The 55041-nt window shown below is 47.1% G+C and overlaps 1 protein-coding gene across 2 annotated transcripts; it reads right to left on the minus strand.

Annotated features, from left to right (window-relative positions):
• Positions 1-40239: 40239 nt before the first annotated feature.
• On the minus strand, positions 40240-52772 carry LOC140198218 (nuclear factor 7, brain-like). Of its 2 annotated transcripts, XM_072259261.1 has the most exons (6): positions 52298-52772; positions 52124-52219; positions 51470-51703; positions 50736-50758; positions 50521-50639; positions 40240-40848 (listed from the first exon to the last, which is right to left on the minus strand). In XM_072259261.1, the coding sequence occupies exons 1-6, from the start codon at positions 52706-52708 to the stop codon at positions 40316-40318; spliced, it is 1416 nt and encodes a 471-aa protein (XP_072115362.1). In that variant the 5' UTR covers positions 52709-52772; the 3' UTR covers positions 40240-40315. The 2 variants fall into 2 exon arrangements, with proteins under 2 accessions (XP_072115362.1, XP_072115361.1); XM_072259260.1 differs by lacking the exon at positions 52124-52219 and having other exon boundaries at positions 52298-52765.
• Between the last annotated feature and the right edge of the window lie 2269 nt (positions 52773-55041).

Below are 55041 nucleotides of genomic sequence, written 5' to 3' on the forward strand. Positions count from 1 at the left end.
TTGCCATAGAGGGAGTACAAAGAAGGTTCAACAGATTGATTCCTGGGATGGCAGGACTTTCATATGAAGAAAGACTGGATGAACTAGGCTTATACTCGTTGGAATTTAGAAGATTGAGGGGGGATCTGATTGAAACGTATAAAATCCTAAAGGGATTGGACAGGCTAGATGCAGGAAGATTGTTCCCGATGTTGGGGAAGTCCAGAACGAGGGGTCACGGTTTGAGGATAAAGGCGAAGCCTTTTAGGACTGAGATTAGGAAAAACTTCTTCACACAGAGAGTGGTGAATCTGTGGAATTCTCTGCCACAGGAAACAGTAGAGGCCAGTTCATTGGCTATATTAAAGAGGGAGTTAGATATGGCCCTTGTGGCTAGAGGGATCAGAGGGTATGGAGGGAAGGCTGGTGCAGGGTTCTGAGTTGGATGATCAGCCATGATCATAATAAATGGCGGTGCAGGCTCGAAGGGCCGAATGGCCTACTCCTGCACATATTTTCTATGTTTTCTATGTACAGATCATATGAGATCCCCGGTGATGTTTATTTCGAGGAGCCTAAAGCTGTTCACCCTCTCAACCCCAGATCCATTGATATCAATAGGGGTTAATCTGTCTGCTTTCTTCCTGTAGTCCACAACTAGCTCCTCTGCTTTTGCGACATTGAGGAAGCGTTTTTTTCTTGACACCACTGTGTCAGGGTGATGACCTTTTTCACTGCCAAAAACTATTTGTTTTTAAATCCTGTCTTGACTGATATTAGTGATGCAGTGGGTATAGTGGCTGTGTAACAACTCCAATGTCCCCCGGTGCAGTCCCTAGTCCTAATCTCAAACCGTTGTTATCTTGCGGTTGTACCACGCATGGGGGAGGGTTCTGGGGTAAACTGGTTTAGAGCTGGTCTCCCCTGGTTGAGTTAAATACTGACTGGCAACTCCTACGATGCCACTGATGCTAAACTGTATCGGTCTTTAGATTCATCAGCTGCGTAAAGAGGGGGGGGGGGGCTGCTGTATGGGCGACAGATTTCTCTCCCTATCGTACTGCTCTGGTTTGCGTAGACAGTTTGGACGCAATATCCACGGACAACCCTGATCAACGGAGGGCGTGCCACAATTTTGATTTTGCAGATTATCCAGGAGTCCAGATGCCATATTCGTTCCAACTACACTCTGGGGTTCATTCCTTGTGTCCATCTTTGGATCAAGGCTGTGACAGGGCCATGGGCTGAGTGATCTTCACCTTGAGACTCGTGAGCTGTTTTTATATGGCAATGCAGGAAGAGATTCTTCCAGAAGATTGTTCGGAGCCATTCTTCCAAAATGACTACTTGTTATACTCGATAAAACGCTTGCCCAGCTCCAACTCCCGTCTCCCGCAGTCTACCCCATGCAGAGGAGCTGGTCCCCAGGACGATTGGGAAAATTGTGAACAGCAATACCTGCGGTCTATCCCCACAACTTCATCGTACAACGCAGGCGACCCTTGCAAATATCTGCATTTGGACATCCAGTTCTAAGTCGTCATGGTTCACTGAAACATGCGGAAAATTGGGCCTTACGCCAGCTGTGATGTCCTCCAACGACCTGCCCCTCCTATATTGCAAAGCCCATTGATAACTGTGCTTGACAGACGCTGACACACTTCTACTACACCTACAGTATCACAAGGTTATTGAGACTTGTTTAGACTGGAAGGCAGAAGATTTCCTTATTATTGGTGTAGAAGCTCCACCTCACTACATTTCCTGGGGGTCTTCTTTCACTTTACTGATTGCACCCTCACTCCTTGCTTCCAATTACTTCAAAACTGGTCCAATTACCAGATTGTCATCTCCTCCATTCAGGTGGACTGACCTTCATTTTCCAGACTCATCCGTCATCTATCTGGCAGCGCACACTATTCCCGGATGATATTCTCCGTCCCCTTTTCCACTCCCAATCACCAGATCGTCGCCAAAACGAATCACCGAACTCCTCCCCCATTTTGTCCATCACCATTTCACCTTCCCAGACACGCCCCTATAATCTACGACAAGCTCCTAATGACCTGTCTGATCCGACCTCTTCCAAATTTGTGCATGACGCCCTCCGATGATCTCCCCGTCCACCCTGCCGATTCCCTCTACCCCTCCTCACCTGTACAACTCTGAAACCAACTCCCTCCCTCCACAGCGCGGAATATTACAGAACGCTGGACCCTCAAGTAAGGCCAGGGTTGCAATATTTTAGCCTCCCTCTCAAAAAAAGAGACATGTAACCTGCGGCCCTCAGTGCTGATGTTCCTGTTTCCGGTGATCTCAGTGTCATTGATTCATTCAGCACGGAAAATGTTGCTGAAGGATCATCAACTCAGTGAGAGACGCTCTTTGTTCTGCCCGAAACCTGTTGGTCTTCCAGCACAGCCAGGTATCTGTAAGGGAATGTTGCCGACTAGCATTATCCAGGCTACAGGAGGACGTGCTTCCGGACGCAGTAAATTTCAGTGCAGCCGATGCACTCTTTGGAGAAGGTTCACAGTTGAGAGACACCTTGGAGCGGCTGAGTCGTGTTGGGAAGCTCCCAAAACTTGAAATGGTGCAACCTGAGTGGAAATGGTTTATATAGTGTATAGTGTTGACATGAGTGAATATATTGACCATATGCTACTAAGAATATTAAACAATTTTTCCACCATTTTTTGTCTTTTCTACATATTTTATTATGAATAATGTTTATTTTTAGAACACAAAATGCAGCTCAGAAACAAACTGTTCCCCAATCGATTCATCGCCATTCATTACCCACGCACTTATACAAACCCTACTCTGCAGCTCCCACATTCGCCTCATCAGTCACATCAGTTCTGGAGTGGAAGAGAGAACTGGGAGACCGCTGGAGAAGGTGCATTCCCCTGTGCGGTCAGCAGGTGGGAGAATTGCTCCGGTTATTCGCCCTCACACTGCTTTTACAGTGAAAGGAAGATTGTGAAAGCAACGTCATTTGTAATTTTGTTCTGTACTTTTTCAATCTTAATTACATCTTTCCTGTAGACAACTGCACACAGTGCTCCTAGTTAGGCCTCACCAACGTCTTATACGTCTTCAAGTAGGTCTTCTCTCTTCCACGAGGCGAGAAAAGAGACTGCTGAGCCTCTGGCTAGGATCTTTATGTCCTCGTTGTCCACGGGAATGGTACCGGAGGATTGGAGGGAGGCGAATGTTGTCCCCTTGTTCAAAAAAGGTAGTAGGGATAGTCCGGGTAGTGATAGACCAGTGAGCCTTACTTCTGTGGTGGGAAAGCTGTTGGAACAGATTCTTAGAGATAGGATCTATAGGCATTTAGAGAATCATGGTCTGATCAACGACAGTCAGCATGGCTTTGTGAAGGGCAGATCGTGTCTAACAAGCCTGATAGAGTTCTTTGAGGAGGTGACCAGGCATATAGATGAGGGTAGTGCAGTGGATGTGATCTATATGGGTTTTAGTAAGGCATTTGACAAGGTTCCACACGGTAGGCTTATTCAGAAAGTTAGAAGGCATGGGATCCAGGGATGTTTGGCCAGGTGGATTCAGAATTGGCTTGCCTGCAGAAGGCAGAGGGTGGTGGTGGAGGGAGTACATTCAGATTGGAGGATTGTGACTAGTGGTGTCCCACAAGGATCTGTTCTGGGACCTCTACTTTTCGTGATTTTTATTAACAACCTGGATGTGGGGGTAGAAGGGTGGGTTGGCAAGTTTGCAGGGGACACAAAGGATGGTGGTGTTGTAGATAGTGTAGAGGATTGTCAAAGATTGCAGAGGGACATTGATAGGATGCAGAAGTGGCAGATGAGTTCAACCCGGAGAAGTGTGAGGTGGTACACTTTGGAAGGGCAAACTCCAAGGCGGAGTACAAAGTAAATGGCAGGATACTTGGTAGTGTGGAGGAGCAGAGGGATCTGGGGGAACATGTCCACAGATCCCTGAAAGTTGCCTCACAGGTGGATAGGGTAGTTAAGAAAGTTTATGGGGTGTTAGTTTTCATAAGTCGAGGGATAGAGTTTAAGAGTCGCGATGTAATGATGCAGCTCTATAAAACTCTGGTTAGGCCACACTTGGAGTACTGTGTCCAGTTCTGGTCACCTCACTATAGGAAGGATGTGGAAGCATTGGAAAGGGTACAGAGGAGATTTACCAGGATGCTGCCTGGTTTAGAAAGTATGCATTATGATCAGAGATTAAGGGAGCTAGGGCTTTACTCTTTGGAGAGAAGGAGGATGAGAGGGGACATGATAGAGATGTACAAGATAATAAGAGGAATAGATAGAGTGGATAGCCAGCGCCTCTTCCCCAGGGCACCACTGCTCAACACAAGAGGACATGGCTTTAAGGTAAGGTAAGGTAAGGTAAGTTCAAGGGGGATGTTGGAGGAAGGTTTTTTACTCAGAGAGTGGTTGGTGCGTGGAATGCACTGCCTGAGTCAGTGGTGCAGGCAGATACACGTGAAGTTTAAGAGACTACTAGACAGGTATATGGAGGAATTTAAGTTGGGGGCTTATATGGGAGGCAGGGTTTGAGGGTCGGCACAACATTGTGGGCCAAAGGGCCTGTACCGTGCTGTACTATTCTTAAAAAAAATACATCAATCCATCTCCTGCACTCAGCACTTTGATTATTGAAGACCAGTGCACCAAAAGCTTTCTTAACAACCCTACCTATCTGTGCCACCACTTTCAATGATTAATGGACCTATATTTCCTGATCCCTTTGTTGTACCGCACGATCCGGTGCCCTACTTTTGGAATTTTTCTTTAATCGGTTCTGTTGTGTTACTTTGTTTTGTGGCCGCCTGCAAGAAGCAGAATCTCAAGTGTGTATACTGTATACACACTTTGATAATATATGTACTTTGAACTTGAACTTTCAAATTTCAGTGTCCTGACCAGCTGCATCACCGTGTGGTTCATCGACTCATCGATGGGTCAGAGGTCTTCACGGTGCGTCATTTGCTGGGTGCTCACCGCCACGGCCGTGGCCTCCACTACGTTGTGGATTGGTAGGGCTACGGTCCTGAGTAGAGGTGCTGGGTCCCCGCCCGTAACATCCTGGCCCCTTCTCTCATCGGTGATGTTCACCACCAGCACCCAGCTCTACCTGGCGTGACGCCAGGAGGCGTCCGTAAGTGGTGGGAGGTGGGTGGGGGTACTGTCACTACCTCTAGTTGAACTTTGTTTTTTAGGGTGTTTTACCCCTAGCTATCAGTCTGTGGTTTTGTGTTCTCATGTGCTCTTGTTTGTTTTCATGCCCATTTGCTCCTGTCCCCACTCCTGCTCTACTCCGGCCCGTGTATTACTCAGTACTCCGCCTCTCACCTGTTTCTCCTTATTACCTGTTTTGCTGCTACTTCTGTCTCATTGTGCCCCACCTATCATCTGCCTCTCTGTTTATTGCTCAGTGTACTTTAGTCCCGTGTGTTCACCTGTTTATTGCCAGATTGTATCTGTGAGTTTCCTTGAGCCTTTCCAGCATTTGTATCTGAACTCTGTCCGTCCGAATATCAACTCCAACTGATTCTGGATTCTGGTTTTTGGATTTCTCTGGAATTTTTGATCTCCGCCTGAACTTTGACGCCGACTTTGTTGCCCTTCTGGATTTGCTACTCAGTAAATATCACAGTGTGTACAATACATGGTCTGCGATTGAGTCCCTGCTTCAGCGTCCTGACAGCTCTTAGTTTAGAAAGGATATACTGACTTTGGAGAGGGTTCACGAGAATGATTCCATGAATGAAAGGATTACCATATGAAAAACGCCTGGCAGCTCTTGGGCTGTATTCCCTGGAGTTCAGGTTAATGAGGGGGGATCTCATAGAAACATTCCAAATGTTGAAGGGCCTGAACAGATTAGATATGGCAAAGTTACTTCCCATGGTAGGGGATTCTAGGACAAGAGGGCATGACTTCAACATTGAAGGACGTCCATTTAACACTGAGATGCGGAAAAATTACTTTAGTCACAGGGTAGTAAATCTGTGGAATTTGTTGCTATGAGCGGCTGTGGCGACCAAGTCATTGAGCAAATTTAAGGCAGAGATAGATAGGTTCTTGATTAGCCAGGGCATCAAAGGGTATGGGGTGACAGCAAGGGAGTGGGGACGACTGAAAGAATTGGATCAGCCCATGACTGAATGGCAGAGAAGACTCGATGGGCCGAATGGCTTGCTTCTGCTCCTATATTTTGTGATCTTGTGGTCTTGTATGGAGAGGTGATTCTCTTGTGAGGATGTACAGTGAAAGAACTGACGTTAATGAGATGTTTTTTCTGAGATTTTAGTTTTTGAAATCTCTCTACAAAGGGCGCTGGAAGGAAATTCCTTTAATACTTCTAAAGCAGAGCAAGATTACTGATTAAGTGGGGTGGGGGCGGAGCTTAAAAGATTATTTCGCGAAGAGCAAAAATGCAGAGTTGAGATTTCAATTGGATCAGCCCTGCTTTGATGAAAAGCCGGATATAGAAGAGGTGAATGGCTTCCCTCGAATTCGTATGACCAAAGAACATGCTGCAGTGAAATCTTTGAGAAACAGCTGGGAGAAATCCCCTGACAACCTTCAGTCGCCGCAAAACGGGTGGCTGTTTCAGAGGGCAAATGCGTAAACAGTGGGCGGAAGGTCCACGCGAGAATGGTTGAATTAGACCGTGCTTTCTGCTCCCCCCATCCCCGACCCCCAACATGCACCGTTAAATGAGAAAATGTCGCCACTCACTCGCATTTCTGCTCCCCAGGAAGTGTCACGGAAAGAACAGTGTAACGCGCAGCTGGAGAAGGAGAACCCGACGCTGATCGGACAGCTGCTGGATGGCAGATTCCAGTACTAGGCTCAGCCAGCAATTTCCACCTAATGAACCATCGCTCGGCTGAGTCCGGGTGGGGGTGGGAGCTTTGCCAACTGCTCTCGGCCAAGGGAAACCCAGAAACCGAGGGCGCAGGACCCCGGATATCGAGCTCTGTTGATGGGGAAGTGGGTTTTGGCGCAAGCCCAAACGGGGGTAAGTGATTCTACAAATCTCAAAAGAATGGACCACACTAAGATATCCAGTATAAGGAAGAGTAAAGTAAGCAGAAAATTTGAGTGGTGGGAAATCTGCCGAGTTCAGGAGACATGCGCAGCACTGTCGGCTGTGGAGAGTGTACTGCAGGACGAGAGGAAAAGGAGGAGAACCGAGGCATGGCAGCGCTGGTTGCATTCACATATATTAGACCATAAGACATAGGAGCAGAATTAGGCCATTCAGCCCATCGAGTCCAGTCCGCCATTCCATCATGGCTGATCCCAGATCCCTTCAACCTGCCTTCTCCTTTGATGCCCTGACCGACCAGGAAACGATCAACTTCTCCCTTAAACATACCCAGGGACTTGGCCTCCACTGCAGTCTGTGGCAGAGAATTCTATAGGTTTACTACTCTCTGGCTTAAAAAAAATCTTCCTAACCTCTGTTCTAAAGTGTCGCTCTTCAATTTTGAGGCTGTCCCCTCCAATTCTCAATACCCTACCACAGGAAACATCATCTCCATATCCACCCAATCTATCCCATTCAACTTTCCGTAAGTTTCCATGAGACCCCCCCCCCCCATATTCTTCTAGTGAATACAAGCCCAAATCTGCCAAGTGTTCCTAATATCTTAACCCCTTCATTCCCAGAATCATCCTTGTGACCCTCCTCTGAACTCTCTCCAATAACAACATACCCTTTCTCAGATATAGGACCCAAAGCTGTTAGCAATATTCGAAGTGCAGCCTGACTAGTGTCTTATAAAGGCTCAACATCATCTCCTTGTTTTTATATTCTATTCCCCGTGAAATAAATGCTAACATTGCATTTGCCTTCTTTACCACTGACCCAACATAAATTAATCTTCTGGGAGTCTGGCAGGAGGATTCCTTAGTCCCCGTGTACCTCTGACTTTTGAATCTTCTCCCCATTTAGATAATAGATCGCACTATTGTTCCTTTTACCAAAATGCATTATCATATATTTCCCAACGCTGTATTCTATCGGGCGGAGTTTAGGAGGTTAATGGCGTCAAACGGCGACTCCTTTGCTTGCATCGTCAGAAACAGCTCTATTTCCATCTTTAGTATCTCTATTTTTCCCTTTCAGGGTTCTTTTGAAGACCCTGACCTGGGGTTTCACGCTGACTACGGTTCTTTGAGGGGTGGGACCCGCTGTCGGGGTTGCACAACCGGCCGTTGTGGTTCGGCACGCTAAAGGCTCGGCCTAGGAGGCTCGCTTGGATTCGGAAGTCTGGAATCTTGGGGCTCTGGAGACTGGCGGATCGAGAGTCGGTGTCACGACAGGAGAGCCGTGTGTCGTCGGGGGAGTCGGAATATCTGAGGTCATGTGCTCAGTCTTTGGGTACAGAGCTTGAAAAAAGCGACGTGGCGAACTTTTAACATCGTAAATCAGTGAGTTGTTTGTTGTGTCTCCCCGCTCGCTGGTGAGAAATTGAGACAGAGAACCTGTGGTATGTCGAATACCGGGTGAAACGCGAAGTCTTTGGGGTAACTGCAAGTCTGTGTCTTTGCTATTGCTTTTTCGCCAGTGGGGAATAGAATTGTTGCTCGCCTCCGCTTACGCGCGGGAGGGGGGAGCTGGGGGTGGTACTTAGGGGTTCTAACATTTACATGTCGTTCATTCTTTGGGGCACTCCTCTGTTTTCGTGGATGGTTGCGATGATAAAGCATTTCAGGATGTATATTGTATACATTTCTCTGACATTAAATTGTACCTTTAGACCTTTGAACTTTTGAACCTTCTGTCACTTTTGTGTCCATTCTTCCTATTAGACTCAGTCCTGCTGCATTTCAAAACAGTCTAAGAGCAACTGTCGCCTTTGCCGCTCCCACCAGCACTGGCAGCTCAATAAAGCGCCAGTAACGTTATACTGTTTTTTTTAACCTGTGATGTAAATGCACTAATAATTTGCTTATTTCTTTGTGGTAATATTACTTTATGTGTTGTCTGTGAGTTATATGTATTATGTTGTGCACCCTGATTGCAGGAATGTTTTTTTTTTATTTCAAAATATACTTTATTCAAAAATAAATATATACAATAAACCATTCAATAACTTTTCATCCTTTACATACGTTTCCATTATACTCAGTAAAATACCCGTGTTTATAGCCACCCACGTGGCACTCCAGTAGTTCAGCTTAGCATCTCATTGTTGAGGGGTATACTCCCCGCCCACCGACCCCTCCCACTCCCACGGGTGGAGAAACCTATACTGTGGTCCTTCCCCACCGGGCCCTTGCGGTGGCTGCACCAAGTTTCAGTGCGTCCCTCAGCACGTACTCCTGCAGCCGAGAATGTGCCAGTCGGCAGCGTTCTCCCACAGACATCTCCATGTGCTGGTAGATCATCAAGTTTCGGGCTGACCAAAGAGCGTCAAAAAATTGTTTCATTTGGATGTATATGTGTACAATTGAAATGACAAAAACCTTGAACTGACACTGCCCCTCCCTCATCGTAAAACCACCTCTCAGTTCGTGTGGCAATAATAAACCTCTTCTCATTACTACCAACAGTAAAAGGCACAGAAGTCTGCAGACGTGCTCTCCGCTTTTTAGAAACAGCTTCTTCCCCTCTGCCTTTCTGTTCCGATGTCTTATGGTCCTATCAGATTTCCAAAACGACAATTAACACATGAACCTGACCTCACCATTTTGAGCAACATGCACAAAATGCTAGAGAACTCAGTAAGTCAGGCAGCATCTATGGAGGGGAAAAGATCCTGATGAAGGGTCTCAGCCTAAAATGTTGACTCTTTATTCCTCTCCATGGATGCTGACTGACCTGCTGAGTTCCTCCAGCATTTTGTGCCTGCTGCTCAATATTTCCAGCATCTACATAATCGCTTGTGTTTATGTGCTCTATTTTGTTTGCTTTTTGCACTATTTACTTATTTTTGTTTCTTTTTGTAACTTATAGTAATCTTTGTCTTGTTTTGCATTGCTGCCCCAAAACAACACATTTCACGACAGAGGTCAGTGGTAATAAACCTGATTCTGATTACCGGTTATTTCTGAGTTCTACAGCGAACAAATATACACACAGACGCACAAATACCTCCTCACACTGGGGATAAGAGGTCACGGTGATACTCGGCGGGTCCTGAACAAGTCACCTGGGCAAACTTTGGTACAGGTGCTCGATGATGAAAGGCATGAAAGTGCTCAGAAGGTGGAGGTCCAGCCGGAGCATGCAGCCGAAGATGGGGCCTCGACCGAATTTGGGAGCCGACCCATGCAGCTGAAGATGGGGCCTCGTCCGAATTTGGGAGATGGAGCATGCAGCTAGAGAGGGGGCACGCAGCTTCGATCTGGTGTAGAGTGTGCAAATGGAGCAGTGGGCCTGGACCAATGTTAACAACTGGAGCTGGAGCCCACAGCACTCTAGATACCAGACTGGAGCATGCCGCTGGAGCCTGGACCTACCATGGAGTGTGTATCTTTTACTAGGGCCTGGTCTGAAGTGTGCAGCTAGAGCCCTGATCCCAGACTGCAACGTACCACTGGAACCATGCGCGGAGTGTAGATCAGTCCCAGATCTGGACTGGAGCAAGGGTCCGGAGTATGGATCAGACAAGGACCCGGACTGGAGCACACAACTGGAGCTGTGGCCCGGAGCATCATCGCCACATCCATTCTATGGAGGCTTATCAACATTCAGTAGGTTTCATTGAGATCAGCATTCATTCATCCGAATTCCAGTGAGTACAGGCCCAGAGCCACCAAGTCCCTTTGCATCCCGGATCTTTGAAATCTCTCTCCATTTAGAAAACAGGCCACCCTTTTATTTCTTCTACCAAGTTGCAGGACCATATACTACTGGACAATGAATTCCATCTGCCACATCTTTGCCAATTTTCCTAATCTATCTGTCCTTCTGTAGACTCTCTTCTTCCTCAAAACTACCTGCCCCTCCATCTATCGTCCATAAAAACTTTGCAACAAAGTCATCAATTCCATCATCATCATGTCATTGACCGTTAAGGTAAAAAGAGGCGGTCCCAACACAGGCAATTCTGGAACATCACTAGTCACTGCCAGTCAACCAGAAATGGCTGCATTTATTCCGATTCTTTGCCTCCTGCCACTGCCTTGTCCTTGCTAATATCTTTCCTGTAACACCTTCGGCTCTGAACTTGTCAAACAGCCTCACGGGTGGCACCTTCTCATTTTTTTTAACTATCACTGCCCATTACACCCCTTGTATTTAGAGCAGCAAGGAAGGTCCTCCTTTATAACAGGGATCCTCATTGCAGTTTCTGTAACAATTGTTCAGTGATCTGAATTAATTATAAATTTAAAACACGAAATAATTGATTGCACAACGATTCACCCCTTCAAGTCAGTATTTAGTAGTTTCACCTTTAGCAGCAATTACAGCCTTGAGTCTGTTTGGATAGGTCTCTATCAGCTTTGAACATCTGGACACTGCAGTTTTCCCGCATTCTTCTTTACAAAACTGCTCAAGCTCTGTCAGATTGCATGGGGATCATGACTGAATCGCCCTTTTCAAGTCCATCCACAACTTTTCAATTGGATTGAGGTCTGCACTCTGATTTGACCAAACCAGGATATTAACATTGTTGTTTTTTAAGCCATTCCTGTGTAGCTTTTGCTTTATGCTTGGGGTCGTTGTGTTGCTGGAAAACAAATCTTCGCCCACATCACAGTACTCTTGCAGACTGCATCAGGCTTTCCTCCAAGATTTCTCTGTATTTTGCTGCATTAATTTTACCCTCTAACTTCAGAAGCCTTCCAGGGCCTGCTGCAGTGAAGCATCCCCACAGCGTGATACAGCCATCACAGTGGCGATGGTGTGTTTTTGATGATGTGCGGTGTTCGGCTGACACCAAACATATCGTATAGTCTGATGACCAAAAAGCTGAATTTTGATCTCGTCACACCATAGAATCTTCTTCCAGCTGACTTCAGAGTCTCCCACATGTTTTCAGGCCAACAATAGCTGAGATTTCATGTGAGCTTTTTTTCAACAATGGCGTTTTCTTTGCCACCCTCCCATAAATCTGCAACTGATGAAGAACCTGGGCAACAGGTCTGTGTGCAGTCCTTCCCCTCTCAGCCACTGAAGCTTGTAACTCCTCCAGAGCTGTCACATATCTTTTGGTGGCCTCCCTCAGAGAGGTTAGCACAACACTTTACGCTACCTGCTACCCAGGTTCAATTTCTGATGCTGCCTACAAAGAATTTGTATGTTCTCCCCACGTCTGTCTCGGTTTCCACCAAGTGACCAGAAGACCAGCAGTTATAGGAGCAGAATTTTCCCTAATAAAAAAGGATGAACAAATAAGAACAAAGCCTGACGAGCCAAAGCCACACTAAACACTGGCATACCCAAAAGAATGGCTGCTCGCCACACCGCCCCCCCCCCACACACACAAACAAACAAAGAGACACAGTTAGGCTGAGGCACTGAAAACATTACCCTCTACCTGCTCCAATTAAAATTGCAATAAGAGGTGTTTTCAACAGTCTTAGCATTGAATGGGATAGTCAGCCTGCTGCGGGATTTGACAGGGCAGGATTTGTAAACTGTGTTCCTGAAATGTTTTGACAAAATATATGCAGATCGTTCGACAGGAGAAGGGAGTACACTTGACCGCCTCACAAAAAGTGTGATTGAGAAAGTGGTTAACATGTCAGTGGGGAAGTACTTTATCCCAGTGAGCATCTTTCTTTCAGTTTTAAAATAATTATGGATAAAGTGGACCAGTACTGAATCTACACTTACCTGGAAAGCCACGAATTCTCAGACTTTCTCTCTGTTTCTGATATACACACACACACACACACACACACACACACACACACACACACACACGCGCACACACAATGCGAGCTCAGGCATTTACCCTTATCCAATCCTTGTCTTCACTTGCACCCAGACTCACCTGAACCTCCTTCAACCTTGGTCCGGGGTGACACGGCAGCCATAATCATAGTCATACTTTATTGATCCCGAGGGAAATTGATTTTCGTTACAGTTGCCCCAACCAGGAATAGAATGCTAGCATAGTGGCTAGCACAACACCTTAAACCACCAGCGACTCAGGTTCAATTCCTGCTGCTGCCTGCAAGGAGTTTGCATGCTGTCCCCATGACTGCGTCGGTTTCTATCGAGTAACCACAAGACCCGAAGATATAGGAGCAGAATTAGGCCATTTGGCCCATCAAGTCTGCTCTGCTATTTAATCATGCCTGATCCATTTTCCTTCTCAGTTCCAATATTCTGCCTTCTCCAGGATAAGAGTTCAGGTTTCCTCCTACTGACCAAAGATGTACCAGTTGCCAAGTTAGTAAGACATTGGAAATTGTCCCATTATTTGATTAGGATTAAATTAGGGGATTGCAGGGTGGTGTGGTGCAAAGGGGCAGAATGTTTGATTCTGTGTTATCTTAATACGTAAATAAAATAAAAATCCCTCCGGTCCTCTCCTTCTGAATTTCCCCTGTCCTTTACCTTCTGTGCGCCCTTTCTCGGATCTCATGCCTCCAATACTTGCCCTTTGCTGCACTTGTTCCTGTGTACCTTCCTGTGACGCCTTTATTGGCCTCTCTTTCCCACCCAAGTGTCACACAATCCTTGCTCAGGTGACACGTCTCCCCTGAGTGACGGATGGACTGAACAAGGCTCTGGAACACTGAGTGAAGGAGGGGCAGAAAGAAATCCACACTGGGGAACGGTATGCAAATACCTTTGACGCCTCACTCCCCGGTGGGGGGCATTTTGGCTCACAGGGCTCGAGAGTGAGTGAGCGGAAAGCACTGAGGTTGAGGATCACATGGAGAAGAGGCGAGAGAGGAAAGGGGTACACTTCTGTGTGACCCTCAACCTCGGTCATCTGTTATTAATACTCTGAATTCAGGAGCACGCCAATCTACCTGTTAAATGTTTGGAACTTCAGTTCATGGCAGTACCGCTTTCAACCAGACGATGGAGGCAGCGAGCGACCCAAAGATCAGCTTCACGGCGAAGATCCCCATCTGCTGTTGGTAACCGGTACTGCAGGAAGATCTGCAGGAAAATGCTCACCTCACTTCGAAAAGAATCAGGTTTAAGATCACCATCCGCCAGAAAAGGCAGGATTTCCCGCTGTCTTTCGATTCCACTTCCCAGTCCATGGCTTCCTCTACCGCTCTGATGCGAACACACTCAGGTCAGTGGAGAAACACCTAATATTCCATCTGTGTTGCTTCATCGTGATGACATGAACATTTAGTTTTTCCAATTTCCAGTGATTTATCACGCTTCCCCCACTCTTTTTGCATTCCCCATTCTGGTTCTATTGCCACCCCTTCTCCTCTTCGCACCGGTCTATCACCTCCCTCTGGAACCCTCATCCTTCCCTTTATTCTGGGGTCCACTCTTCTCAACATCAGATTATCTTCAGCTCTTCACCTTTACCACCTGTCACCTCTCAGCTTCTTCCTTCATGTTTCCTCCCCCGCCTCACCGATCCTTACCCTCCCCCATCTAATTTTGGCTTCTGTTGTTTTCTTTCGAGTCCCGATGAAGGTTCTCGACGCAAAATATCGACTATTTATTCCTCTCCTTTAATGTTGCCTGGCCCGCTGATTCCCCCAGCAGTTTGTTTGTGATTCTTGGGAATTGCAGCATCTGCAGAATGTTTTGTGTCAGATAGACCACAAGACCATAAGATATAGGAGCTGCATTAGGGTATTCAAACCATCTAGTCTGCCCCGCTATTCCTTCATGGCTGATTCCGGATCCCACTCAACCCTATTCACCTGCCTTCTCACCATATCCTTTGATGCCCTGACCGATCAAGAAACGATCATCTTCTGCCTAAAATATACCTACGGACAGGGCCTCCACGCAGTCTGTGGCGGAGCAATCTTCAGATTCACTACCCTCTTGCTTAAAAAATATCCTCCTTACCTCCGTTCTAAAAGGTCACCCCTCAGTTTTGAGGCTGTGCCCTCTAGTTCTGGTTTCCCCCACCACAGGAAACATCCTCTCCACATCCACCCTATCTACGCCTTTCAACATTCGGTAGGTTTCAATGAGATCCCCCTGCATTCTTCCAAATTCCGGTGAGTACAGACACAAAGCCTCTGAACGCTCCTCATATATTAACCCCTTCGTTCCTGGAATCATCCTTGTGATCCACGGCTGGAATCTCTCCAATGACAACACATCCTTACTGAGATACGGGACCCAAAGCTGATCGCAATACTTCAAGTGTGGCCTGACAAGTGTCTTATAAAGCCTCAGCGTTATCTCTTTGTTTTTATATTCTATTCCCCTTGAAATGAATGCCAGTTTTGTATTTGCCTTCTTTACCAAAGACTCAACCTGTAAATTAACCTTCTGGGAGTCTTGCATGAGGACTCCTAAGTCCCTCTGCACCTCTGATGTTTGAATCATCTCCCCATTTTGGTCCTGTCATGGTCCGGATCAGGTTTCCTTTGAATTTACTTTGTTTCTGTTACGATCCGGACCGTTGACTCTCTGTTTCCCTTATTCCCTGTTTTCCTGTGTCCCTCGGGCTTGGTGATTAAAGGCAATTTATTATCGACTGAACCGGCAGTTTATAAGTCTCCGGCTTTCGGTTCGATGTTCGGTGCGAGAGCATTATGGAGTGCTACCGAAGTCACCGAAGCTAATGCGAGCCAATGTCATCTGGCCGGAGCAAGCCAAGTCTCCTCCCGAAGCAAGTGCCAGCAAGCCCCCTTCCCTTGCCAGAGCGGGCCATTCAAAGTTAAGCCGGGGTGAGTCAAGTGCTCGCCGCTGTTTGGAGCGCACTTGTGCCCAGATACAGTGCTGTCTATCATTGTGTGGTCTCCGTATCAACGTTCTGCGTCTAAAAGGGGTAACGACCCTGTGCCCTAGAAGGGTCCTGACCTTGTATCAAGAAGAGTCCCAACTCCGTCCTGTGTTTAAGGAGGATTACCGGCTCAGTGTTTTATGTCCTGTGTCTGAGTCTGTCCCGTGAATAAGAGTCCCTGGCTCCGGGGTTTCAAGTACCGAGTCCTGGCTCCGAGGTTCAAGTACCGAATCCTGGCTCCGGGGTTTCAAGTACTGAGTCCCAGGTTCCGTGTTCCGAATCCTGACCCAGACCCCGAGTCCCAGACTAGTCCAGGACCTGAGTCCTTGTCCATTATGCTTATTCCCGTTTCCGCTTTGCTTTCCTTGTAGCGAGCAATGAACTCAATTTGGTTAAGCCTACAAAACGCGTTTATGTCCTGCATTTGGTTCCGCCCCAGCACCCACCATGTGACAGATCCACACTACTATTCTTTTCACAAAGATGCATTATCACACATTTCCCAACACTTTATTTCACCTGCCAGTTTTTTGTCCATTATTCAAAATTGTCTAAGTCCTGCTGCAATCGCATTGCATCCTCAGCACTAACTACCCACCCAGCTATCTTCGTATCATAGAACATTGAACATACGAAAGTACAGCACAGTACAGGCCCTTCGGTCCACAATGTTGTGCCGACCCTTAAACCCTGCCTCCTATATAACCCCCCAACTTAAATTCCTCCATATACCTGTCTAGTAGTCTCTTAAATTTCACTAGTGTATCTACTGACTCAGGCAGTGCATTCTACGCACCAACCACTCTTTGAGTAAAAAACCTTCCTCTAATATCCTGCTTGAACTTCCCACCCCTTACCTTAAAGCCATGTACTCTTGGACTGAGCAGTGGTGCGCTGGGGAAGAGGCGCTGGCTATCCACTCTATCTATTCCTCTTAATATCTTGTGTACTTCTATCATGTCTCCTCTCATCCTCCTTCTCTCCAAAGAGTAAAGCCCCAGCTCCCTTAATCTCTGATCATAATGCATACTTTCTAAACCAGGCAGCATCCTGGTAAATCTCCTCTGTACCCTTTCCAATGCTTCCACATCCTTTCCATAGTGAGGCGACCAGAACTGGGCACAGTACTCCAAGTGTGGCCTAACCAGAGTTTTATAGAGCTGCATCATTACATCGTGACTCTTAAACTCTATCCCTCGACTTATGAAAGCTAACACCCCATAAGCTTTCTTAACTACCCTATCTACCTGTGAAGCAACTTTCTGGGATCTGTGGACATGTACCCCGAGATCCCTCTGCTCCTCCACACTACCAAGTATCCTGTCATTTACTTTGTACTCTGCCTTGGAGTTTGTCCTTCCAAAGTGTACCACCTCACACTTCTCCAGGTTGAACTCCAACTGCCACTTCTCAGCCCACTTCTGCACCCTATCAATGTCTCTCTGCAATCTTCGACAATCCTCTACACTATCTACAACACCACCAAGCTTTGTGTCCTCTGAAAATTTGCCAACCCACCCTTCTACCCCCACATCCAGGTCGTTAATAGAAATCACGAAATGTAGAGGTCCCAGAACCGATCCTTGTGGGACACCACTAGCCACAATCCTCCAATCTGAATGTACTCCCTCCACCACCACCCTCTGCCTTCTGCAGGCAAGCCAATTCTGAATCCACCTGGCCAAACTTCCCTGGATCCCATGCCTTCTGACCTTCTGAATAAGCCTTATGTGTGGAACCTTGTCGAATGCCTTACTAAAATCGATATAGTTCACATCCACTGCACTACCTTTGTGCTGCCTTAAGTCATTTATTTTATTTGTCATTTTCACCCTTTGCTGGCAGTTTTGTATAGCAGTCATTTAGGTCGTGATCTGTGTCTCTAGTTAATAACATCATCAGTAGACGTCGAGTCAGTTCTCCATGTAGAGTTGAGGAAGAGCTTGTGCCTTTTCACTCGACATTGTCCTTTCAGGGTCTTTGAGAGCATCGTCGGTATGTAAAAGTAATCGTTGGGTCTATTATTTGTTCCCGTTGATGGGTGAGTCCAGAACCAGAGGCCACATTTTAAGAATAAGGGGTAGGCCATTTAGAACGGAGTTGAGGAAAAACTTTTTCACCCAGAGAGTGGTGGATATGTGGAATGCTCTGCCCCAGAAGGCTGTGGAGGCCAAGTCTCTGGATGCTTTCAAGAAAGAGATGCATAGAGCTCTTAAAGATAGTGGAATTAAAGGTTATAGGGATAAGGCAGGGACTGGATACTGATTGTGGATGATCAGCCATGATCACAGTGAATGGCGGTGCTGGCTCGAAGGGCCGAATGGCCTACTCCTGTACCTATTGTCTATTATTTATTGATGTGTATGCATATTTCCACAATTCAGAGATAATTGAATGGTTTGTGTGCAGTTAAAATACAGATGGAATATTCATGTGGCCCACGTGTTCTGGCTAACCTGCAGTGAGAAAGTGTGCATAAGAGCCATTATATTTAGCAACTTCTTGCTTACCAGTAGCTTATCTTTATGATATATTTGGAACTTATTTCTATACATTATCTTGTGTATTATTTAGTATCATTTGTGGTATACTTAATGCTTGCCTTGTACTTAACCATAATGGGAATTTGGACACCTTTTGATTCTATGTTTCCCTTTCTGTCAGTTTTACCCTACTGCCAGTTGCTACATTAAAGAAAGTCAACTTGGAACGTCTTTGACAGTGTGGTAATTGGGGATGGAGTTTATATGCCTGTCAATTCATGCAAGGCGTGTGAAGAGGACAGGACAACCCTCATCTACATGCCTGGTCACCTCCTCAAAGAACTCTATCAGGCTTGCCAGACACGATCTGCCCTTCACAAAGCCATGCTGACTGTCCCTGATCAGACAATGATTCTCTAAATGCCCATAGATCCTATCCTACCATTCCCGTAGACAACGAGGACATGAAGATCCTAGCCAGAGGCTCAGCAATCTTTTCCCTCGCCTCGTGGAGCAGCCTGGGGAATACTCGTTCAGGCCTCGAGGACTTATCCATCCTAGTGTATCTGCAAGCTTTGCCACAAGGCCATCAATTCCATTCTCTAAATCAATGACAAACAATGTGACAAGTATCAGTCCCAGTCCTGATCCCTGAGGACACCACTAGTCACTGGCAGCCAAGCAGAAAATGCCCCCTTTATTCCCACGCTGCCTCCTGCTTGTCAGCCATTCCTCTATCCGAGCCAGTATCTCCTCTGTAAGGAAAGATCATTTTGTTGTTGTTGCTTGTTTCTTTGTTTGGATCCTGACTAACCTGCTGGTCTTTTTCCTGCATTTCCTGGGAATAAAATGTGTCCAAAATAGAATAACTGATTCCATGTGGAAACCGGTTGGGATCCCGGCTCAATCTATCTCATAAATGAGAGGAACAGCTCTTCACGCTCCACCAGGGCTGTTCAAAATTCAAAGTAAAATTTATTATCAGAGTACATCCTTGTCACCACATAGAACCTGAGATTCCTTTCCTGCGGGTATATTTAGCAAATCTATAGAACAGTAACTGTAAACTGTGTGCAGTACTGGTCTCCATACTCGATAAAGGATATACTGGCTTTGGAGGCAGTGCAGAGGAGGTTCACCAGGTTGATTCCAAGGATGAAGGAGTTAACCTATAAGGAGAGCCAGGGACTATACTCTCTGGAGTTCAGAAGAACGACAGGGGATCTTATTATACAAAATTTTGAAAGGGATAGATAAGATGGAAGTAACAAAGTTGCTTTCATTGGTAGATAGGACTAGAACTAGGGGACATTGCCTTAAGATTCAGGGGAGAAGATTTAGGACGGAGATTAGGAGAAACTGTTTCTCCTAGAGAGTAGTGAATCTGTGGAATTCTCTGCCCAGGGAAACAGTTGAGGCTTCTTCACTAAATATATTTAAGAAACAGTTAGGTAGGATTTTAAATAGGATGGGAATTAAGGGTTACGGGGGAAAAGCAGGTAGTTGGAGCTGAGTTTACGGACAGATCAGCCATGATCATATTGAATGGCGGGGCAGGCTCAACTGGCCAGATGGCCTACTCCTGCTCCTATTTATTATGTTCTTATGTTCGAAACGTAAACATCAGGAACTGTAAGCAGTAAACAAACTCGGGAAATATAAATAAATAGCAGTAAATAACGAGCGTGAAATAACAATATAACAGAGTCCTTAAATGAGTGTAGTTATCTTCTTTTGTTCAAGAGTCTAATGGTTGAGGGGTAGTAACTGTTCTTGAACAAGTCCTGAGGCGTGTGTACCTCCTACCTGATGGCAACAGTGAGAAAGGAGCATTGCCTGGGTGGGGAGGATCTCTGATGGTGGATGCTGCTTTTCTACGGCAGTGTTTCATGTAGATGTGCTCAATGGTTGGGAGAGTTTTACCCATGATGTACTGAGCTGAATCTACTACCTTCTGTAGCATTTTCCGCTCAAAGGCATTGGTGTTCCCATACCAGACTGTAATGTGGCCAGTCAGCACTTTCCACCTCACATCTATAGAAGTTTACCAAGGTTTTTGATGACATGCCAAACCTCCACAGACTCTTGAGGAAGTAAAGGCGTTGCCGTGCTTACTTTGCAATAATATTTACATGATGGGTCCAGGACAAGTCCTCTGAGATCTTGATTCCCAGGAATTTAAAGTTACTGACCCTCTTCACTTCTGATCCTTTGATGAGTACTGGCTCATGACCTCCGATGACATGAACATGGAGTTCTCAGATTTCCAGCAGCCGCTTCAACTCTGTCTCTTTTCTTTTTCAGTTTTCTTTCTCCTCCTGATCCACCAGTCCACATCACCCTATCTCTTTCCTCTCCTTCCCCACTCTCTCCATCTGCCCATCACCCACACACTCCTGCCCACCTTTCTCCCTTTATTGCAGGCTCCACATTCCCCTCCTACCAGATTTCATCATCTTTGTCTCTCCCACCTCTCACCTCCCGGTTTCTGACACATTTCCACACTCCACCCCTCCCTCTCTGGATCAGCTGCCAGCTCTCACTCCACCCTTCCTCCCACCTTTCCATGCTGACTGTCTCCGCTCTTCCTTTCAGTCCGGATGAGGGGCTTCGAGACAAAACGTCAACTATCTACTTCCCTCCATAGACAGAGTCACAGAGAAGTACAGCACAGCAACAGGCCCTTCAGCCCATCTAGTTCCTGCCAAAACCATTGAAACTGCCTATTCCCATCGACCTGCACTGGAACCATAGCCCGGTATGTCCCTACCATTCATGTAACAATCCAAACTTCTCTTAAACATTGAAATCCGGCTCGCATAGACCACGTGCTGGCAGCTCCTTCCACACTCTCATGACCCTCTGAGTGAAGAAGTTTCCCTCGTGTTCCCCTTAAACTTTTCACCTTTCACCCTAACCCAGGATCTCTGGTTGTAGTCCCACCCACCTCAGTGGAAAAAGCCTGCTTGCATTCACCCCATCGATTGGTGTTGGCATCCATCTGTCTCGAAGGACAATGGGTGACGATGATCATCACAGGCCTAGGCAGAAGGTATGGAGACCCTGAGATGCCCACTCGTCAAGATCACCCTCTCACCCTCACTAGTGTGGTCCAAAGGAAAGCTTATGAAGCATTATATTTGGCACCAACTTGGCTGTAGGGCATTCAGTTGCCTTAGGGGTTCCACTCCGGATTTTCTGTTTGGGTTTACTCCCGTAGCCCTCGTCTCACCTGAGGCTACCCGCAAGGTATTGGGGCTATTTCCCCATAGTTAGGGCTCTGTTTCATGAACAGGTCTGAGTGCTGTTCCAACACTCTGGTTCCCATCCCCCTGAAACTCCAGTTTAAACCTCACCATGCAGCATTAACAAACTTACCCACAAGCATATGAATCCCCTTCCAGTTCAGGTGCAGACAGTCTCTGTGGTACAGGTCCCACCTCCCCTGGAAGAGAGACCAATGATCCAAAAATTTATACCCTCCTCCCTACACCAAATCCTCAGCCACGTGTTAAACTGTATAATCTTCCCAGTTCTCACTAGCACATGGCACAGGGAGCAATTCTGAGATCACAACCCTGAAGGTCCAGCCCTTTAACTCGGTACAGAACTCCCTGAGCAGAAGCTGTCTCTCGCCCGACCCATGTCATTGGTGCCGACATGGACCACGGCTTCTGGCTACTCACCCTCTCACTTGAGAATACTTACGATTTGAGCTTGACACCCGGGAGGCAACATACCATCTGGAAATCTCGTTCTCGCCCACAGAGCCACCTTCCTGTTCCCCTGACGAATCCCCTTTCACACAGCGCACCTCTTCGCGTGGCTTCGCTTCTGAGTTACGCAGGCAGACTTAGTGCCAGAGACGCTACCAGGATGACTTTCCTCTGTCAGGTTATCCCCCACAACAGTATCCAAAGTGATATACCTGTTGTTGAGACGTTCGCTGAGACGCTGTGAATCTCCGACGTTTTGTGCGTTACCATCACTCTATGTCCCGTGTTACCAAGATTCACCCTGACCTCCCTCTCCCGGTCAGCCCCACCACCACTTGTCCCAGTTACCCTGTCAGTTCGGGTGGACTTTAGCACCCAGGGGAGCCGGGGAGCTCAGGACCCGCCGCCCGCGGCTGCTGCTGAATCCGCAGTGTTTGTGTTCCGTTGACGGATGCAGTGAACGAGTTAAAATTAATGAATCGATAATTCTCAAATCGTGTTTATTTCACTCTCCGCACATTTATATTTACACTGCCTTACTCCTGACACCGATCCCGGACCCGAACCATTTACAGACCCGGAGCGGAACCGGAGCAGATTCTCAGCCACTCGTTTTTATATCCAGTCTCTAAGAAAGGATAAACATAGAACATAGAATAATACAGCACAGTACAGGCCCTTCGGCCCACAATGTTGTGCCGACCCTCAAACCTGCCTCCCATATAAGCCCCCACCTTAAATTCCTCCATATACCTGTCTAGCAGTCTCCTAAACTTCACTAGTGTATCTGCCTCCACAACTGACTCAGGCAGTGCATTCCACGCACCAACCACTCCCTGAGTAAAAAACTCTCCTCTAATATCCCCCTTGAACTTCCCACCCCTTACCTTAAATCCATATCCTATTGTATCGAGCAGTGGTGCCCTGGGGAAGAGTCGCTGGCTATCCACTCTATCTATTCCTCTTATTATCTTGTACACCTCTATCATGTCTCCTCTCATCCTCCTTCTCTCCAAAGAGTAAAGCCCTAGCTCCCTTAATCTCTGATCATAATGCATACTTTCTAAACCAGGCAGTAGCCTGGTAAATCTCCTCTGTTCCCTTTCCAATGCTTCCACATCCTTCCTATAGTGAGGTGACCAGAACTGGACACAGTACTCCAAGTGTGGCCTAACCAGAGTTTTATAGAGCTGCATCATTACATCACGACTCCTAAACTCTATCCCTCGACTTATGAAAGCTAACACCCCATAAGCATTCTAAACTACCCTATCCACCTGTGAGGCAACTTTCAGGGATCTGTGGACATGTACCCCGAGATCCCTCTGCTCCTCCACACAACCAAGTATCCTGCCATTTACTTTGTACTCTGCCTTGGGGTTTGTCCTTCCAAAGTGTACCACTTCACACTTCTCTGGGTTGAACTCCATCTGCCACTTCTCAGCCCACTTCTGCATCCTATCAATGTCTCTCTGTAATCTTTGACAACCCTCTACACTATCTACAACACCACCAACCTTTGTGTCCCCTGCAAACGTGTCAACCCACCCTTCTACCCCCACATCCAGGTCGTTAATAAAAATCACGAAAAGTAGAGGTCCCAGAATAGATCCTTGTGGGACACCACTAGTCATAATCCCCCAATCTGAATGTACTCCCTCCACCACCATCCTCTGCCTTCTGCAGGCAAGCCAATTCTGAATCCACCTGTCCAAACTTCCATGGATCCCATGCCTTCTAACGTTCTGAATAAGCCTACCGTGTGGAACCTTGTCAAATGCCTTATTAAAATCCATATAGATCACATCCACTGCACTACCCTCATCATATGCCGGTCACCTCCTCAAAGAATTCTATCAGGCTTGTTAGTTCCCACCACAGATGTAAGACTCACTGGTCTATAATTACCCGGACTATCCCTACTACCTTTTTTGAACAAGGGGACAACATTCGCCTCCCTCCAATCCTCCGGTACCATTCCCGTGGACAATGAGGACATAAAGATCCTAGCCAGAGGCTCAGCAATCTCTTCTCTTGCCTCCTGGAGCAACCTGGGGAATATTCCATCAGGTCCCGGGGACCTATCTGTCCTAATGTATTTTAACAACTCCAACACCTCCTCTCCCTTAATATCAACATGCTCCAGAACATCAACCTCACTCATATTGTCCTCACCATCATCAAGTTCCCTCTCATTGGTCAATACCGAAGAGAAGTATTCATTGAGGACCTCACTCATTTCCACAGCCTCCAGGCACATCTTCCCACCTTTATCTCTAATCGGTCCTACCTTCACTCCTGTCATCCTTTTTTTCTTCACATAATTGAAGAATGCCTTGAGGTTTTCCTTTACCCTACTTGCCAAGGCCTTCTCATGCCCCATTCTTGCTCTTCTCAGCCCCTTCTTAAGCTCCTTTCTTGCTTCCCTATATTCCTCAATAGACCCATCTGATCCTTGCTTCCTAAACATCATGTGTGCTGCCTTCTTCCGCCTGACTAGATTTTCCACCTCACTTATCACCCATGGTTCCTGCACCCTACCATTAATTATTTTCCTCACCGGGACAAATTTATCCCTTACATCCCGTAAGAGATCTCTAAACATCGACCATATGTCCATAGTACATTTCCCTGCAAAAACATCATCCCAATTCACACCCGCAAGTTCTAGCCTTATAGCCTCACAATTTGCCTTTCCCTAATTAAAAATGTTCCTGTGCTCTCTGATTCTATCCCTTTCCATGATAATGCTAAAGGCCAGGGAGCGGTGGTCACTGTCCCCCAGATGCTCACCCACTGAGAGATCTGTGATCTCACCCGGTTCATTTCCTAGTACTAGATCTAGTATGGCATTCCTCCTGGTCGGCCTGTCCATATACTGGGACAGGAATCCATCCTGGGCACACTTAACAAACTCTGCCCCATCTAAACCCTTGGAACTAATCAGGTGCTAATCAATATTAGGGAAATTAAAGTCACCCATGATAACAACCCTGTTATTTTTGCACCTTTCCAAAATCTGCCTCCCAATCTGCTCCTCTGTATCTCTGCTGCTACCAGGGGGCCTATAGAATACCCCCAATAGAGTAACTGCTCCCTTCCTGTTCCGGATTTCCACCCATATTGACTCAAAAGAGGTTCCTGCTACATTCCCCACCCTTTCTCTAGCTGTAATAGTATCCCTGACCAGTAATGCCACCCCTCCTCCCCTTTTTCCGCCCTCTCTATCCCTTTTAAAGCACTGAAATCCAGGAATATTAAGAATCCATTCCTGCCCTGGTGCCAGCCAAGTCTCTGTAATGGCCACTACATCATAATTCCATGTATGTATCCAAGCTCTCAGTTCATCACCTTTGTTCCTGATGCTTCTTGCATTGAGGTACACACATTTCAGCCCTTCTACCTTACTGTCTTTACACCATTTATTCTGCTTCTCTTTCCTCAAAGCCTCTCTATATGTTAGATCTGGCTTTACTCCATGCACTTCTTTCACTGCTCTATCGCTCTGGTTCCCATCCCCCTCGCAAATTAGTTTAAACCCTCCCGAGCCATGCTAGCAAATCTACCTGCAAGGATATTGCTCCCCCTCGAGTTCAGGTGCAACCCATCCAATCTGTACAGGACCCACCTTCCCCAGAAGAGATCCCAATGATCTAAAAATCTAAAACCCTGCTCCCTGCACCAACTTCTCAGCCACGCATTCAACTGCCATCTCCTCCAATTCTTACCATCACTGTCACGTAGCACTGATAGCAATCCTGAGAACGCCACTCTTGAGGTCCTGTTCTTCAGCCTTCTGCCTAGTTCCTGAAACTCACACTTCAGGACCTCATCCCTCTTCCTGCCTATGTCATTGGTCCCAACATGTATCACGACTTCTGGTTGCTTTCCCTCTCGTACCAGGATGTCGTGCACCCAGTCAGAGACATCCCGGACCCTGGCACCCGGGAGGCAACAAACCATGCAGGTGTCCTTCTCACGACCACAAAATCTCCTGTCTGCTTCCCTGACAATACAGTCTCCAATGACGACAGCTCTCCTCTTCTCTGTCCTACCCTTCTGCACCACCGGGTCAGACTCAGTGCCAGAGGCCCTGCCACCGTGGCTCACACCTGGTCGGTCGTCCCCGCCAACAGGACGGTAAACTTATTATTCAGGGGAATGGCTACAGGGGTGCTCTGCACTACTTGTCTGCTCACCTTCGCTTTCCCCCCTCTGACTGTCACCCAACGACCTGCTTCCGACAGCCTAGGTGTGACTACCTCCCGGAAGCTCTCATCTATGACTGCCTCATTCTCCCTTATGAGTCAAAGGTCATCCAGCTGCTGCTCCAGATTCCTTACACGGTCTGCCAGATCGCCCAGCTGTATGCACTTCTGGCAGATGTGACTCTGCGGGAGAGGGGCGTTCCCCCAAGACTGCTACATCTCACATGAGAGGCACATCACCATCTCAGGAGACATTGTAAAATCTAACTGGGAACAAGCTCGTCCTCCGCCTCTTCTCGTCGAAGCCTCTCGAGTCAAAGCCTCAAAGCTCCACTCCTTCATTGGCCCACTCACACACTGGCCGCTTTCCACGTCAAATTATTCCCGTTGAAGGTGTGGAGATGGGACTTGGTGTCCGCGTTGTAAAATGAAACTTTCCTGGATCCGTATCTGAGATAAACTCCCAAACTTCCGGAAACAACAGGAATTCTGCAGATGCTGGAAATTCAAGCAACACATATCGAAGTTGCTGATGAACGCAGCAGGCCAGGCAGCATCTCTAGGAAGAGGTACAGTCGGCGTTTCAGGCCGAGACCCTTCCCTCCCGCAGACGGGAACACTGATCACGCAATCGACCTGCCTGATGCTCCAGAATCCGGTCTCCGGACTCATCCGACCCGTACCTTCCTCTCCACAGACTCTGCTAAGACTCCTGGCCTCCAATACCAATTCCCCACACACGTCCGCCTTCCAGTAATGTCTCTCTCTCTCTCCCGTGTCCCGTCTGCCTGCCGGTCCCATCCCCGGGAGGGTGGGAGTTTATCTCAGCTACGAGTCCGGGACAGTTTCATTTGACAACGCGGAGACCAAGTCCCATCTCCACGCCTTCACTGCGAATAAATTCACGGGGAAACTTTATCCTTTCTGGGAATATAAACCAGTGCCTGAGAGTCTGCTCCGGATCTGTAAACGTGTCGGGTCCCGGGACTGGCGTCAGGAGTAAGTCCCTGTGATCATCCCGGTCGTTGATACAGATATCAAACAACAAAGGACCCAGCACCAATTCCTGCAGCATACCACAAGTCACAGAGGAAACCATCTACTGCTCTGGCTGCTCCCGCTCAGCCAATGTTGATACAATTTCTTGCTCATCCTGAATGCTTTCTAATTAAACTGTGGATCTCATTATCGTGTTGGCCCTTGTTTCTCCATTTGAATTCGGCCTCCATTATCTCACTGACGTCTAATTCATGCCATATTCCATCTCCATAAAGCAGCTTTTAAATACTTCCTTGCAATACTTTTAATTACTTCAGGCAAAACATTTTTCATTGCAGTCTCTTGTCAGTCAAAGCAGTGAGCGCAAGCCAAGGTTACGCACCAAATAACACGTCAGGCACAATGAAAAGGCAGCCTACAAGGAAACTTGCAAAACCTCTCCGGTTGGGTCTGCCATTAAGTTCAAAAGTTCAAAGTAAATTTATTATCTAAGTCTGTATATGTCACCATATACTATCTTGACTGAGATTTATTTTGTTACGGACATTCACAGTAGGTATGTAGAAACACAACAGAATCAATGAAAACTATGCATAAACAAAGACTGGAAATCAATGAATGTACAGTAAAAATAATAAATTCATACATAAATAATTCTGAGAATATGAGATGTAGGGTCCTTAAAAGTGAGTTCATAGTTTGTGGAATCAGTTCGGCGTTGAGTTGAGTGAAGCTGGCCGCATTGGTTCAGGAGCCCGATAGTTGAGAAGGAGGGTAAAACCCCTTCCTAAACCTGGAGGGATCTAATGCTCCCCGGACCTGGAGTCCCAGGATTGTGGATTCTCCAGACGCAAATCATAAGGGAGCATAAGGAAGCACAAGGGGGTGTAAATTTGCAGTCTGATTCCAGGGATGAAGGGGTTAACCTATGAGGAGAGATTGAGTCGCCTGGGACTGTACTCTCAGGAGTTCAGAAGAATGAGAGGGGATCTTATAGAAACATACAAAATTTTGAAAGGGATGGATAAGATAGAAGTAGGAAAGTTGTTTCCATTGGTAGGTGAGACTAGAACTCAGGGACATTGCCTCAAGATTCGGAGGAGAAGATTTCGGACAGAGATGAGGAGAAACTGTTTTTCCCAGAGAGTGGAGAATCTGTGGAATTCTCTGCCCAGGGAAGTAGTTGAGGCTTCTTCACTAAATATATTTACGATACAGTTAGATATATTTTTACATCATAGGGGAATTGAGGGTTATGGGGAAAAGGCAGGTAGATGGAGCTGAGTTTACGGACAGATCAACCATGATCTTATTGAATGGCAGGGTAGGCTCGATGGGCCGGATGGCCTTATCCTGCTCCTATTTCTTATGTTCTTATGTTGAAGGTGACTGGAGGGAAGTATTGAGGGATGTCAGAAGTAAGATTTTTACACAGAGGTGGTGGGGATGTGGAACTCACTGCCGGGGTGCTGGTAGAGGAAGATATATCTGGTACATTTTAAAAACTCTTAGATAGGAACATGGATGATAGAAAAAAGGGGAAGGCTGTGGGGGAGGGAAGAGTTAGATTGGTCTTAGGTTAAAGGACTGGCTGAAGGGCCTGTAGTGTTTTGCTGAGTTCTGTGTTCAAATCTCCACATATTTCTTACTGTGCATCTATTCCATATATTGCTAACTCACTGTATCACTCAATCTCACCGTAACCCCCTTCACAAACCCTTCCAATTTCACCCTACCAATTACTTCCCACTCCCGGATTACCAAATCTGCCAATCCCATCCGACCCCGTTGCTTAAACCTGGATTCCCAAAACATACATTCCCAACCTGGCTGATCCTATTTTCCTCATCCCCAGACCCAACAAGTCCTACCATTTTCATTCCTGAGAACCTTCCCATTCCCAAAGTCCTTGTGGGAAAGAGATGGGATGATGGCAGTTGGGTGATCAGGAAGAGGGAGAAAGTTACAAAGAGAAAGTGACAGAAGGGGAGCAACACCGTAAGTTTGAGAATTCGATGTTCATTCTGCCAGGTGCTGGCTGTCCAGGAAAAACATGAGGAGCTTCTAAATTCGGAGACAAATTGTGCCGGGATTCCTGCAAAAAATTTGCCCTTCGGTTTTCGACCCATTTTATCCAGAGGAAATGCAAGAACGATGCAGCAGGTCAGTCAGTATCCATGGAGGAAGGAACAGGGTTCGTGTTCACGTGGATAACCTTCATAGAATTGTTTCAAACGCTGCATAACCTGCTGCGGGTTTCAACTATTTTCCGTTTTATTTTCGTTCTTCCAGCATCTGATTCAAACAAAATGCATCTGACACAAGGAATTCTGCAGATGGTGTAAATCATGAACAATATACGCAAGTGCTGGAGGAAATCGGCAGGTCAGACAGCATCTGTGGAGGGAAATAAACAGTCGACGTTTCAGACCGAGACACTTCATCAGAAATGAAAGGAAAGGGGGCGTGAGCCAGAATAGGATAGTGGGAGGAGAGGAAGGAGTCCAAGCCGGCAAGTTTTGGATTGGTGAGACCAGGTGAGAAGGAAGTTGGGTGGGTGGAGGAGCGGATAAGAAGGAAGAAGCTGGAACGGGATAGGTGGAAGTGTGAGAGGGCGGAAGAAGGAGGAATCTGATGGGAGAGTGGAGTGGACCTTGGATGAAGGGAAGGAGATGTGCGATGGGAAGAAGAAAACGTTTGAGAGGGGAACCAGAACGCTGAATGGAAAAAGAGAAGGGAGGCGGAAAAAGAAATGAATGATCGTGCCATCAGGTTGGAGGCTACCCAGATGGAATATGAGGTTTTGCTCCTCTGACCAAAGCGTGGCCTCATCGTGGAAGTAGCTGAAGCCATCAACGACATGACAGAATAGGAATGGAAGGTGGAATTGAAATAGGGGACCTCTGGGAGATCCTGCCTTTCGCGGCGGGCGAAGCATAAGTACTCGACAAAGCGGTACATCAATCCACGCCGGGTCTCGCTGATGCAGAGGAGGATCCACCAGGAGCACCGGATACAGTGGGTGACCCCGACAGGTGTCACTCACAGGTGAAGTGTAACTGCTTGGTCCTGAATGGTGGTGAGGGAAGACGTGCAGGGGCAGGTGTTGCAATTGTCCCACTTGCAGGGTTAAGTGCCAGGAGGGAGATCAGTGGTGGGGGACGAGTGCACAAGGGAGTTACGTAAAGTGCAGAAAAAGATCTCTACGGAATTGTGATGTTCTATTTTTCTGTAAATATTTAATGTACTTGGGAGCGTAACCATTCCGGCAATCGCTTTACAGTGTCTCGATCGCAGAGATATATAATTTCACGGTGCAGGGCCCCACCTGCTGCTGAAAACCGGTACTGCAGGAGGAGCGGAAACAAAGTGCTGCAACTAGAACGGAACCAAGAATTTATTTTTTAATGGAATGTGGGCATCGTCAGCAAGACCAACATTTACTGTGTGGTGAACGAGTTCCCAAATTGTTGCTCGACAGCAAGCGGCAATGAAGGAACGGCCGGTATGTTCATCAACCAGAACCCTTTTCCGGGGAATGGGAAACCTGAAGCAGGGAGAATGAATTGAAATGAATTGACTTTATTTCTTACATCTTTCACATACCTGAGTGAAAATCTTTACTTTACATCGCCGTCCAAATGTGTAACGTGCAATTTATAGTAATTTGAAACAAATTACTGAATTTGTTGTGAATGGCAACACAGTCTTGGGTATACAGAGAGCAAAGGAGGGCGATTATAACACAGCCCTGAGGGGCACCTGTGTTGAGGGTCAGAGGGCCAGAGGTAAAGGAAGCCACTCTTACCACCTGCCGGAAATCTGACAGGAAGTCCAGATTCCAGGTATACAAGGCGGGGCGAAGGCCGCGGTCTCTGAGCTTCTTGTCAAGCCTGGAGGGAATTATGGTGTTGAATGCTGAACTGTAGTCTAAGAACAGCATTCTCACAAAAGCATCCTTCTCCAGATGTGTAAGGACGGCGTGTAGAGCTGTAGCTATTGCGTCATCTGCTGATGGGTTGTGTCAATAGGCGAATTGTCCGGGACCCAGTGTGGGCGGCAGCGGCTGCAGATGTGGTCCTTGACCAGCCTCTGAAAGCATCTGCTTATTATTGAGTTAAATGAGACAGGACGCCAGTCGTTCAGCCATGTTACCTTGGACTTTTTAGGAACAGGAACAATACATATTCCGATATTAGATATATTTACCGACCGGAAAGCAGCGGCGGTGACAGGAGCACAATCCAGGATTCTGTGGTAAAGGGGCAGGACAGAGAGCAAACTGATGGGTCAGCGGGAATTTTCACTCTGATTGGGTGGAGAGAAGTTGAGATAGTAAATTGCACTAACAGTAGTGTTCATTATCCAATCACTTCGGCTGTTCAGAGAATAAAAATCCCAATAAACTCGATGTAACATGATTATTCGGGAATTGATTTAAATGGGTGACACCACACGGACTGCAGCAGCTGAAATCACTCAGTCATTGGGCTGTAAATATTGGTCCTTCTGTCGACGTCCACATTCCATAAGCAATAAATTCTTGCCTCTCTTTATTTTATTGGGGGGGGGGTGCTGTCGCATCCGGAATTATTTCCAGCTAGCGGACGATTTCCTTCCACGCCGCTCTGACGTGTTGGGAAGTCACATACGAGGCGAGTTACAGCCTTTGCCTTCTGCCGGGTGAGTTATTTTTTAAGAGATCACTGGTGCTTAACGGGAGTCGGCTGGATTCGACCTCGGGACCTCTCGCCCCGAAGTCCAGCGCTGATGCCACTACGCAACCAGCCGGCTCCCTTTCTCTATACTTTGACAATAAATTTACCCCACAATTATACCCCCTCAACCGGCGTGGATAAATTCACTCACTTCAACACCGAATTGATTCTACACGCAACAGACCAGCTTTGAAAGACTCTACAATTTATTTATTTCCCTTCTATTTGACTCTGTGATTGGACGCCTGTGACTAGTGATGTGCTGCATGGATCGGTGCCGGGTCCATTGTTGTCTGACTTCAACATCACTGATCTGGATGATAGTATGGTAGACCGAGTAATCAAATTTGCAGACTACACCAAGATTGGGGCGTAGTGGGGAGGAATATCAGAGGCTTCCAGCGAGACCTGACAGATGGAATTTAATGCAAACAACTGAGGTGGTGCCCAATTTGGAGGACAAACCAGGATAGGACTTTCACGGTGAATGTTAGTGCACTGAGGAGCGCTGTAGAACAGAGGGATCTGGGAACACAGATCTGGAATTCCCTGAAGGGGGTGTCATATGTAGAAGGGTTGTAAAGAGAATTTTTGGCATATTGCCCTTTTGGAAATCAAAGTATGTACTGAGTACAGGAGTTGGATACTATGTTGAAGATGTATAAAATATTGGGGATGCCTGATTTGGATTATTGTGTGCAGTTCTGGTCACCTACTTACAGGGAAGATATCAATAAAATAGAAAGATTACTGTGAAAATTCACAAGGATATTGCCGGGATTTGAAATCCTGAATGATAGGGAAAGGTTGGCAGGTCCAGGCAGAATGACAGTTTGGCACAGGTTAGATGGGCCGAAGGGCCTGTTTGCATGCTGTAGTGCTCTGTGGGTTTATACCTATTAGCAGCAATGATCTCGTTTTGATTACGTATATTTTCCCCTATGTTCTATTGAATTTCTTTATTTTGCCGCAAATAATAATAATAATTTGCCTTTTAACTCACAAGTGAGAAGAGGTCATCAGTAGTTGCTGATGTTTCTATCGCAATTCCTTTTTTTACGAGGTCGAGTTGCTAGCTCGACGTTCCACCCAGCATGGATGGAAAGCGTGCAAGGAAAATGATTGTGCTGTAAACGCTGACCATAAACTTACTTCGAACTTTGATCAAGCTGAGAGTTGCAGCATTTTGTTCTTCCCTTTCCTGCAATACCAGTTTACAACAGAAGGTGGTGACACTGCACCGCGAAACCACAAATCTGCTACTCGTCATCCCCATCCTCAGACTGAAGGCAGCACTGCCATTAACTGAACTTTCGAATATCTAGACACGAGGAAATCTGCAGATGCTGGAAATTCAAGCAACACACATAAAATGCTGGTGGAATGCAGCAGGCCAGGCAGCATCTATAGGAAGAGGTACATCGATGTACCTCCTCCTATAGATGCTGCCTGGTCTGCTGCGTTCCACCAGCATTTTGTGTGTGTTGTTTCGAATATCTATCAACTGGATTGGCGGAGTCCTGAATTCAGGACATTTAATCGATTTGCTACCGTTTTACAAGGCAGGCGAGACGGAAAAGTAGATGTTGGAAAATACAACAAATTTCCCAGCTTCCACACCCATCTTCACTTTAAACACAAGCAAGTCATCAGACCTCACCAATCGCCCCATGGCTACATATGCAGATATTGATCGTGAAGGGAACCTTTTTATTTCCTTGGTTATACTTCTGTTCTCAAAATAATTCTAAAATACTCTGTGACTCCGCTTTACAGCCAGCTCTGGGAGGGTGCATTGCCCTGTCCGGCCAGCAGGTGGCGGAATTGCTCCAGTTATTCGCTCTCACACTCTGCTTTCACCCAGTTGGGACGGATTCTGCCAACAGATATCAAGTACACAGTCGCTGCTCCCCACTGTCCAGCAGGAGTTGTGTGGAATGACTCTAGTCCACACCCCCTCTCCTTACCAGGGAGGGGGCCTCACATACTGAGGGAATCACAAGGGAGAGAAATCTGGGAACACGGCGCTTCAACAGCTGTCGAGCAAACAGTCACCAACTGACACGGACATGATAGACAGTTGGAGTCTCTTTACCGTCAGCGTGGGATTGTAAATTACTACAGGGAGTAAATATAAGGTGAGAGGAGGAAGTTTAAGGGAGATTGATGAGGCAAGCTTTTTACTTACACAGAATGGTCGGTGCCTGGGAGGTGGTGGAAACAGATACAACAACAACATTTCAGTGCCAAGACTCATGGAATCTTTTTGGAATCACCTTTACCTTACCCGCTAAAGCTATCTCATGTCCGCCTTTGCTCTCCTTTGATTTTCCCTCTTCAGTGTTCTCCTACACCCCTTCTACTCCTCAAGGATTCACCTGAATTACGACTCCATCCGAACCAGAGCCTCAATAACCCTCGTCATCCGGGGTTCCCTCATCCCCCCAGTCTTGCCATTCACTATAACAAGGACAGGCTGATCCTGAACCTTTACAAACTCAGTTTTAAAGCCGCTCACTTGCCAGATGTCTGTTTACTTGGGACCACCCTCCTGTTCTACACCTCTATTCATTCCCCGATCCCTTCTATCCTCCCACAGTTCAGTCTGTTCACTGCTCTGAACATCAGAAATAGCAGTAAGAGGAGGCTGTTCAGCCCCTCACACCTGCTGTCCCATTGAATAAGATCAAAACCGCCTCACTGTGCTACAGATGCAAAGGACTTGACAGAAGTGGAGGTCAGAGAGGAGGGGGAGTTGTAATGTCGATTAGGGAGAACATCACCACAGCACTGAGAGAGATCCTTGTGGGGAACGGCCAGTGAGAGTATATTGGTAGCAGTCAGAAATATGTAGATGGTCACTTTGTTGGGATCGTACTGTCAGATCCCAAATGTCAGTGGTGATCAGAAGAGCCCATGTGTAGGGAGAATGCAGATAACTGTTGGAATATCAGGGTTGTAATAGTCAGAGACTTCAGCTTCCCTAATATTGACTGGCACAGACATAGTGCTAAGAGACTTGACAGGATAGGATTTGTGAGTGTGGTCTGGAATGTTTTCACAAGTAACGTGTAGATGCCCAACTCGAGAAGGGGTCACACTTGACATTCTCTCAGGAATTGCGTCTCGGCAAGTGGTTGACGTGTCAGAGGGTGGGGGCAGGTTGACCATCAATCTGTGACACATAAAATACTTATGGAAATATCTGTGAACTCGTCCTGAATTGGATCAACGTGAATGTTGATGGGATCAGACAGGAACGTGATGGTTGTTTGGTCGAGGCTGTTCACAGGACAAGGCACACAAAGCTGCAGAAAGTTGTAAACTCAGCCAGCTCCATCATACTTCACTGAAATCCACACACAGTACATCCACTGCTCTACCATCATCAATGTGTTTTGTTGCATCTTCAAAGAACTCAATCAGGCTCGTAAGGCAAGATCTACCCTTGACAAAGCCATGACTATCCCTAATCAGATTATGTCTCTCCAAATGTCATAAATCCTGCCTCATCTGTATTTACTGTGGAGAAGGTGATGGAAGCTGGGGAATTCAGGGAGGGGAATAATAATGTCCTGAAACATGCTGACATTACAAAGGAGGCTGACCAGCTTAAACACATAAAGCTGAATAAACCTGGGGGTCTGACCCAGTCCTGGGAAGAAGTTGCTGTGTCCCTGTCTGTGATATTTCGAACACTGAACATGGAACAGTACAGCACAGGAACAGGCCATTCAGCCCAACGTGTACTGTCCTTCTAATTTTGAGACTGCCCAGTCAGTGTCATCTCTCTGAGGGCACCACGTGAAGGGTAAAGTTTCAAAGTGCAATCGGGATGTTCAAGGAATGTTTCCTGACACAATGAGTGGTTTGTTCCTGGAATGACGGCCGGGATAGGGAGTGGTGGAAACAGGCACAATCGTGATGTTTAAGAGGTTCAAAGGTTCATTTTATTATCAAAGTTTACAACTCTGAAATTCTTCAGTTCAAACAGGCATTTAAACAGGAAATGAACAGGCAGGGAACAGAGGGTATGGAGTGTTGCTGAATAGAAATACCCAGGGGAACAAGTACATAGCTCCTGAGAGTAGAGACACAGGTAGACAGTGTAGTGAAGAAGAGGTATGGTATGCTGGCCTTCATCGACTGGGGCATTAAGTACATGAGATAGTTTGTCATGTTACAGCTATACAAGATGTTGGTGAGACCACACTCAGAGTACTGGGTGCAGTTCTGGTCACCGAGCTGTAGAAAGGATGACATTCAGCTGGAATGTGTGCAGACAAGATTCACAGGAATGTTACTGGGGCTCAAGGGCTTCAGGAGAATCTGGATCGACCTGGACTGTTTTCCCTGAAGCAAAGGAGACTGAGGGTTGACATTATTGTGCTTTATGAAATCCTGCAGGGCAGTGATGAGGTCGATGGTCACAGTCTTTCCCCAGGGTAGGGGAGTCTAAAACTAGAGGATATAGATTTAACCTCAGAGGGTAAAGATCAGCAGGGGACCTGAGTGGAAAATTTTCCACACAGTTGGTAGTTGGTAAATGGCATGAGCTGCCAGAGGAAATGGTAAAGGCCGATAGAACTAAAACATTTTTAAGACATTCAGACAAGTTATTGATTGAAAACGTTTAGAGGAATGTTGGCCAAATGCAGTCAAATGGGACGTGCTGAGGAAGCCACCTTGGCTTTCAGGGACATGTTACGCCGAAGGGCCGGTGTGCGTGCTGTCTACTTCCATCAGTCTAATTAGGAAGAGTGGGACCTTACATCAGAGCAGGGCTGTACAGGGGTGAAGGCAGGAAGTTTTCCTGCATCTGTGTTTGAGTAATCCCAGTGTATCCGACACCTCACAATCTTCTGCTGCATCAAGATTCCCCATTTCAGTGTCAAAGACATTTGCCTGACAATTTAAATAATTAATATTTAATCACCTTTTCACCCCCCTGCTTTACACCTCTATTTATTCCCCAGACCTTTCTATCCTCCCTCTAGTCAGTCTGTACACTGCTCTGAAGAACATCAGAAACAGAAACAAGGAGGCCATTCAGCCCCTCACACCTGCTCTCCTATTAGACATGATCAATACCACTTCCCTCTGCTAATGCTGTTTCTACTGATTCACTTTATATCCAAAACTCCATCCACATCTCTCTTCAACGTAGTTGATGTGTAAATGTGCAGAGCCCTGTTAGATTATGATCTGGGAAAATTCATTTATTCACCCCTGAAAGGTCGTTCCCTCACTGTGCCTTCTCCTTCCTGACACTCCTGTTACCAGAAACATCATCCCTGCATCTACCTGGGGAGCCTGGAGCAAGTCTCAGACTCTCTCTCTGTGTCTGCCACACAGAAATACACACAGGGGGCTTCACCATTTACATTTCTCCATTGCGGCAATGAACAACACAGTCTGCCCGAGGATTGTGCTGGGATCTGCCTGCATGTGTTGCCACACTTCCGGCTCCAAAATATCATGTCCACGTCTCTCTACCCTTCACCGTACCTCTCCGGGTAGTTCCAACCTGAGCATCGATTTCTCTAATGGTCCACTCCCCTCTCCGAGCACATTCCTTCTTCCTTATCCCCCTTCTGGAGGAAATTACATTGCACTCCCATTTTTTCTTGAATCAGATGCTGGAAGAACTAAAACAAAACAGAAATTACTTGAAACCCACAACAGAGTAGGCCGTGTTTGAATCAATTCCAGGAGAGGTCACAGAGGTGGAACGTGAAGCCTGTTCCTCTCTCCAAAGATCCTGACCAACCTGCTGTGTTTTCCTGCATTTCCTGACTGTGTACTGGGTCCGTTTTGGATGCTGTTGAGGGGGGTGACCCCAACAGAGGATGACCACAGCGATCGGGTCTCTGGAACTGAGCCTGGTTCTGTGGTGCAGAAGGGAGAAATGATGAGAAATGCAGTAGTGATAGGGGATTCCATAGTGGGGGGAACAGACAGGAGGTTCTGTCAGCCTGATAGAGATACCCGCATGGTGTGTTCCCTCCCAGGTGCCAGGGTACGGAATGTCTCAGATCAGGTACAGAGTATTCTGAAGACAGAGCGTGACCAGCCAGAAGTCTTGGTACACATTCGTACCAATGACACTGGTAGAAAAAGTGAGGAGGCCCTGAAGAGAGAATTCAGGGTGTTGGGTTGGAAGCTGAAAAGCAAGACCTCCAGGGTAGTAATATCAGGATTGCTGCCTGTGCCAAGTGCTAACGAGCACAAGAATAGCACGATCAGGCATATTAATGTGTGTCTGAGAGACTGGTGTAGCGGGCAGGGTTTTGGATTCCTGGATCACTGGGGGAGAAATCACCTGTACAAAAAGGATGGGTTACACCTGAAAATCCTGCCTGACTAACCTACTGCACATTTTTGAGGAAATAACAAGCAGGGTAGACAAAGGAGATGTAGTATATGTAGTGTACATGGATTTTCAGAAAGCCTTTGACAAGGTGCCGCACATGAGGCTGCTGAGCAAGATAAGAGCCCACGGAATTACAGGGAAGTTACTAGCATGGGTGGAGCATTGGCTGATCAGCAGAAAACAGAGAGTGGGAATAAAGGGATCCTATTCTGTCTGCCTGCCGGTTACCAATGGAGTTCCACAGGGGTCGGTGTTGAGACCGCTGCTTTTTACAATGTATGTCAATGATTTGGACTAGGGGATTAATGGATATGTGGCTAAATTTGCCAATGATACAAAGATAGGTGGTGGAGCGGGTAGTGTTGAGGAAACAGAGAGACTTAGGTAGTTTAGAGGAATGGGCAAGAAGTGGCAAATGATAGAAAGTGTATGGTCATGCACTTTGGTGGAAGAAATAAACAGGTAGAGTATTATTTAGATGGGGAAAAAATACAAAATGCAGAGATGCAAAGGGACTTGGGAGTCCTTGTGCAGGATACCCTGAAGGTTAACCTCCAGGTTAAGTCAAAGGTGAAGAAAGCAAATACAATGTTTGGCATTCATTTCTAGAGGTATAAAATATAAGAGCAGGGATGTGATGGTGAGGCTCTGAGACCACACTTGGAGTATTGTGTGCAGTTTTGGGCTGGATAAACTGACATTGCAGACACGATTCACAAGAATGATTCCAGGGATGAAAGGGTTACCGTACGAGGAAGATCTTGCAGTCCTTGGGCTGTATTCCCTGGAGTTCAGGAGAATGAGGGGGGATCTCATAGAAACAATCTGAACGTTAAAAGGCCTGAACAGATTAAATATGGCGAAGATATTTCCCATGGTAGGGAAGTCCAGGATGAGAGGACTCGACTTCAAGATTGAAGGACGTCCATTTGGAACAGATACATGCATTTAAGGCAGAGATAGATAGGTTCTTGACCAGCCAGGGCATCAAATGGTATCGAGAGAAGGCAGGGGACTGGGGATGACTGCAAGAATCGGATCATCCCACGAATGAATGGCAGAGCAGACTCAATGGGCCGAATGGTCTACTTCTGCTTCTATATCCTATGGTCTTAAAATGAATATCTGATTCAATGCAGAGATCCCGGCTCTATTTGTCTCGTAAATTAAAGGAATGGCTCCTCATGTTCCACCAGGGTGGCCAGCAACCTGACGGCAACAACATCAAATTCTCAAACTTCTGGTAGTCGCTCCCTCACTGTCACTTTTCCTATTTAATTGTCTCTCTCCTCCTGATCCACCATCGCCATCACCCTATCTCTTTCCCCTCCTTCCCAACTCTCTCCACCTGCCCATCACCCACACACTCCTCCCCACCTCCCTCCCTTTACTCCAGTCTCCACTTTCCCCTCCTGTCAGATTCCAAAATCTTCAGCTCTTTGTCACTGACACCTCTCACCTCCCAGTTTCTGACACTTTTCCACACTCCACCCCTCCCTCATCTAGCTGGATCCACCCATCACCTGCCAGCTCTGTCTCCATCCTTCTCTCCCCCATTCTGCACCGGTCATCTCCTCTCTGACTTTCAGTCCACATGAAGGGCCTCGAGCCAAAACGTCAACTGTCCATTTCCCTCCATAGGATTTATCCAACACGCCGGGAGTCTCCGGCGCTTTGTGTGTTACTACCACTACACGTCCCGTGTTACCAAGATTCACCTTGACTTCCCTCTTATAGTCAGCATCACTTGTCCCACTTCACCTGTCTCGGTGCGAGTGGACTTCAGCACCCGGGGGAGCCGAGGAGCTCAGGACCCGCCGCCCGCGGCTGCTGCTGAATCTGCAGTGTTTCTGTTCCGTTGACGGATGCGGTGAACAAGTTAAAATTAATGGATCGATAATTCTCACATCGTGTTTATTTCACTCTCCGCACATTTATATTTACACTGACTTACTCCTGACGCCGGTCCCGGACCCGACCCGTTTACAGACCCGAAGCGGAACCGGAGCAGATTCTCAGCCGCTCGTTTTTATGCCAAGTCCAGAACAAAGGATAAAGTTTCTCCGTGAATTTATTCCCAGTGAAGGTGTGGAGATGGGACTTGGTCTCCGCGTTGTAAAATGAAACTGTCCCGGACTCGTATCTGACATAAACTCCCACCCTCCCGGGGATGGGACCGGCAGGGAGACGGGATCCAGGGGAGGTGAGAACCCATATCTCGTCATTAACCCGCCAGATGATCCAGAATCCGGTCTTCGGAATCGGTGTGACCCGTCTCTTCCTCTCCACAGACTCTGCGGCAATTCCCAGACACCACAACCGATTCCCCGTCACCTCCACCTCCCAGTAATGTCTCCCCGATGTGAATCCCTCCGATCCCAGCACACAAGGCCGGACTCTGAACCTCTTCCCGGTGTCAGGGAGATTCCTCCGGGTCCCGGTCCGTCTCACACTCTTCCGATCCTCAGACACCTCGAGCCGAGGATTCGCCGTTTCCACATCCAGGGTGACAGAGTCTGGGGGGAGAAGCAGAGAATTAGAGAGTCCCCGGGGATCGGGGGGAGACTCGGGCAGCGCAGCCCCGTGACGGGACCAGGAGAGGCCGCTGGGCCTCAGGCGCAGTCGAATGGCCGACAGGAACCTTTCCCGTGATTTTACCCACCTACAATGGATGGATAACCAACATCTTCCCGAGATTTTTCCTCGACATAGAGAGCGGATTTTTCCCGATCAACACACACAAAAGTCTGGCGTATCTCAATGGGTCAATCAGCATGTATTAAGAGAGACATATAGTCGATGTTTCAAGACCAGACCTTGCCTCAGATTGGAAAGAAAGATGGGAAATAGCTGTGGAATTAAGAAAGGGTGGAGCAACAACTGGATCCAGATGAGGATGGGGTGAGTAAACACTGGAGGCATTTAAAGAGGAGGTAAGGCAGAATTCATTTGTGCCAACCAACTCACTTTAATGAACTAGTTCTATTTCCGTGTATTTATCCATTATTCCTTTGAACCTTTCCCACTCATGTACCCATCCAGATATCTTTTAAATCATTGTAACTGTACTGACCTCTACCGTTTCCTTTGGCAGCCTCCTGAGCTCCAGGAAAAAAGACCCAGGAGATCCAGCCTTTCCTTATAACCCAAACCCTCCAGTCCCAGTAATATAAACATGAGGAATTCTGCAGATGCTGGAAACTCAAGCAACACACATCAAAGTTGCTAGTGAAGGCAGCATCTCTAGGAAGAGGTACAGTCGACATTTCAGGCTGAGACCCTTCGTCAGAACTAACTGAAAGAAGAGCTAGTAAGAGATTTGAAAGTGGGAGGGAGAGGGGGAGATCCAAAATGATAGGAGAAGACAGGAGGGAGAAGGATGGAGCCAAGAGCTGGACTGTTGATTGGCAAAAGGGATATGAGAGGATCATGGGACAGGAGGCCCAGGGAGAAAGAAAAGGGGGAGGGGGGAAAAACCCAGAGGATGGGCAAGGGGTATAGTCAGAGGGACAGAGGGAGAAAAAGGAGAGAGAGAAAGAACGTGTGTGTGTAAATAAATAACGGATGGGGTATGAGGGGGAGGTGGGGCATTAGCGGAAGTTAGAGAAGTCAATGTTCATGCCATCAGGTTGGAGGCTACCCAGACGGAATATAAGATGTTGTTCCTCCAACCTGAGTGTGGCTTCATCTTTACAGTCGAGGAGGCCGTGGATAGACATGTCAGAATGGGAATGGGATGTGGAATTAAAATGTGTGGCCACTGGGAGATCCTGCTTTCTCTGGCGGACAGAGCGTAGGTGTTCAGCAAAATGATCTCCCAGTCTGCGTCGGGTCTCGCCAATATATAGAAGGCCACATCGGGAGCACTGGACGCAGTGTATCACCCCAGCCGACTCACAGGTGAAGTGTCGCCTCACCTGGAATGACTGTCTGGGGCCCTGAATGGTGGTAAGGGAGGAAGTGTAAGGGCATGTGTAGCACTTGTTCTGCTTACAAGGATAAGTGCCAAGAGCGAAATTGGTGGGGAGGGATGGGGGGGACGAATGGACAAGGGAGTCGCATAGGGAGCGATCCCTGCGGAAAGCAGAGAGAGGTGGGGAGGGAAAGATGTGCTTAGTGGTGGGATCCCGTTGGAGGTGGCGTAACTTACGGAAAATAATATGTTGAACCTGGAGGCTGGTGGGTGGTAGGTGAGGACAAGGGGAACCCTATTCCTAGTGGGGTGGCAGGAGGATGGAGTGAGAGCAAATGTGTGTGAAATGGGGGAGATGCGTTTGAGAGCAGAGTTGATGGTGGAGGAAGGGATGCCCCTTTCTTTAAAAAAGGAGGACATCTCCCTCATCCTGGATTGAAAAGCCTCATCCTGAGAGCAGATGCGGCGGACACGGAGGAATTGCGAGAAGGGGATGGCACTCTCACAACTATCTGGACTATTCCTCTTCTCACCCTGTCTCTTGCAAAAATGCCATCCCCTTCTCGCAATTCCTCTGTCTCCGCCACATCTGCTCTCAGGATGAGGCTTTTCATTCCAGGATGAGGGAGATGTCCTCCTTTTTTAAAGAAAGGGGCTTTCCTTCCTCCACCATCAACTCTGCTCTCAAACGCATCTCCCCCATTTCACGTACATCTGTTCTCACTCCATCCTACCGCCACCCCACTGGGAATAGGGTTCCCCTGGTCCTCACCTACCACCCCACCAGCCTCTGGGTCCAACATATTATTCTCCGTAACTTATGCCACCTCCAAAGGGATCCCACCACTAAGCACATCTTTCCCTCCCCCGCCCCCGCTTTCTGCAGGGATCACTCCCTATGCGACTCCCTTGTCCATTCGTCCCCCCCATCCCTCCCCACTGATCTCCCTCCTGGCACTTATCCTAGTAAGCAGAACAAGTGCTACACATGCCCTTACACTTCCTCCCTTACCACCATTCAGGACCCCAGACAGTCCTTCCAGGTGAGGCGACACTTCACCTGTGAGTCGGCTGGGGTGATATACTGCGTCCGGTGCTCCCGATGTGGCCTTCTGTATATTGGCGAGACCCGACGCAGACTGGGAGATTGTTTCGCTGAACACCTACGCTCTGTCCACAAGAGAAAGCAGGATCTCCCAGTGGCCACATATTTTAATTCCACGTCCCATTCCCATTCTGATATGTCTATCCACGGCCTCCTTTACTGTAAAGATGAAGCCACACTCAGGTTGGAGGAACAACACCTTATATTCCGTTTAGGTAGCCTCCAACTTGACGGCATGAACATTGACTTCTCTAACTTCCGCTAATGTCCCACCTCCCCCTCGTACCCCATCCGTTATTTATTTATATACACACATTCTTTCTCTCTCTCTCCTTTTTCTCCCTCTGTCCCTCTGACTATACCCCTTGCCCATCCTCTGGGTTTTTCCCCCCCCCCCCCCTTTTCTTTCTCCCTGGGCCTCCTGTCCCATGATCCTCTCATATCCCTTTTGCCAATCAACAGTCCAGCTCTTGGCTCTATCCCTCTCCCTCCTGTCTTCTCCTATCATTTCGGATCTCCCCCTCCCCCTCCCACTTTCAAATCTCTTACTAGCTCTTCCTTCAGTTAGTCCTGACGAAGGGTCTCGGCCCGAAACGTCAACTGTCCCTCTTCCTAGAGATGCTACCTGGCCTGCTGCGTTCACCAGCAACTTTGATGTGAGTCCCAGTAACATCCTTGTAAATCTGTTTTATACCCTCTCAGTTTAATGACATTCTTCCTGTAGAAAGATAACCAGAACCATACAGAGTGATCCAAATCATAAAGACAAGAATGTCTGAGAATGCTGGAACTCCAAAACAACTCACAAAGCCTTGGCCCAAAACATCGAGGCAGACCATCATTACTTGCAGTGGGATCTGGAGCAGCTGGAAAAATGGAGGGACAAGTGGCAGCTGGAATTTAATGCAGACAAGTGTGAGCTGTTCCACTTTGGTAGGACCCCAGTGTAGGTCTTACACAGTGAATGGTCGGGCCCTGAGGACTCTTTGTTCTACAGCATATCTGGGAATACAGATCCATAATACATCGGAAGTGGTGTTACAGGGAGAGAGGGTCATTAAAAATGTTTCTGGCACATTGGACTTCATAAATCAAAGTATTGAGTACAGGAGCTGGATGTTATGTTGAAGTTGTATGAGATGTTGTTTAGGCCTAATTTGGAATATTGTGTGCTGTTTCGGTCACCTACCTACAGAAAAAATGTAAACAAGTTTGAAAGAGTACAGAAAAAATTTACAGCGATGTTGCCGGGACTGGAGGAGCTGAGTCATAAGGAAAGATTGAATAGTTTAGGACTTTATTCCTTGTAACATAGAAGACTGAGGGGAGATTTGATAGAGGTATACACAATTATGAGAGGTATAGATAGGGTAAAAGCAAGCAGGCTTTTTCCACAGAGGTTGGGTGGGATTACAACCAGAGGTCATAGGTTGAAGGTGAAAGATGAAAAGTTTAAGGGGAACGTGAGGGGAAACTTCTTCATTTAGAGGGTCGTGAGAAGGTGGAATAAACTGCCAGTGCAAGTGGTGCATGCAAGCTCGATTTAAACATTTAAGAGAATGGATGGCAGGAGTTGGAGGACGATGGTCCCGGTGCAGGTCGATGGGAGCAGGTAGTTTAAATGTTTCGGTACAGACCAGGTGGGCTGAAGGGCCTGTGCTGTTAGTTTCTACCACTCTGTGATGCTCGTACAAAGACATAACGGTTTGTAGGTTAAAAGCTCATTGTTCATTGCCCGTTTTAAATAGTTGGGTGGAGCAGGTCATTGGTCTGGGACGGCCTGTTTCTCACTGTATCTAAATAAATAAATAACCTCCTCACTGTCCATGACACCACCAATTTTAGAGTCCTTCACAAACCTACTAAATACGTCACCTACATTCTCTCCAAATCATTCATATGAATGATGAAAAACAGTGGACCCAGCACCGATCCCTGCAGCACAACCGCTGGTCACAGGACTCCACCTAGCCAGTTCTGTATCCTATTCCAGATCGTACTGTATCCCATGTGATCTAACTCTCTGCTACCTTGTCAAATCCCTCGCTAAACTCCATGGAGACGATGTCTACTGCACTTTCATCAGCTGTAATTTATTTATTGAGATACAACATGGAATAAGCCCTTACTTGCAGTGGGATCTGGAGCAGCTGGAAAGCATCAAGTTGGATAAGTCGCCGGGACCGGATGAGATGTACCCCAGGCTATTGTGGGAGGCGAGGAAGGAGATTTCTGAGCCACTGGCGATGTTATTTGCATCATCAATGGGGACGGGAGACGTTCCGGAGGATTGGAGTGTTGTGGATGTTGTTCCATTATTCAAGAAAGGGAGTAGGGATAGCCCAGGAAATTATAGACCTGTGAGTCTTACCGCAGTGGTTGGTAAGTTGATGGAGAAGATCCTAAGAGGCAGGATTTATGAACATTTGGAGAGGCATAATACGATTAGGACTAGTCAGCATGGTTTTGTCAAGGGCAGGTCGTGCCTTACAAGCCTGATTGAATTATTTGAGGATGTGACTAAACACGTTGATGAAGGAAGAAGGAAGAGCAGTAGATGTAGTGGATATGGACTTCAGCAAGGCATTTGATAAGCTACCCCATGAAAGGCTTATTGAGAAAGTAAGGAGGCATGGGATCCAAGGGGACATTGCTTTGTGGATCCAGAACTGGCTTGCCCACAGAAGGCAAAGAGTGATTGTAGATGGGTCATATTCTGCATGGAGGCCGGTGACCCGTGGTGTGCCTCAGGGATCTGTTCTGGGACCCTTACTCTTCATGATTCTTATAAGTGACCTGGATGAGGAAGTGGAGGGATGGGTTAGTAAATTTGCTGATGACACAAAGGTTGGAGGTGTTGTGGATAGTGTGGAGGGCTGTCAGAGGTTACAGCAGGACATTGATCAGATGCAAAACTGGGCTGAGAAGTGGCAGATGGAGTTCAACCCAGATAAGTGTGAAGTGGTTCATTTTGGTAGGTCAAATATGATGGCAGAATATAGTATTAATGGTAAGACTCTCCGCAGTGTGGAGGATCAGAGGGATCTTGGGGTCCGAGTCCATAGGACGCTCAAAGCAGCTGCGCATATTGACTCTGTGGTTAAGAAGGCGTACGGTGTATCCAAAAGTCTCTTCAAAGACATCATCTTCATCAATCGTGGAATTGAATTTAGGAGCCGAGAGGTAATGTTGCAGCTATATAGGACCCTGGTCAGACCCCACTTGGAGTACTGTACTCAGTTCTGGTTGCCTCACTACAGGAAGGATGTGGAAACCATAGAAAGGGTGCAGAGGAGATTTACAAGGATGTTACCTGGACTGGGGAGCATGCCTTATGAAAACAGGTTAAGTGAACTCTGCCTTTTCTCCTTGGAGCGAGGGAGTATGAGAGGTGACCTGACAGACGAGTATAAGATGATGAGAGGCATTGATCATGTGGACAGTCAGAGTCTTGTTCCCCAGGGCTGAATTGGTTGCCACAAGAGGACAAAGATTTAAGGTGCTGGGGAGTAGGTACAGAGGAGACATCGGGGTAAGTTCTTGACTCAGAGAGTGGTGAGTGCGTGGAATGGGCTGCTGGAAACGGTGGTGGCGGTGGATACGATAGGGTCTTTTAAGAGACTTTTGGATGGGTACATGGAGCTTAGAAAAATAGAGGGCTATTTCTAAGGTAGGGACATGTTTGTCACAACTTTGTGGGCCGAAGGGCCTGTATCGTGCTGTAAGTTTTCTATGTTTCTATTTGTCTGTTTCACACTGTATCTAAATAAATAAATAACCTCTTCACTGTCCATGAAACCACCAGTTGTAGAGTCCTTCACAAACCTACGAAACGTGTCAGCTACATTCTCTCCAGATCATTCATATGAATGATGAAAAACAGTGGACCCAGCACCGATCCCTGCAGCACAACCGCTGGTCACAGGACTCCACCCAGCCAATTCTGTATCCTATTCCAGATCATACTGTATCCCCTCTGATCTAACTCTCTGCTACCTTGTCAAATCCCTCGCTAAACTCCATGGAGACGATGTCTACTGCACTTTCATCAGCTGTAATTTATTTATTGAGATACAGCACGGAATAGGCCCTTCCGGCCCTTTGACCCCCACCACACAGCAACCCCTGATTTAATCCGAGCCTGACCATGGGACAAGTTACAATGACCCCCACCACCCAGCAACCCCTGAATTAATCTGAGCCTGACCATGGGACAAGTTGCAATGACCAAATAACCTGCCAACCGGTGCGGGTTTGGACTGTGAAACCGCAGCACCTGGAAGAAACCCACGTGGTCATGGGAGAACGTACAAACTCCTAACAGACAGTCACGGGACATGAACCCGGGTCACTGGTACTGTAAAGCGTTGTGCTAACCACTATGCTACCGTACCGTCCATGCAGAAAACCAAGCTGGGTATCCCTGATTAGTCCTCGCCTTTGCAAATAACTGTCTCTCAGAATCCCCTCCATTAATGTACCCTCCAGCGACGTTAGGCTCACCAGTCAGTACTTCCCAGGCTTTTCCAACAGTCTATCTTCAATAAATGTTCAACAGTAGTCTCCCTCCAGTCTTCTGGCCCCTCGCCCACAGCTATCGATGACACACATATCTCCAAAGGGGCACCACAACTTCTTCCTGAGCTTCCCAGAATGTCCTGGGATACACTTGATCAGGACCTGGGGATTTATCTACCTTTCTGCATTTTCGGACCTGCAGCACATTTGCTTCTGTAATGTGGTAGAAAATGAGGTCGATCACCTTCTGTGACACAGGAGAATTCAGGGCCCCGTGGAACTGGCGCAGGAGTTGAGGCCTGGGACAGAGAAACGATGACAGGGAGGTTTAGAAGGATAAGGGCCAACGCAGGTAAATGGACTGGGAGGTGATCTGACAGAAATATATAAGGTCTTGAGGAGTGTAGATTGAGCAGAGGAGAAGGGGAGTGATGAGACAGGGGTTAGAAGTGACTGTGAATCTGAAGATTGGTGAAAGGTGGCAGGGACGATGCTCCAGGTAGCAGAAGGGTGGGGAGTGTGGACTGTGGAGTTGGTAGACACCGGGAAGTGAGTGACAGGTGGAGACCAACACAATGAAAGTTTTGATCACTAGTCGGAGCGAGGTTGCGGGGGAGGTTGGGAGATGGGAAGGTGGGAGGCAGCTGTGGGAGGGTGAAAACCAGGAGCACAAAGGCCGACCTGTGCTGGAATCTCATTATTAAAGGAGCTTCCACTCTATCCGCCCGAAGGGGAACATCCCAGTGGCCAAACATTTTAATTCCCATTCCAAAATGTCGGTCCATGGCCACCTCTTGCGCCAAGATGAGGCCATCCTCAGGATGGAGGAGCAACGCCTTATATTCTGCCTGGGTAGCTTCTGACCTGATGGCATGAACATTGATTTCTTCTCCAGATAAAATTTTTCTCATCCCCTCCCCTCTTCTTCTATTCCCCACTCTGGCCTTTAACCTCTTCTCACCTCCCTATCTCTACTCCCTGGGTCCCCTCCTCCTTCCCTTTCTCTTCTGGTCCACTCTCCTCTCCGATCAGATTCCTTCTTCTCCAGACCTTTAGCTTTCCCACCCCCCTGGCTTCACCTCTCACCTTCTAGCTAGCCTCTCTCCCCTCTCCCCTCTCCCCTCTACCCACCTTTTTATTCTGGCATCTCCCCCCTTCAATCTTAGTCCTGAAGAAGGATCACAGCCCAGAACATCAAATGTTTATTTATTACAATAGATGCTGTCTGACCTGCTGAGCTCCTCCAGCATTTTGTGTGTGTTGATTTGAATTTCCAGCATCTGCAGACTTTTTCCTGTTTATGATCATGGGAACCATGAGGGGAGAGATGAATGGCAGATGGAATCGGAACCAGATGGGGGAGGAGGTGGAAAGCCTGTGGTGAACTGTGTGTGTAGATGGAAACAGAAGGTGAATGGGGATGAATATGGATGATAAGGGTCCCTTTGTCTCCTTTCCCACAGACCCACTCCCCACAGCCCCTCATTAGGACAGAGGATGAATTTGCAGAGACTCTGGCAGATGTATTAGCTTCACATTTCACCACAGGCGAGCTGCTGAAAGACTGGAGGGTGGCCCAGGTGGTGCCTTAAGGGCTGGAAGGTCACACCAGGGAACTCCAGGGGAGCCCAAAACTAGAGGGCAGAGATTGAAGATGAGTGGGGAAAGTTTTTGAAGGGATCTGCAGGGCAACTTTATCACTGTGAGGGAGGTGGGTACATGTGGAATTTGCTGCCAAAGAAAGCCGTATAAACAGGTATAATTAAAATAATATAAAATCAATTTAGACAGGTACAACGATAGGCAATGGTTAGAAGGATATGGGACAAACACATGGAAATGTGTCTGTGTCTCTGACGATGTGTCCCACTCTGATGGTGTATTTGCATATTATCAATATATCAATGTATCAATGTGTGTGTATGTGGCGGTTGTGGTAAATATCAGTGAGTGTGTGTACACAGTGAAGGTAAAGGTGTATATTGAACTATTTGTATGTTACAGTGTGTCTTCACATGTCCAGTGTGTGTTGACATTATGACACATGTGCGAATTGTTCAAATAGAAACCATTCACTGTGTCAGAAGAGAATAGTTTCCAGGTTACAGAGGGGACTAAAAATGTGCAATCTGACTACAATCTGCTAAACCTTCTTGTGGATGTGTATGAGGGAGATTTGCCAGACCAGTTATGCTGCGTTCACCAATGTTAATGCTGCTTGGTGTGTCCGGGCTCAGTCTTCAATGTGGTGGTTTGATAGCAACAGTGAGACTCATGAGGCCAGCATGGGGGCAGAGCTGAGTCAATCAGACTGCGGTCACGGACAGGTCAGACAGGGTGAGTGGCACGAACGACTGGTGTATTTCTATGACAATCCCTGTCACCACAGTGATACCAGATTTTATCCCCTTTAATGTCATTAATGAAATATTAATTCCAGAGCTCCCATGTCAGGATTCAAACTGGTGCATTGGCTTGTTTGTCCAGTGCCAATGGGATCAGGATGCAGTGATTCACCGAACAGACCAGTGAATTGGTTGTATTTTGCCCCTGGTTTGCTGTGTTCAAGGATCTGACATCTCCAGCTGACCATGTGGCAGTGATGTGTCCCAGCAGGTGGGGTTGGTGCCGGAATGAATCTGCATGTCTTACCTCGCTCAATGCCGTGAAATGCTTCTCCCAATGCTACGTCGAACAAATAGGGGTGATAGAATTTTTCAACCAGAAGGGCACCATCTGTCACTGACATCGTCCATTCTTCATTACTGATCCTGTAGATATTATACATCTAGTTATAAACTGAACATCAGTGATATTTGAACTATTTTACAAATCCATACAGAGTTTCAGTCAAGAACATCTCCTACCTCCTCTTCCGGTGAGCTTCCTCCTGAAATAAATAAAACACAGATCTCAATTGACTGAGGCTGACTGTCGGCATCCCAACAGCAGGAATCTGAGCCAAGTTACTACAAGCTGCTGAAAATTCCCACTTAACTCACTCCCACTGACACACATGGAGAAAGAGAGATACAGAACCATGGGAGAAAGTACAAGGAATGTTTATGAGAATTATACCATAACTGGGAAGATGGAACTTACAGGAGAGACTGGACAGGTTGTGTATTTTTATCTGGATATGATGTCAGGGAGGTTCAGATGGAGGAATTTAACATTCCGAATGGATTTGATGGGGTGGGAGTGGAGAAAATATTTCTCCTTGTGTGAGACCAAAAATCAAAGATAAAACATCAGTTGGTTGTTAATAAATCCCACAAGAAATGTGGTGAAGAGAATATCAGAAACACACTCATGACTGTGACTGTAACTGGGTGTTACCCTGAGTATCAGGGGATATTACACATGGGAATCACAGAAACGATCACCAGCTCAGTGCTCTGATCAGAGTAACTCATTCCCGAGAAGGTTGCAGACTGTCCTGTGATGTACAGATGTTGTGGGAGGCCGGTTTGGGGCAATGACAATCCTGAACAGTCAGGATGTCCACATGGTGGAAATCAGTTTCCAACTGTGGTATTTGAGATAAAATACATCATTTTGTGATGGTGTACTTTTACAGATACAAACTGAAATCTCTCACCATGAGAAATATGATATTTTCATGTTGATCCATCCGTTCCTGTAACTTTGAGATTTTCTCCTGGATAGAATTTAAAATCTCTTGAATCCCTTGAAGATTTTTTTCCATTGGATTCAGAATCCTCTCCTCTTCTTTCCTGAGATCTCGGAGTGCACGCTGCTCTTTCTCAGTGAGAACCCGGCGCAGTTCAGCAAACAGGGATGTGATCTGGGACTGAAGGCTGTGTGACTGTTCCTGTCAAATGAAAGGAAAGGCTAGTTTACTATTTGAGCCTATTTTTTGTATTTCCTTCTGACATGGAAGGTAACCATTCAGCCCATTAAAGTCCATGCTGGTTCTCAGAACAATCTCCTCCATCACATTCCCCCACGTCTCCCTGAAACATATACTCCGTCTCAGACCCACTAACTCCGACCTGATTCACAGACCACCCACAATCACAAGGTTAAATACAGTAGCCAATTTACCGTTCAACCATGCAATGTCGGCTAAAAGAAGGTACTGGTTACAGGGAGAACATGCAAACTCCACGCAGACAGCTCCAGGGGTCAGGATCGATCCCAGGTAACTGGAGCTGTGATACTCTGCTACTCTGCATTAAAGGGAAAAAAAAACCACACAGCGAATTTGTAAATTCTTCTCTGGAAGTCTCACCCGAACTCCAGAAATCTTCTCTTTCTGTTGTTGCTCCATTTCCTCGAAGTCTGATTTCTTTTTAGTGAGAGAGTCTAAGGAAGATTTAACCCGACCCTGGGAACCAGAGAGTGAAGACATTAGACCAAAATATGCAACTAAGTAAACAGCTGATCAAGACCTGGCTAGTTTTACCTTGCAGATTTCAACGGCTTCGTTAACCGGCATGAAGTTGTGAGACTTGTGTTCCCGCGCAGTCGCACAGATCAGGCAGATCAGTGTCTTGTCCGTCTCACAAAACAGCTTCAGTTCTTCCTCATGTTTCTCGCACTTAAGTTTATTTTCCTTCTCTTTCGGATTCAGGTTTAGTTTTCGAGCTTTCTCAGACAGATTTGCTAAGGCCCGACTGGCCCTGAGGGTGCTGTCTGCAATATCCTCCCTACATTCCGGGCAGGAGCTTCTCTCCTCCCTTTCCCAACACCGTGTGATACAGGAGCGGCAGAAGTAGTGACCACACGCCAGCGACACCGGTTCGGTGAAGAAATCCAGGCAGATGGGACAAATTACCTCCTCGGTTAAACTCTCGACCTGTCCTTTCGAAGCCATGTTAACTCCCGGCACTTCCTGGTTCAGAATCTCTTCACATTCGGGAGCTGCTGAACCCCTGCAGTACCGCAATTATCCTCTAGTGGCGCTGCAGTCTCGGGAATGAATATAACGTTGCTACAAGTGTTCTCTGGGAAGAAATCGCGGCAATTTCCACGTCAGGGTGGGTTCAGCAACACATAAAAGAGGTCTGAATATAAATGAACCCGGAGCGCAGAGCTTGGTTCAGTGCAAGGCAGAACTGAAAGGGACAATTCCTGAAAAGCGAGACAGCCTGTTGGCCTGTTTGTCCGATCCAGCTCCTGGGCGCTCCTGCCCCACTGAACTCGTGTCCTCATACGTCGACTCCATTCTATCCCATTCGAGTCAGTCCCTTTCCCCCGACATCCTCGACACTTCTCATGGCCTCAATCTCCTCGGCAGTTTTCAATTCCCTGGCACTGGCCGTCCCATTTTCATCATGGATGTCCAGTTATAACTTCTATCCCCCAGCAAGAAGGCCTTAGAGCTCTCTGTTTCTTTCTCAATAAAAGAACAACCCAGTTCCTCGCTATCTGGAAGGACCCTCACCCTCACCAATTTTCCTTCCGCTCCTCCCACTTTCTCCAGATTCGAGGGCGATCCACAGGTATCTGTATGAGCCCCAACAATAGCTGTCTCTTTGTTGGCAGTCCACATTCCAGGCCTTCCCCAGTAATGCTCCCCAAATCATCCTCAGAAACATTAATGACTGCATTGGTGCTGCTTCATGCACCCATGCGGAGTTTATCAATTTCATCAACTCTAACTTCCACCCTGCACTTGAATTCACTCAGTCCATTTCAAACACCTCCCTCCCATTTGCCCTTCTCTCTGCCTCCATCTCTGGAAACAAACTGTCAACCGACATATTTTATAAACCTACTGATTCCCACAGATACCTTGACTATGCCTCTTCCCACCCCGTCTCCTGTAAAAATGCTATTAACTTCAATAAATTCCTACATTTCCACTGTATCTGTTCCCAGAATGCAGTTTCCCATTCCAGAACATCAGGAATGTCCTCCTCTGCAAAGAACAGGGTTTCCTTTCATCCACTACTGATGTTGCCCTTACCTGCATCTCCTCCATCTCCTGAACGTCTGTGCTCACCGCATCTTCCCTCTGCCTTAACAGTGATAGAGCTCCTCTTGTCCTAACCTACCACCACATAAGTGTCTGCATCCAACGCATCATCCTCTGGAACCTCCTCCATTTCCAAATAGATCCGACCACCAAATGTCTCTTTACCTCCGCCTTTCTCTACTGTCTGCAGGGATCACTCCCTCCATGACCCCCTTGTCCATTCACCCTCCCCACTAATCTCACCCCTGACACTTACCCCTGCAACCAGCCGAAGTACCTATTCACCTCCTCCCTCACCTCCATTCAAGGATGCAAAAAGTCTTTCCAGGTGAGGCAACACTTCATTTGCTGGGGTCACTTATTTGGTCTGCTGCTCGCAATGCAGCCTCCTCTGTATTGGTGTGACCTTTTATAAACTGGGGACTATTTTGTCAAACACCTCTGCTCCATCTGCCAAAGATGGAACTTCCTGGGGGCCAACCATTTTAATTCCAATTCTCATTCTCAATCTGGCCTGTCAGTCCATGGCCTTCTCTTGTGTGAAGGAAAAACACTGTATTTTATGACTGGGTAGCCTTGAACCTTAAACACGAATTTTATTTCTGCTTCCAGAAAAAATTTCCTTCCCCCTCACCTCTCCATCTATTCCCCACGCTGGCCTCTTACCTTCACCTAACTGACTATCATCTCCCCCTGCGTCCCCTCCTCCTTTGGTCCATTCTGCTCTCGTATCAGATTCCTTCTTTTCCAACCCTTTATCTTTCGAACCTACCTGGCTTCACCTATCACTTTCCAGCTATCTTCCTTTCTGTTTCCACCCCACACCCCGCCGATTTTATTCTAGGGACGTCCCCCTTCCTTTCCAGTTCTCAAGCAGGATCTCAGCCCGAAATGTCATTTCCATAGATGCAGTCTGACCTGCTGAATTCATCCAGTATAGAACATAGAACATAGAAAATCTGCAGCACATTACAGGCCCTTTGGCCCACAATGTAGTGCCGGCCATGTAACATACTCTAGAAGCTGCCTAGAATTTCCCTACCGCATAGCACTTTATTTCCCTAACCTCCATGTACCAGTGCTATCATGTTTGCTGTTGTGTGCTGGGGCAGCAGGCCAAGGGTAGCAGACACCAACAGAATCAACAAACTCATTCATAAGGCCAGTGATGTTGTGGGGATGGAACTGGACTCTCTCACAGTGGTGTCTGAAAGGAGGATGCTGACTAA

The sequence above is a fragment of the Mobula birostris genome, chromosome 5, assembly GCF_030028105.1.
Source record: "Mobula birostris isolate sMobBir1 chromosome 5, sMobBir1.hap1, whole genome shotgun sequence".
Classification (NCBI taxonomy): Eukaryota; Metazoa; Chordata; class Chondrichthyes; order Myliobatiformes; family Myliobatidae; genus Mobula; species Mobula birostris.

Bases quoted from the DNA above. Each gene is read 5' to 3' on its own strand.
- LOC140198218 (XM_072259261.1), bottom strand. From the start codon at position 52,708: ATGGCTTCGAAAGGACAGGTCGAGAGTTTAACCGAGGAGGTAATTTGT. The intron at 52,220-52,297 runs GTAAAACTAGCC...TCTGGTTCCCAG, and splicing joins AAGCCGTTGAAATCTGCAAG to GGTCGGGTTAAATCTTCCTT. The intron at 51,704-52,123 runs GTGAGACTTCCA...TTCATTTGACAG, and splicing joins AGAAGATTTCTGGAGTTCGG to GAACAGTCACACAGCCTTCA.